The sequence below is a fragment of the Styela clava genome, chromosome 2, assembly GCF_964204865.1.
Source record: "Styela clava chromosome 2, kaStyClav1.hap1.2, whole genome shotgun sequence".
Classification (NCBI taxonomy): domain Eukaryota; kingdom Metazoa; phylum Chordata; class Ascidiacea; order Stolidobranchia; family Styelidae; genus Styela; species Styela clava.
Genome location: NC_135251.1, coordinates 29,169,428 through 29,241,516, shown reverse-complemented (window position 1 = coordinate 29,241,516; position 72,089 = coordinate 29,169,428). Strand labels below are relative to the sequence as shown.

General features: G+C 35.4%; 5 protein-coding genes across 9 annotated transcripts in view; 1 reads left to right on the top strand and 4 right to left on the bottom strand.

Annotated features, from left to right (window-relative positions):
* Positions 1-1,189, top strand: part of LOC120335614 (poly(A) polymerase beta-like) — a 9,148-nt gene extending 7,959 nt beyond the window's left edge. The window contains exons 14-15 of one of the 2 annotated variants that reach the window (XM_039403146.2): positions 36-83; positions 167-1,189. In XM_039403146.2, coding sequence (XP_039259080.2) covers positions 36-66 — 31 coding nt within the window. In that variant the 3' untranslated portion in view covers positions 67-83; positions 167-1,189. Of the gene's footprint in view, positions 1-35; positions 88-166 lie in introns of both variants that reach the window. The other variant, XM_039403145.2, reaches the window with a different exon arrangement.
* A 1-nt stretch (position 1,190) lies between these two features.
* LOC120335615 (uncharacterized) lies at positions 1,191-3,045 on the bottom strand. The gene is made up of 5 exons (XM_039403147.2): positions 2,778-3,045; positions 2,604-2,719; positions 2,029-2,195; positions 1,738-1,854; positions 1,191-1,572 (listed from the first exon to the last, which is right to left on the bottom strand). The coding sequence occupies exons 1-5, from the start codon at positions 2,957-2,959 to the stop codon at positions 1,408-1,410; spliced, it is 747 nt and encodes a 248-aa protein (XP_039259081.2). The 5' UTR covers positions 2,960-3,045; the 3' UTR covers positions 1,191-1,407.
* Positions 3,046-13,548: 10,503 nt separating this feature from the next.
* Positions 13,549-42,750, bottom strand: LOC120335328 (RNA-binding protein Nova-1-like). 4 transcript variants are annotated; one of them, XM_039402822.2, is made up of 4 exons: positions 42,579-42,750; positions 31,880-32,056; positions 25,924-26,060; positions 13,549-19,766 (listed from the first exon to the last, which is right to left on the bottom strand). In XM_039402822.2, the coding sequence occupies exons 1-4, from the start codon at positions 42,694-42,696 to the stop codon at positions 18,588-18,590; spliced, it is 1,611 nt and encodes a 536-aa protein (XP_039258756.2). In that variant the 5' UTR covers positions 42,697-42,750; the 3' UTR covers positions 13,549-18,587. The 4 variants fall into 4 exon arrangements, with proteins under 4 accessions (XP_039258756.2, XP_039258755.2, XP_039258757.2 ...); XM_039402821.2 differs by having other exon boundaries at positions 31,880-32,059; positions 42,579-42,749; XM_039402823.2 differs by lacking the exon at positions 42,579-42,750 and adding an exon at positions 32,937-33,119 and having other exon boundaries at positions 31,880-32,059.
* Positions 42,751-51,687: 8,937 nt separating this feature from the next.
* On the bottom strand, positions 51,688-57,794 carry LOC120336262 (uncharacterized). Its single transcript, XM_039403896.2, has 6 exons — positions 57,473-57,794; positions 56,675-56,810; positions 56,108-56,235; positions 55,687-55,786; positions 54,422-54,513; positions 51,688-53,866 (listed from the first exon to the last, which is right to left on the bottom strand). The coding sequence occupies exons 1-6, from the start codon at positions 57,677-57,679 to the stop codon at positions 53,699-53,701; spliced, it is 831 nt and encodes a 276-aa protein (XP_039259830.1). The 5' UTR covers positions 57,680-57,794; the 3' UTR covers positions 51,688-53,698.
* Positions 57,795-60,986: 3,192 nt separating this feature from the next.
* Positions 60,987-68,384, bottom strand: LOC120336344 (seipin-like). Its single transcript, XM_039404008.2, has 7 exons — positions 68,010-68,384; positions 67,462-67,582; positions 66,991-67,116; positions 66,441-66,596; positions 65,757-66,099; positions 65,194-65,359; positions 60,987-63,986 (listed from the first exon to the last, which is right to left on the bottom strand). Exons 1-7 carry the CDS (start codon positions 68,264-68,266, stop codon positions 63,896-63,898), a joined length of 1,260 nt encoding a protein of 419 aa, XP_039259942.2. The 5' UTR covers positions 68,267-68,384; the 3' UTR covers positions 60,987-63,895.
* Positions 68,385-72,089: the final 3,705 nt, after the last annotated feature.

Here is a 72,089-nt window from a genome sequence, read left to right as displayed (position 1 = left end):
TGATCTTAAGAACTAAAATTGTTCATATTTTGCAGGCCTAAAACTAAAACACACGACGGAAGATAACGACAGTTCATGGAAAGGTCGGTAAGAATAAAAATTTGATGATTGCCAATTAATATTTTTATGAAAATGTGAAACTCCCCTAGATATCGATGTTTTTCAGATCTACATTCTCATCTAAATCCTGAAATCGAAAGTAGTCGTATTCGCTACCAGAGCAGCAAAGTGTTGCAACTGCGTTCAGAGAGAGCAGTTCTTTGAGGTGATGCGGTAAGTATGTACTCGCTGCCGTGAAATTGCATACCCATTCGGATAATTGTGGGGACTGGCTTTACCCGACGTTGAAAGCACCGGTACAGGAAATCTGTGCATCACTTTTCGGCATAACTTCTCAAGAAGTTGTGATTTTATATTAGACTTTTTTAACTTTTATAAAAAAGAAAATTATAAAAAAAAATTTAATTTACTGCTTCTTTTCTTAAATGTGAAGTAATATTCTTTATTTGCTACTCTCACTTTCTCGTTATGCCATTATCAGTCACTAATTTAAGAATTGAACAATTAGAAAACTTCTCATCAATTTTAAAAGCGAAAAAAAATTAAGGAGAATCTACCCACACATTATGCATTAGATTACCATAGTTGGCACTGGGCACTGAAAGCACAGAATCGTTTTTTTCAATTAAGACATAGTAGTCTATCACGGTTGTTGGCAACTCAAAGACAGCTATTGTGGCTGACATTCCAAATTCAAGATTGCTCATGCTAACTATATTATTTCACTTTTTGCAAAGTTGAAGCGATATTCAAGCGATTGTGTAAAAGTGACCTCGCAAGGAATTAATTAAATTAGTTTGGTGGAATTTGTTGGGTGTTAGGGTTCTTTTATGTTCCTGGAAACTTTATCAAAATAATATATATTCAACAGCTTTGTCCATGTAGTACATACATTGTTCTTTATCATCTTCTGAAATTCCTTAAATATTGGTTTGAAATAACCCCAAACTGGTCTCGATTATATCAAGATTTATCGTTTCAATATGACTATATCTAATTGATCATTCTTGCACATGAAATGTTTTAATGGGAATCCATCTCTGATGCCATTTACTATTCTTTCTTTTTTCAGTGTACATCTTTTTTATTATTATCTTTTTTTTCTAAAGGGTTGTAAATTTAAATAAAACCTAAAAAAAATATAAAAACGAATTTATAGTTTTCTTTGAATATGCAAGTGACTATTAAGTCTATGAAGGTTAACGAGCTATGCCATCACAACAGATTTAGCTGGCTGAGGTTGCTGCTGATGATTGTATATCTAGACTGGTCTCCGCAAAACTATATTTTTAGTCAGTTAGTGCGTTATTATAATGAGGCGCCGCAGCACATGATGGTAGAGTTGTATTAACGATTAGGAGTTCTTCTATTGCAACTTCCTGCTGTATGGGGTCGCCTCCTAGCGGTTTGTTGTGTGGTACTTCGGGATGTATAAGCTGAACCAGGCCTAGATACTGAAGCTTGAGAATAGCACCTTTGGTATTCTGTCATCCAGATATCGGAATTCTGCACCTGAATAGAATTGAAGGGTTTATATTTCATATTTTCCATGGACATTCCCTCCTGATTAGATTGGTTACATCTCAATTTTTTTACTTCGGTAAAAGTGTTACATGATGAGTTTCCCACCTGCTATATTCTATAAAAACCACTTTGTTAAAAGTCAACGTGGTCTACCTTTTGTTTGATTTTCAAAGCGGCTGCCACAGAGGCTCTGCTTTCTGCTCTATCGTCCTTCTGTCTCATTTGTTTCTCTTTTACCAGCTTCAATTTCTTTAGAGCAGCTGGGTATACCTGAAACATTGTTAATATATTTATGAAATGAAAAAGCTACATGTCGAAATTATTTATAAAATCAAACAATCTTAAAAATTGCACTTTGCTTTTAAGTATTCTGTAATATTGTGCCACCCATTTCGTTTATATTGTATTTCATGATCGGTTGCCAATTATTCAAAATGTACTCACATAAACTTTATTAGCTTTTACATTGTGTGTCCTTTTCCTGGCTGTTTCAATTTCTTTATCGGCCCAGCCGTATGTAACGAATGGTGGTTTGTCTTCCGTTTCTACTTCTACATTTGACCTGGCCCATTTCTTTCTGTGATCTGTCTCCTGGTGTATTTCAGTAACGGCTATAAAAACCAAAATATCTTGTTAATATTTCAAGTTTGCAAACTGTTAGTTTATATCGAGCAGCAACAATCTGGATATCTTCTGGATAGAATTTTATAATATCTTACTTTCGAAGGAAAAGAAAGTCAATGCTGGCCTGTTGAATACTCCAATAGCACAGAGGGGATAATTAGCCTATGTGAAAGAGGATTACTGGATCGGGTATGTACGAGTACTAAAATATTATTGAACTCCACCAATTATTTATCTGTCTGTAGCCTATATGTTAGCAATGATGAGAGCATTTCATGATTTATTTTTCGTAAGTGTACATGAATTTTTATCCACATTCTGAGTTAGGATATAGTAATGTAGCCTATATTGGGAATTCCATGGCTTTGGACGCCTCTATGTTATTATTGATTCACCTTCTGGCTCTGCAATTGTATCTTCATCTGCTTGATCCTGATTTTCTTTTCCAATTTCATTCTCATGCATAACAACATCATCGTGCTCCTTTCCGAATGCGATATGCTCTTCATTTCTAAAAATATAACAATGTGTAAATGTCCAAAGTCACTAACAAGATAAATCTCTCTTACTCGTTTTGTGAAGGTGTGCTGCAACCACTGCTGTCTGACGAATCCCATTTGATCTTTTCATGAGCAAACTCTCTTTCTCTTCGTAAATTTCGGTATTTCACCATTTGTTCATGCAGTTCGTTGCAATATTCTGTAGGTATCTTTTGGTAAGACGTTTTATATTCTGAATTCCTTGTCTTCATTTTGAAATATTCTTGACGCGAAAAAGAAAACCAACGTTTGATTGTTTTGGTTCAATACCTCACCATGCATGACGAGCGTCACGAAACTCGTTACGCTTCCTCGATTTTTAAATCTAGCGGTTCACAAACCGAATACAGTGATATCTTCTATCTTGGTAGTCGAACACAATTCGTTCAGAATTGGTATTCGACTACGGATTTGCTCAAGTTCCCAAATTTTTTTTTCCCATAAGAAACAAATGAAATTATTTTACGCATTCTAAAACATTACCAAAACGTGTTCCTAACCAACAATAATTATTTAAATGTTTACACAATAATGATTAGTGATAGTGTTTCAGATCTTGGAAATTATAGACCTATTAGTCTTTTACCATCATTTTCTAAGATTCTTGAAAAAATAATGTATAGTAGAATGTCAAACTTCTTTGAAACTAACAATGTTTTCCACTCGCATCAATTTGGTTTCCGCAAGCATCACTCCACTGCTATGGCTGGTAATGTTTTTTCGTACACAAACTGACCAAGGCCTTTGAAGGCAAACAACATGCAATTGGAATATTTCTTGATATTTCAAAAGCTTCCGACACCATTGACCATTCCATCTTTTTAAGTAAACTCTATCACTATGGAATTAGAGGCGTCCCATTCAATTGGATCAGGAGCTACCTGCAAGACAGGAAACAAATTGTGCAATATGACAACTCATTCTCTACAAATATTTGTGTCATGAAGCACGGAGTTCCACAAGGATCTTTACTTGGCCCATTATTTTTTCTAGCTTACATTAATGACATGTCCAGGTGTCTGAAATCCTCTGAGTCGATCATGTTTGCTGATGACACTGACTTGATTCTTCATGGGAAAAACCTTGAAGATCTATTCACAGTTGCAAACCAAGAACTAACCAACATTCGTAGCTGGATGTTAATTAATAAATTATCTCTTAATGCTAACAAAACTAAATTTGTATTATTCCACCCAAGCAAGCATAAAAGTGTGAGTTGTTTAAAACCACTGCTGCTCAATGGCAATGAAATTGAAAGAGTGAAAGAAATAAAATTTCTAGGAGTTATCTTTGATGAAAATCTGTCATGGAAATCACAAATTTCGCATGTTATTGGTAAAAGAAAAAGGAACTTGGCAGTTGCTGCCAAAGTATCCCAGTGCTTTAATCAATCAGCTTTACTAGCAATGTTTCAATCTCTACTACTAAGTCATATCCGATATTGTAGCTCAGTCTGGCTCCATGGTAATAAAACACTCGTCTCGAAATTGCAAAGCATTTGTAATAATTTTTTAAGAATTGTCTTTAGGAAAAGTCATTTCTATAAATCGCTAAATATACTCAAGGTTGAAGACATAATGAAATTTGAAGTATTATCATTAGTTTATGATTTTCATGACAATTCATTGTCAAACTGCTTTGACGACATACTAACCGAAACCACTTCCAATCGAAGAAGTATTTCCAATTTATTTATACCATTTATGAGTAAATCTGTGATCCAGCTCCCCTTGAATTTGAAGTCATTAAAATCCAAAAAATCATTTCAGAAACAAGTTAAGTCGTACTTGACTCTTTCGTATGTAATTAGCTACAACGTTTTGATAGCTCGGACACAAAAAATATTGAACCTTTATGAATGACCATGATAGAAAGTTGGGACACTCTTCACTTGCGCATACTTATTTTCATGAAAATATTAAACAGCTACAATATTGCTATTGCCCCTGCAGCTGCTGATTGTTATTGAGCCGGCAGTTAATCTCTCCCCACCTGTTCTACATCTAATGTTGGTGTGTCGGGTTCTGTAGCATGCATAGCATATTATTTTATTTATTTTTCAAATGGCTGTTTACACTCTGACATCTGCATGCGCATGTTCCCTTCTTGCTTAATGTTGGATTTTTGACATTACACATGCATGGTCTTTGTTACTATAAGGGTGGTGTGATACCTTATGAGGGTTGTAGACCGTATAGTTTAGCCGTTTTAATTTGTTGTGGTATTCTATGATTTGTCTTGCGGTATACAAAATTTTATCCTAGGCTGAGGCTCTGCTGTGAAGTTAGTGTGGTTTGAGAGTTTCTGCATGGTTTGCGAGGAATTCACCCTGTGTCCCAACCATAATTCAACTCTGGTCTTTGAACTAGCGTTTTAAAGATAGATAACTAATAATCACTATCTACTCGAAATAATAATTTATTTTCAACAAAAGTGTAGGGTAGTGCTGTTTCCAAATATGTAACCCTTGAATATCCTACTCGCAGATTTATTTTCTGTTTTTCAGGTCGTTCCGTGATGATCAATACAATGGCTAGTTTATTGAATATAAATGGTGTCTACAACAACAAAATTCGCAGGCTGATGTCTCATCCACGATAAACTTGAATTGACATCTATTACGCCACAATAATTAAATGAAGAAATGAACCTGTGTAATAACAATACTAATTCCTTTATTCCTAATTCCTTTATCCTTGCAGAAGTCAATATCTGAGAATGAAAAAAAAAACTTATAACCTTAGTAACCAACATATTCCTATACCCTGTCTTCCTACCTTAATTAATTATAATTACTCATACTTATAAAGTTACTGATACATTTAAATACTTATTACAATCTGGACTCTAATTTGGCAATAATAGGCTCTAGTATGGGGAATGAATGGGTCTAGCCTAGCCCAGGGGTGTCAAACTCGCGGCCCGCGGGCCGCATGCGGCCCCAGAGAACTTCCAATGCGGCCCTCGAACGCCCATCAATATTTGTAATATTTTTGCAAGTTTTTTTTTATATAAATGTTATACATTTTTGAATTGAATATTCACACAGAAACGACAATTTACTGAAATTATTTTTTGAAAATAAATTTTTTTTGTTTTGAATATGATCCAATTATGGCTAGCAAAAGAGTACTTGAAAAACCACTTCCGGAATTAAATGAAACGCAAACTATATGAAAAAGGCAGAAAACTGGGAGTTGCAATATTTCTGCATTTCTCAAATTCTGATGCGCATTGTTTAATTCGTCATATTTCCATCAGTACAATGAAAGAATACAATATAAGTAGACATTCTCAGAATACGATCAGCAGTCAATATGACAAATTTAAAGATCGCATTCGAACAGAAAATTATCGTGTGTTTGTATATTAATATTTTGTTATACAACTACCTAGTTACTAAAAATAAATATCAATCATGACTCAAGAGGTCCTATGCCACGTAATGGTAGGAAATGTCTGGTCCGAAAAGTCCGACATTTGTTTGTTTACAGATCTATACATGAAGTGATAAACGTAATATTTTTGCATTACTGAAAGTAATCAAACATTCTGAACGATCCAGATTAACCGATGTTCATGTGAATTCGTTAATCAGTGTTGGTACTGTAAAATCATTTCATCCTGATATTAGTAGGCTGGTGGCACAAAAGAGATGCCAAACGTCAGGACATATGCAATAAAAAAAACATTGAGTTCATTCTGTAGTATTTTTGTCAATTTTAGGTCTATATATTTAGTCATTTTTAGTGTATGTATTATTTTTTTCCTATCAAAACTTTGTTCAAAAATGTTCTGGATAGTTGTACATAGAAATATTTATGATTTTTTGTAATGACTACAGTAAATTGCAATATAAGTAAAATGCAATAATTAATACGTAAATGGCAATTGAAATTCAAGAAAATAACAAAACTTCATTCGGCTGTTTGATTTAATCACAATATATGTCACAAACTCCATCTATCTAAAAGTATGCTCCGAGTATACATTATCATATTACATCGAAAACTGTTTGCGGCCCTTTGCACAATTCCCAAAATGCAATGCGGCCCTCGAGAGCCAACGAGTTTGACACCCCTCTAGCCCACCTCTTCATGCACCCAATTCTTGCAACTTTGGTTGGGCATTGTGGCATTTGACTCCATCTATAATCAGCTTGACAATATATTTTTTTTATAAAAGTTTATCTTTACTGTTCACTCCCATTTATAAAATTGATCAATTTGGCAGTGGCAATCATCATAAATTTATTGATATGGTGTGGCAAGTAATTTTTATTTATTTATTTTTTATTAACTACCAGTATGTAATTTTTCATGTTCCCTTTACTTAATAACTTCTATATGGTTGTGTGTGTGGGTGCGTGTGAGCGTGTGTGAAATATTTCAATTATTTTAGGTGAGTGAACACGTACCACATCTTCTTGGCAAAACCTTCCATCTTATATACATTCTGTACGTTTTAAACCTTATCTAAGGTTTTGTTCGCTCTCCTGATTTCATAATCAGTTTTTATTTATTTTTACCATTCATTTTATTGTTTTGCTGATTATGGAGTCGAAATAAACTTATACTTATTAGACCTAATATAAATGAAAATATAAACAATTTTGTATCCGTTACTGTACGCTCAAGCAAATTTCTGTGGGCTCTTTAGGATTTTGTTTTTTTTGTTTGCGATGACACCATCAATAATTCCGCCCCCTGTGGTGGTTCCGTTTCGCGGTAGTCGTTAAGATTGATGTAATAGTAGCTTTCTATTCGTACCGAATTCAAATGTGTGTTGCTTTAAATAAAAAAACGATTCAACTGTAAATGTCATTTTTCACGTCAGTGTACATAACGATCGTTTCAATATTATGTTGTTGTTGGACACGTAGTGGACATAGCGATCGTTTCAATATTATGTTGTTGTTGTTCTTAGTGTCCTTGTTCTTTGACACGTTTTGAAGAAATCGCTTTTCTCTTCGAATACTGGACCAATTGCTTTGAAATTTTCAGTGGTTGAAGATAAAAATTTTCTCCAGAAGGCTATTACTTTTTTTGAGCATAGCTCTCTTGTTCTTGTTATTCTTCTCCTTCGTCATGATGAAATCGCTTTTCACTTCGAATACTGGACCAATTGCTTTGAAATTTTCAGGGATTAAAGATTGATTATTTTGCCAGAAGGCTGTTACTTCAATTCATTTCAAAAATTTCTGTGGACTTCAAGAGATTCGTTTTTATGTGTCAGAATACAAATAGCGACACCTTGTGATGTGTCCATATATTTGAGCATAGCTCTCTTGTTTATGTAGAGACCATTTTAACAGAAAAATATGGAAGTGCTATTAACGTGAAAATAACACGATAGTAATGCTAAAAAAGGTTATATATACAACAACTCTGGAAAATAAAAAGCATATAAATTTAAATTTCGTAAAGCAGTAGTTCTTAAATTTTTGGGTTAAGACGCTTTTGCAAAAACTCTCCGGGCATGCGACGCACTGCTGAAGAAATATTTTAATACCAAATGATAGAAACACTAAAAATCAAGTTTGGTCAGCTTTATGGTACGTGAGGGCTTAGCAATGTTATGATATAGCTCTTGGATAAACCGATTGTATCGTTATTAGTACAAGCAAGCAAAATTAGTACAATATTTTCGGATATACTAAATTGAACAAATCTTACAACGAATTCAGGAAATAACAATGTGGAGTGAATTTATTTGTAAATATTCACTACATTTATTATACGTCCCAACATTCAGTAGAGTAAGTTGAGTATGACTTACCAATTAAATATTTAAACGACGCTAAATTAAAATGACTCGTCAGTGCGCCGTGTCGCACCATTCGAAACTCCTGTTGTAAAGAAATAAGACAATATTTTGAAGGTCTCAACGAAGTTCGCCGACAAATATCATGGAGTTGGCAATTATTCATTGTTGAATTCCTTCCACCATGCGATCCTAGTCTCGAGAAAGATATTGAGGAGATGGAATCAACCTGATAAGTGGAATCGACACTGTCTGTAGAGCATGCATATTCAAGAATAACACAATGACATGGAAGTTCGTTTAGACGATGTATTTCAATCAGAGGTTCTAGAATTCAGAATTGCTTCATTCAGGAATATTTAGGACCACGAAAGTATTGAGACGGAACATCACATTTCAAAGCGATTTTGAACTCAACCCATGTTTCATATTAATCGTTTGAATTGAACCAAATTGAAATATTCTCACATGCGGGACTAACATATCAAAATACGCGTTCCCCGACTACCATATGACACATGAGCGTTTTGTGACCCCTAAAAGTTTAAGATTGTCTTGGCAAGTTTAAAATAAAAATAAGTAGATTAAAAAAATTAGGTGCAAAACCGAAATTAATCCTGTTTGATGTGCAAATTTCGTACGATAACATCAATAATGATGAGAATGAAAATATGGCCGTTAGTAGTTGTAATTTTGAAACAACTATACAATTACCTCAAGTGTAAATGTTGTTAACAAAGAGCATCATGCAATTATGGGAAGTCATATATAGCAATATCATTTTTAGGAAAGTATTCCACTTCCATTATTTTGCCAATAGATCGTACAATTGATTGAGAATTATCTAGAGAAGTGTATTTGAATAACCTGATTGCAGAAACAATACCTATTTTAAACATTTAGCCACACACTGCTTAGCGTTGAACGTTTACAATAACATTTCACACTATTCCTTAGAAGTATATTTTGAATTCTTTATTTTGTTGATTATTTGCGTTATTCATTGATAATAAGGAAATGATTCCTGTATAACTGTATAATATATTGACCCGCTGATTCCTCTAGACCTGTGGTACATGTACCACTAGTGGCACTCGAAGGTCTACCTACCAGGTGGTACGCGAGTCGATCGAAGGGAGTTCTTAGTTGAAGTGAGGTTGATTTTGAAGCCGTCGTGGTGAGGAACGTTGTTTTTCACCACTGTGGCGTCATAGAATGTCTAGGTTAGATGCGCGCACATATTCGCCCTTAGCGCTAAGGTGCTCCCACCGAAGTTCTCGTCGTGCTTGTACTGAATTATCTAAATGGTAAATATCGTCAAAACGGCAGCTCTAAAGAGTCCGCTGTTTAGGCTGATTTGTGAACAGCAAAGACGAAACACAAAGATTGTTCTCCAATTCGCTAAGTATGGCCTCCTCGTACCCGATGCTAGCTTCTCACGCTATTCCCCAGCTGCTAATTTTCTATTCTACGTGGGAGTGCAGGCAAAGATTTTTATCCCTTATGACTATCCACGTGACGCCCATCCATGACTGTCGATATGCTGTGGGCAAATTCATATCATACATCGACCACCTAGTGAAAAATAAAGAAATGCAGCCGTGCACAGAAAAGCGTACACAAGTTGTCCACGGAAGATATGCGTTGGAATCTGTAGGCCTGTGGAGTATAAGTAATCTTGTTCCCCGACAGGAAAAGCATGCATGGATGATCCCCACACAAAGCCGTACTAGTCTTCGACATTATCTTCCTAAAAAGACGTGAACAAAATCTGGAGTGGGCGGAATTGTAAAGAACTTTTAAATTTTACGCGTGATAGCAAGGTGTAAGTTAGAAAAAGACAAATTTCGGTTAACGATAAGTCTTGCTATGCGATTGACTTTTAAAATTGCAAAAGAATGTTTGTGGGAGATGGGAAATTACATGGGACTCTCGGCGATGGTCGAAGAGTATAGCAAACATATCGAAGGTGTATATTTTTGTGATATATATGCTGTTGTCGTCATAGCAAATTTGAGTTGCCTCTTATTATGTGGGATTATTATCAAAAAATCAATTGAACCTATGTACTTTTTGAGTCTCGTATTGCGAAATCCCCACTGTTATCTGAAAAGAACTAGTACGATAATCGTTATCAATGTCGCAATTTTATCGCGACTATAGGTCTATAATAGGTCTCAATCAAGCAATATAAGCAATACAATTATTTGATTATGGGAAGAAATTCTGTGGATTTAGTACTGGTATAGTATTAAAAGAACTTTTTTTTGCTAGAAGGCTATTACTTTTATTCATTTCAAATATTTGTGTGATCTTTATGCGATTCGTTTTTTTGTTTTGTTTGCAATGACGTCACCAAAATTTGCCACCTTGTGGAGGTTCCACGAAGTTTTTTATGGAGAACGGTGGACTGTGGGACCTGATATGGTAATACAGAAGTGACTCGGATCAGTTAGTATTTCAATTCACGTTGAAACTGATTCATGAAGAATGGATCATCGTCACAGGGCCTGGAAAGGCTACAACAGTACCTGTACCCTGTCACCGGTAACCCTGGGTAGTCGAGTTGTTCGTCTGGTAAGTTACTGCATATGATTTTTGGGGAATTGATGATAGAATATTTCGTTTTGTATATATATATCCCTCCGTTGTGTATTTCCCTTGAGCATAGTTCTATTGTTTCAAGATATAATCGATTTGAAAGTTTATAAAATTGATATTTGTTTGATTTTTTATTCAGGTTAATAGTTCTTGTCCCAAATATTTTACTAATTGACCTAAGCAACAACAAACCCATGATTCATTAAATTTAATATTTTCGAACCTTCCTTTTATCGTGGACCACTTTATTTGAAAAATTGGAATGCTATTTTATTTATCAGAAACTGGGTAATGCTCCCCACTTCACGAAAGAAAACTAGAAACAAGCATTGTGACGTAAGGACTTCTGATCCCCTGACGTCCTCTTTCAGCTTTTAGTTTCTCAATTGTTTTTAAAGATTCCTAAGTGTTTTGAAGTCATCTTGTTATACGATCTTGCCTGTAACTAAAATTTCGTCACAAATTAGTTTTGTGTTGTTCTCGAGCCACATTAGTCTCAAGACATTTGATTATTATTTATCAATATCATTAATCAATGTTTTTATATCAACAATTATGTTGGTCGTTGAAAGTCTCCAATGGGCACCCATTGTTTCATCTCCCAACCTGTTCCTTGTATTAGATTTCAGACTCTTCACAACGGAAAAAGTGCTTTCGTAAATGAAGTGCTCCCGGACATCGGTAACATGCCGTTTTAGATTATATTCGTTTGGCACCGACAAACTTGAAGACATACCAGGCATGGAGGCTTTGCTTCCATAGGCAAGTTCTTTTTATCCCATATTGAGTTGAAAATCTGTTTGAATTGGTCAGCTTCCGTTTCGAACTCACGCCTACAAATCGACTTACAAATCACTGCAGTAACTAAATTTCAAAAATTGTGAGGTATCCATGTCACTAGTAAATCCAACGACGTTAGTGACGCGACAATGTGTCAGAAGATTTCTTTCTAGATATACGGCTATATTTATGACATGTGGCCCGCGGGCCCGAATTCGGACCACTGTGGCCCAGGCCCTATGTGCCTCTCATGATCAAAATTCTGAATGATAATCAAATGTAGATGAGAGAAAAGTAGCCTACAGATCTATGACCGTTCTAGATTTGAGGAAAGCAAGTTTCGCGAAGCGATGGCTTGTGTGTATATGTGCAACTGGACTTACTGTATGCTAAACTCGTTTAATCTTTGTATTGTAATTTCATATTTGTGTTCATCGTTGTAAGATGTTTTCACATGTTTCGCGGGTACTGCTAGATGTTAATGAATGGAAGTTCAACTTAATCATTAGCAGCTATAGATAGCCCATCACCCCGCGGCAAACGGCATTGAAGCCTCATTTACTTTACACTCATTTGCTTGCACAAAAAACTGAGTTGTACATATGTGTAGCACTCGGGGATACCCAATATCTCATTAAAGTCGAAATGCACGTTGTTTGTCGAAATACAAAAAGGGTCATTGTCGAGGTGCTTTGATTTGTCGAACGCTGACTTCTGGTGCCTTGATCTGGTCTTCTCGATGAAAACGCAGAATTTCCTGCAATGAGTTGAGCCAATGATAAAGATGTTTTTGGAGAAGAAGGAATTATAGTTAACTAAAATGTGCCAACCTTATTCCGAATTAACTTTCAACTTGTATCTAATTATGAAACATAATTTAATAACTTTGGACCTCCTGAAGTATGCGCACCAAGATGGCGCACAACCTGAACGTAGGTTGTGTGCTAGGTTAGGGTTCAGGCTATGCGACATCTTGGCGCGCATACTTTTATATCATACTTTTATATCACTTACAATACGCCAAACTATAGAAATAAACGCTGGTGTCAGCAATGACACGGAATTAACAAACATAGTTTTTGTTTAAAAGTCACACACAAAAAAAAATTGTTTCAATCATAAACTGCACCAACTGACACCTGTTGCCGATAAAATCATTGTTAATTTAGTATTTCGTGCTTCATGTTTTCTGATCTACATCCCAAAGTTATTTTTGTCAGCAGCAAATTTTTTCAATGCGAATATGACACTCTGTCAATTATTACCAGTGAGTTCGAGAATCGAAATATTGGAATCTGCTAAAACTCATATAATTGAATGTGCCCATAGTTATCATCCCTACAAATTAGGAAATCTCTGACCAGGCCGCTCGCTCTGGTGCAATACCTGCTCCTAATAAAATAGTGCGTCATGCTTTTTGCTTCAACGTGTACTAGGTTTTGGACAACCAATGGTCCTATGTATGCTATTAATTCTCGAATTCTCTCCGTGAACTAGAAAAACTTTGAATTTGAAATATATAACTCACTAAATAAGCAACATGAATGAATGACAAATCACAAGTTCAGCGCCCCACAATATGACATGATGCCGTGACACTGATGACAATACAAAATGATCTGATCGATTAATATGAGATTATCAATGAAGAAAAAACTCAGATGATTTTTTACATTTATTTGATTCTAATATGTAATATTAATATTGACGATTACATCTACGAATCACTCTTTTAGAGATGATAAAGAAAATGCTAACGGAACACTTATGTTGTAAATATGGCAATGTCAAGCGGTATGCTCAACCATGACCTTGCCTTTTAATCATATACCAAAATTATGACACAAAGAGAGAACAACTAAGACAAAAGTTTCGTAACCAGAAAACAACTTGTTTTATTGCTTTGCTTGGTCCTTTTTGAGAAGTGTATTTTTAGGATAACTAGTCGTAAAGTACGCGGAAGTTTATATAAACTGGGACTGATTAATTAACCCGACTATGATAAATGGACCTTCCACACGAACTATATTTCGAAGACTTGGATAATGGATGACTGAGCAAAGAACGAAACAATGTTAGTTTAAATGCTAAATTATCAATCAAATGACATGACATGAAAAATTATGAACAATCGATGAAACAAATGAACAATTAAGCGATTCATGTGATTCATCTAATCTAGAGAAGATAATGATTTTTCTTCGTGGTGTAATTCGTAGAAAATTAGCTTTTTTGTATCAGATTTCAAGTTTCGCGCCATCTCCGTATCGCAATTGAATCTTACTTTGTTTGGGATCTTTTTGAGAGGCTTTGCGTAATAATTGAAGTCGAAAATTGGAAGACAGAAATGCAATAAAAATATTCATAATGATATTAACAATAAAAAATATAATAAGAACATTAACACAATTGCAATGGGAATAGTGCGAACATTTTGTATGAAGCAGAAAAATTTCAATGACACCGATCCATCTGACATATCGGCGCGTTTTCTGAAGAAACGTATCAAATCGACAAGGGTTCAAATGTTGGAATCAATCGATTGAGACTCATGGCAGTTGAACAAGCTGGTAATTTTGACCGCAAAAAACTTTAACTAGCGTACGCTGCCGTTCAGAAATGGTTTCAGTATAATTTTTAATCGATAGAATTCCAAATATATATTCCTGTATGATGAATGGATTACGAACAGTTCGTTTCTGAGTGTAGCGTGCATGATAACAATGGGAATTGGTGAATGTTGACATTTTTATAAAATAAACATGTAAAATGACAAAATATCAATTATCTGTACAGAATTAGAATGTGCAACATATACTTATGAATGATTAAAATCAGATCATTCAAATTTAACGAATCAAAAAGTATATACTAGATGAGTACAAAGAAAAGATAAAAAACAAACAACAATATTTGAAAAGGAATGTCGACATGATAGTTTTTTATCACTCGGTAATATGTTAGTAATTTTAGGAGATAGAAACGTGAAAGTATCCAGAAAATTATTGAGCGAGCAGTAGTTACTATACCGCAGATTATTATACCTGAAGTTTTGATTAATGTGGTGCCATAATGTTAGTCTTGTTTTTATAGGCATTTTAAATCAAAAAATCGAAACTTATAATTTTTTCAAATTTGGATCTGTAAATAAACGTAATGGCAAAAGAGTGATGAGTAAAATGGAAGTTACATTTTCAAAAAAAAAAAAGCTATGGCATGAAAAAGAAAATACGAGCAATTACTATTGTGTAATTAGTGAAGAATGAACATGTTTTCTTGGCAATGAACAAACAAAATCATGAGAATGAAAGTGAATGAAAAACAACAATATAGGCTATACCAATATCTGAAACCAATAATATATCCCCTTCGTATTTGAAGCTAACGAACCAGACAATATATTCATGCTGTTTTAATTTTATTTGCAATATTATTATTTTCATCAATATTTGTTCAACAACAAAGTATAAAAAAATATATAATACATCCAATAACAATTTGCACTCGCTTCACTCCGTGGTACAGATATCACAACAGAAAAATAGATTCATGTAAGTGGAGCGCTTTTTGTCAGGATTCCTTAACGAAACATGACCCAAAGACAAATATCATCTTAAATTTATTTTACTTTCGTTTAAGAATCTCAACAAGATTTTGAGGAAGACAATTGTGTAATGGAAAACATCTGTGTGTCTTTAAACAATCAATGCTTTTAAATAAACTATAACAAATAAAGGCACCAACGTATGAAGAAAGCAGGCGGATTCAAAATGTTATATTTTCGGGTTGTTTTACGGAATGAAGGATATAGCAAAGTTGCAAAAAGAATAGTATTTGTTTTAGTTGTGTTCATTTATATAGAACAATAAAACTAAAGCAAAGTAGACATTCCAAATTAGTTTATTTAAAAAAAATATCCACTCACCCTTACGTCACATTGTCATCCACGAGCTTCTGATGATCATCTCAACATCACAGTCCTTCTTTATGCGGATTTATTTGTTATAATCATTGAACCTGTTTCTTTTGTCAAATTTCGTGAATGCCCAGATGTGAAAGTGATAATGTGACTGAACCATTTTGTTGCTTTAGTAATTAATTGGAAAGATTCTTGATCATTTTTTGTGATTTTGAGTAACGACAACAGCTAGAACGCTAGCTTATGAAATGACACCATGGATGGATATAACGAACAATTAATTCCATTCATTTTGTAACAAAATGATCATAATTACAAAGGTGGACTAAACGCCACCCAGTAGATATATCAGTCAATTTGGTGGTGATGACAAAACCATGTTATGTTTAGTTTGTTGGGTGAATGAACGCAAAAAGGAAAAAATCAAAATATTGACACGAAATTGTTTTCGAAAGATTTAGAAATTGATCTCAGCAAAAATGCAAGACTGTCACCTCAAGGGATAATTAAAAAAAGCCAACATGGTGTGAAATCTCGTATTGATGGTGTTAGTGTGCGAATGTGTGTGATCCATTGACTGATGATCATCACAGGAAGCTTGTGGATGACGATGATTGCAGGATGAGTAGGAAGAGGAGAACACAAGAGCTTTTACGACGTGCTGCAGAAGAGAAAGACCATGATTGGTGAATAATCGGAATTTGAATCCGCGGCAAAAGCATATGCGGTACTCACTTTTCTGGAATTTAACATGAAATGCGTTTTCATTTTTTCACTCATATTTTAGATGAAACGAGCAGGAGACGCTGCTGTTTTGTGAAGCAGATAAATGAAATACTGCGCTGAGAGTTTGAGCCATGTTATTCGATAAGTTTAGTCAAATGAATGGTAAATATGGGCGTATAAATAAAACATGTATGTATTTTATCACAGATGACAAGCGTAAATCCAGAATACCTATTTTTGTACGAAAGTTTTGGAAGCGCAAAATTATGATTGGCAATTTAAAATATCAGTTTGCCTATGGCATTTTTGATAAGATTGCCGTGAAAGCAGAAAAAATAACGCTAGTGCAATTAACAATATTACAGAAATTAATGAGTGCTCTGATGCAGTTACACTGCTTTCCACGAACGAACGAATGGCTATGACCCGCGTTCGGCGACTTCGTGGCGTCAGTAAAGCTTCCAAACGCAATGCTCATGTACATTGAATGACCAATCATTGGAATTGACTCGATTGGAAAAAGATGTTTTCTTACGGATATATTCACAGGTCATTTTATGATCACCTCGTTTCAAAATTTTCCAATCGAATTTTGCCTTCCAAAATATGCACAATCTAGTTCAACCTATTGATTCGGCGATCCATATATGGCCTATGCTTAGAAGCGATATTTCTAACTAGATGAAACGACGGTTTAGTGAATTGATTTACAACTTGTGTCAAATGAAGCCATAAAACAACTGGATTTCAGTTGTTTTTACTGTGATTATATACATATTTGCTAGGTAATGAATGAACATTACTGACAAATGAGAGGCCCCAAAATCTGCCATGGTCTGTATAAGAGAGAAAAAAAGAATAAAAATATTTTTAGTTTGCTGCTATCGAAGAACGATAGTTCAATCTAGACGTCATTCTACATTGCTACTACCACCTCACGCCACAATAACTTCAGAACGGGTAATAAAACTAAAACGGACTATATTTAAAAATATTTCAAAGCATTCGCAAACATTTATGTGTCAGCAAACACCATCGCACTTCATAATGAAAAGCGAACATCGTTCGCTGCATTCATTAAAACCTGGTTTTCTTTGTGAAGGAGGAGAGTATGTTCAATATAAAGGCAGAAGAGTTTTAATGAGTTTTTGGGCGCTGTACTTTTTATGATAAAGCAATAATACTGTTGCGCTGCAGTTTGAATTTTGAAATAACAAAGGCCCAAAAAAAAAATTGGTAAATATGGACTACTATAAATCTGCACGTTGCCTCATAGCTTAACAGAATGATTACAAATATTATATTTTTGATAAAAAAAAAATATTATCCATAATATATGCTATTCTGGAAAAAAAGCGATTTTTGCTGCAATCAAAACTTTCAATTTACAATTGCGGATAGAGTGATTAAATTTTCAGTCCTCCAAATATATTTGAAATAGCGAACACGAACGACGAAATGGCACATTAGCCTGCAACATATGCAATATAAAATTGTTTGAAAAAAGACTTTAACGGAATAACAATAAAATAAATAAATGACGCCGAAAAAAAGTTCAAATTCGAATCAAATAAAAACTTATTCAAAACATTATTTTTAGAAATTTACGCCCAATGAGTACGTAACGTAATGACGCCAAGGCAGCAAACGACGCATTATCAACACTGACGATGTGTACGAGTCCGTCAGGAAAAAAAAAATAATATTAAATAGGATTTGTCATGTCATGGAAAAAAGCGAAATAAAAATTATGAGGAACACTGAATTTAAGCGTAAAGTAAAAGGCTACAATTTTTTTACTGAAGACTATATGATTCACATTGCCTCAAGAGGAGTTCAATAATTTGGAATTTATTTGAAGTAAACGCCAAAAAATCTACTAAAAGTCTAATTAACATGATCCTACCAGATCAAATATTATTCCATAAATTTTCATGCTTCTCCATGTTTGAAAAGAGCTTCCCAGACATGTAATGACTGTATAAGGTATGTAGAAATGTTCAATATGTTTATAACTTACATCTGTATCAGCGTCCATACTTGCCTATTTTTTATAACACTTGAGCCTGTTGTGCTCTAGCCGTTTGGACCGTCATAAGACGTTGTGTAATAAGAAATTGAGCGGTCTGTGGTCCCGGAGGTTTGCCGGATATCGACACCCTTCGATTACGGGTACCCGGCACGTACTCACCCTTCTTTGAAATTTGAATACGGGTTCCGGATATTTCTTGGTACTCGACTAAGGTCTTACCTCCTTTACCGAGTATGGCTCCGACTAAAGATTCCGGCACAGAAAGGTCTATAGTTTCTTTGAGGCCGTCTGTCGATTTCTCTACACTCAAAAGGCCTGCAGCATGAGGGCTTACGCTTTGTACTTGCATCGCCGTAGCGGGAACCGGAGAAGGTGACATGCTTATAGTTGAAGTAGGTATGCTGCTACCGCTTTGAACTGCCCCAGCATTGGTTGATAGAAATTGGTGGCCAGTAAAATATCCTGCTGAAGCCATGTTAGCCAGATAATTATTAGACAACACTACTGGCGCAGCTGCTGCTGTGGCGGGGTATCCTGCGGCCTCGCCGACGGTTGGCATTCCAGTCGTAAGCAGCTGCGCGTTTGCTGGACTCAATGCCGCCGATCCAGCGGGAATGACGCTATGCGTCAAACCAAGATGATGTCCGTATGCGTTGCCGGCACCAACACTGTATCCGTAATTGGCTAATGTGTTAACGGTTGCATTGAAAGCAGCGATTTCTCCTGGTGTCGAAGCTGTGGCAACTTGAGATTGCTGTAAAGGATGTCCGTGTACTATATGTGATGGAGAAGCAGCAAATGGAATCGCTTGAAGCCCTGAAACAACCGGCTGTCCAATCATGGCGGACAGCTGTGCTGGTGTGGCAGCGATTGTTTGAACATCGGTATAAGCGGCAGTGGCATAAGGCGATCCTGTTGGATTAGCATTTGCCACCGGTCCCGAAATTCCGGCATAGCTAATATTTGGGCAGCTGGCGCTCTGTGGATCGTCCTTAATTTTGCTTGTGATGATATTCGAAGCAGAAATAAGCTGAAGTTTCTCTCCCTTCAATGTAATTACTCTTTCCTGCAAATTCAAACCGTCCGGTTTTTGTGACAGTTGAACTTTAGCCCCACTTTCTTCCATGATGGCTTTGATCGTTGCTCCGCCCTTCCCAATAACTAGTCCGGCGGTTGTGTTGGGGACAATTATTTTGACCTGTGATACACAAAACAAAGAAAGAAATCGTCAATTATTCTGAATATTTAAAAAGAGGGCATAACAGCAGATGTGAAAGTACAACAATATTTATTTTATAATATCATAATCCATATGTCGATAAACCGTAATAAAGATATGCATGTGACATTTGACCCATTTCGTGATTGAAGAGTTCAAAGTGCAATTCAAACCCTATCGGTGACTGACATATTCCCTGAAGGCCACAATGACCACTCGCTTATATTTGATGCTGACAGAGGTCAACGAGGGGAGATTGGTATTTCCTAAATGCACCGCAACATCTTAAAAAAGAATTGAATCGATTTAAATAATCTGACTTTCGAAACAACTCGTTGCGGAGTATCTCAAGTAGAAGAAGCTTTTCATAGTTATTTATATCTCTGATGGCTGTATACATGTGATTGCACATGTACTTTATTATCTTGATTTATTACTAAGAGAATGAACATGTAATGAAATAACATGTAATGAATAATTTGTATGATTTTACAAATACTCAGCACGATCAGTGGATGGGTGAGCTTATGGGTAAAACACCCACTCCACTCTCCACCACTTCTCCCCACCGCATAGAGTCGATATCCAATAAAAACACATGGCTGCAAGCCTGGAAATTATTTGACGTTCTTTTGTATGAATGTAAAATTAGATGCCAGTTACTTATGGGGATGTTGGTCTGGATAAACCGTGTATAACTTTGCGATACGCCGAATAGAGTTTATACTGTTACCCTTCACTCGGGGCTAGTTACACTTCAAGATTGCACGTTGTGCCAGGTCACCACTGTTACTGCATCAAAACCAATATCGATCGTAGAACGCGCACCGCGTGCCTAGCGCTAGAGGGTTGTCAATTATCAGTCGAAAGATATTTGCATCTATATTGAAAAAGTATGACTATGTGCGTGAGCTTATGCTGTGTGACTACTGTGTGAGCTGCGTCCCTTGGGGGTTCGACGAGAAAATCCTATCTTACAAGACAACAACAGCGCGTCACGGAACAGCTGCCTTTCGCATAATATCGCGATGAGGGAAACAATTCACAGTTCATGCACCTTTAAATATTATAACTCACAGCATAGAAAGAAATTTCATATATGGAAGAATCGCCGAGTACTTTCATTTATAAATTAAACAACTTTGAATTATTATTAATTTCCCTAAAACAAGCACTAGAAATATCTCAGCAGCTGGCTTGGGTGGCTAGATTAGGATGAAAAAACGGATCTACATACGGCCCCAGTCGCCATTTAAATTGCCCTCCATTACCAATGATATTATTTGCACTGGCTAGTGAGAAATACTTGACCTTCCGTGCGTGTGGATCTTAATTGAAAATATTCACAAATGTATAATAATTAATTTAAACATTTTATTGTCCGTAGAATTGTTTCTGTAGATTTCGATGATTACAATTGAAAATCTGCGAATGAAAATGGTCGATATATATTTGATTATATGCTTCCGACTAATTTATTGAACGACTGGATAAACTAAACATAAAGGTGACTGAGCAGTGAAGTGCTTTTGAAAATGAAAACGAGATTTAGTTATTTCCTGTCGCGGTAAAATCTCATTTTAATCTTTAAACAAAGAGAATTGATGGAAAGCATAAAAGATCATTGAGCTATCAGCCTTGATAATAATAATTCCAGTTTCATACGACTTATTCTCAAGTGTCATTAATAACCTTGGAGTCTAAGTCCAATTTTATAAACGAACGGGTTGACCAATAAAATAATCGGCCATATCATCTCAAACCCAAAATTGCTTGAATTATTTTTGTATTGTGATAGGTAAATGTTACATTTCGACGTCAATATTCAAAAGGAAACTTCAGTCTCCACAAAAAATAACACTGTCATTTTTATTCCGATAATCGATGACATAAAATTATTTTATTCCTTGAATTTTATTGCCTGACATCTTTTTGTCACGATAGAGACTGGGACTTTATATTTTTGTTTTAAATATCATGTTTTATTCTAATAAAAACTCTGATGGTAATGTAAATCATGATTTTTATATAAATTAATACCAAGAAATGTCAAGCCGTTATTTATTTTGTGAAAATCAAAACTGAGTAGTCGGTGAGGATAATTCGATATCAATTATCATTAATACCAATCACTTAGCAAGAACTAATATGAAACACTGCTGAAAAAAATTCAAGACCCTACTGTACTGTTCTAGTAACTGAATCTAATAATCAAAACTTTTGCTCGACATCAGCAAAGGATGCGTTCCCCGCATATCACAGACTCAGCCAAAAGTAACTTAGCCACGTAGAAAATCAACTTTTACCGTTATATACCAGTTTGTACAAGTTGCCGAAGTCACGAGCAGATTTACATTGCAAAATTCCATTGAACTTATATGGAGTAACTGTTTGCATAACAGTAACAGATATATCGATTTGCGAATTACATGGTTACACTCTCAGGCAACATATATTTAGTTCACAACATAGCAGAACGATTTCGAAATAACAATTTATAACAGAAGAAAAAATATTAAAATTCAGTTCACGGGGTCAATACGCTGTCACCCATTCGTGTTTGACATGGTAAGGGTTACACACATTCATGCTTAAAATAATTGGACAGCGCATAAGGTGGTGTTTCAAAATTACAAAATGAACCAATATAGCATGGTAATGAAACGATTTATGGTCACGCACCGTTCTACCAATATTTCACTCTGCAATTTACATGCAAGAAAAATCACTTTTTCATTTAGAAATATTGTCATCCTAGAACCGACCAATACTTATCCAAGTAAATTTTCAAAAACACGATCTGACTCAATCTGTCGAAACCTGATTCACGATACTGTTATATTTTGAAGCCACCTTTGTTCCTGTATCGACGTTTCTGTCAATCTACTTTCATATGAACAAGGTGACTCGCACCCTTTTCTGTTTCACTTGATTAGTGGTGTCATGTTTATGTCCTAAGAGTGAATGATTTTATCACATGATCGAATGTAAAAAAATAGAAAAAAAAAGGGGGGGGCTTTCTTTATCTATTATGGCTTGTGCACTATGGTTACAATTTAACTTCAATTGCATAGGCAACCAGTGAAACAAAGGCTTCGAACCCATTGATGTGGGCGTATTTGCCAGATTTTAAGGAATAATTACTTGGAACGCTTAACTATGGATTATATCTCCATTTCAATTAAGTAACCGATTTTAAATATTTATATATATGTTAGTTTATAAAAATAGAGAAAATGTTTTTACATTTTTCAAATCTAAATTTTCGGTCAGCGAAAACAAATCCTCCGTTTTATTCAAATTAAAAAACTGACAGATTAGATTAACTTCGCGTCGTTAATAAATTTCTCTTTTGAAATATCAAATATTGAAATAAATATATCTAAATTGAATTTGACGTTTGTGTTTTTAATCTTTTTTTAGCGAATTTGTGATGAAAAATTTTACTCAACTATAACAACTAATTTTAATCGAAATCTGCTCTAATCTGCTACTTGCTCTCGAAAGTCTGGGAGAAAATTCTTCCACGGAAATTTATCGAGTTTGGGTTACGAATTTGGATTGACGCTACAAATTGTAAAACATCAAGGACATGTATCGCAACTCTAACGTTATTTGAAAATTAAAATTGAAAGCCTCCATTTTTGAACAAACATGGGCCACAAAAGTGAACGTTTCAGGCATGGCTTATACATAATCATGTTTATTGAATTGTAATAAACTCTGAACGCAGGGAATGCTGGGGCAGCAGTACCCACTTATCCAGCACTTAAACTGTGGGAATCCGAAATAACTCGAAAGGGTTTGCCTGGACAAATAAAGAAGACACAAATCTATGGTGTAAAGTGTTTGAATGATTTGATGAAATGAATAAATTAAACAATTTTGGAAAAGTTGGCACTATGTATATTGTACCAATGTTAAAATTTCTTACTTCATAGAATTCAATTAGACAAGGTGTAATGCTTGGTTTGGATTGATGATGACATTAGTTTTCATCATAACTATTTTGGTATAATCGGATTGCCATTCATATTGTATCAATAATGTGTTATATTTTATAGCAGTGTTTCCCAACTTTTTTTTGTGCATTCCTCTCTTTTCGTATTTGAAAATTCTTCATTCCCCCCTATCTATGCATAAAAATCTGTTTTATTTCACTGCTCAATCATTAGCTGGTGAGAAGCGCAATTTGTACTGGGGCTATAAATGAGTCAATGTTAGTAATATTACTCCCATAAAATTTGCTCCCAAAAACAGTAAAATTCCGCCCTGGTGAGAATTGAATTCCGCCCTTACTGATTTGGAAACGTTGCTTCTTAGTGTGAATGTGGTCCCTATCCCACCGTAAATGTTAGGCGTCAAAATGATTTGTCGGGCCTTCCGCAGATATAACAGCGAACATCAAATTTTGAATATCCGAATATTCGAATCAGTCTGTCGCAGAGTTATAGAAATAACTTTTCAAAGAAGTTAAAATTCACACGTAGGGCACTGCGTCAGTTCATACCGAACGCTGTCAATTTAATACATAGGTGTTAAGACAAAGACGCTAATCAAAAAGGTCATTCACAGACAAAGAAAACCCACGATTTCCGTCATTCGTTAGTTGTAGTAAGCAATCAATAAGTCATGAAAACATGTTGAATTAGCAAAAACATTTTGGTAATCTCTCGCCTCGTGATGCAATGTTTCTGTTTGAATGACGTAACAGATGACGAAATAAAAATGCGAACGAAGTATTCGTTATCAAAAGGAAATGTTGTCATCGGACATGTTGACGTATTTGATTGGAATTATTACCAACAACTGAATTATTGTCCATAGTTTTTGTCTATTTTAATGAATTTGATTCGAGGCCAGACTATGGGATTCTGTACTGAATGTTGTTTAATACATATTTGTACTGGATTTTGATCATGTGAACACGTAAGAACAAACAAACGTTTTTTTTTCGAAGACGATAGTATTATACAATGATAATTTCCAGCATAAATGGCCAACCTAACTCAACGTTTAGTTAAGAATATTTTTTGCTATCGATCGAAAGGGTAGGAATCAATTTTAAAAGTACATTCTCAAATTCAATTTAAATATTGAGGTCATAACTATGGAAGCAACAGGAAGCACCTACGAGTAAAAGCTTTTAATAGGTCAGAATTCATTCCACAAAACACCGCCACCCAACTTTGGGAAACTTTCTTACTAACTGATTCAAAGTATTGTGAAACGAGGTATAATCTAAACTTCATTTCTATATGTTTTGTTAAGACATGTGAATTAAAGTAGAATATTATATAAGTCGAATTAAAGAACGTTCATTACGCACGAAAAGCGTGTCATTCTTGAGTCTGATTTATTGCAGCAATATTTACAACCCTTTACTCGGGGGAAAACGAGAAAGAAATTTTTTGTGCGTGACACGTCATTTTTGTTCCCATTTTTTGTAATATTGTGACATGTTATTGTAAGGAAGCTTCATGAGAAATAAAAAGGGTTACAGCATGATAGCCATGAAATTAAGAGCTTGTAAGAAAATCTTATTTCTTTGCGAATCTCATGGCGTGAGATAATAATAACACCAAGTGATAAAATTGATGCAAAATATTCTAATCCTTAATTAAAAAATTAAAACTAGCTTTTTGGTTCAGACCCCTAGCGCTTACATCAATCATCATTCTCCAAAAATGTACATGCTTGATTATTACATATAAAGTATGCATGTAAGTTGGTAAGAATTGGTTCCAAATCTGGGAATGAAAATTTATTGTTGGCAATTGAAATTCATCTACCGTTTACGAACATTGGGGTCATTTTTTATTGAGAGTGCATTTGTAGCATTTGCAACTGTATACAGAATCCGCTTTTTAAAATCGAGACACGCAGAACTCCCTAGAGGGGACCGAATATATTGTCTGTTTAAAATCGAACAGTTGTCATATATTTATAAGCAAAATATGTTGCTTAATGTTAAAATAAAAACCGTTTCCTCTGGGAAGAAGAAAGTCCCCAAACAACAACTTGTCTAGAAATCTAGTGCCAAATCATGAAAAAATGAAAAATAGCAATAACCTCCGAGTAAACGAAGTAAAAGTTCTGTAAAAATTAAAACGGGTTTCCTATAGACTTCACATACCTGTTTTGCCCGATCTCCGATAATTGCAGTGAGGTCTTTGGGCACAGGAAAATCGTGTACTTTATCGATGATAGTGTTGTGGACTTTGGTTAGGCCTTCGAATGTTCCTTGTATCAACACAACCCGGTCCTGCGTACCTAAGGAAAACGAGAAAAACAAAACATTTAAAGCGACCGATCGGAAATAGGAAATTTATAGTAGTATTTCTGACGGCGTCCACATTGACTTCACAATTTAATCCCACTTTACATTTGACATAAAAGAACAAAACTACTATCTACATAAAAACTTTCCATAATTTTACTGAATGGTAATTTTCATTTCAAATGCAAAATGATTTATATAAATGTTGACTGTATTTAAATGTTGTATATCTAGATGCGTAGGGAGACGAAACTGGAAATTCAATTTGAATGAAATTCCAAATTTGTTGAACTCAAGAGAAAAAAAAAAGCATTTGGTGAGGAAGTAAAATTGTCTATTTGGCATAGTCTATTAATAGTCATTAATACAACCTATTAACAGAATTCTAGTCGTACTTACTCTGAAATGACATTGAATAAATATTTGAAATGATTATGAGTTGTGGAACAAATTTTTACATGAAGCCTATAGGTGGTAAAATCTCTTGTCAGCCTTACAAGAAGGGAATAATACATCGTTCACATTAAGAAATCGTCGCAAAGCACAGTTAAATACAACCTATTTTGTTGAAATATCGTTTGTGGATCGATACACCCGTATTATCCAGTACCACCCGATTGTCCCCGAGTAAGGTTTGTAGAATAGTAAAAAGAAACAAAAATCAACTCTCTATTTTCTCTGTATGTTTTTTTCAAATGCGAAATGAAAATTTTCAGTTAGGCCTATCGGCGGGCAGACGGCAATTTCAAGCAGCAAGCCACTTGGGAAAACTTTCGCTGCTACGCATAATACGGATCGAGTGTTTCGAGAGCCAATCGTAAAACGCACAAATCTCGAACGCTCGCTCTCTTTCGAAAGCTGTGAATGACGTCTAGAAAACGGAAAAATTGACATAGATATTCAGAGTAACTTATGATATTTTCAAAGTGTGCTGTTGTAGTCTATTCCAAGAATAGCTAAATGCACCCTATATGTTACTTTATATTTCACATAATATAGTCAAATATCTATAATCTAACGGGAATAAGATACAAATATCCTCGTATATTGCATAAGACCAAACAGCGCGTTCAAAGTATTATCTCATTTTATTCATCCAAGTATTTGTCTCATTTTATGTTAATATCTTGTCTGTCACGAACGCGTTCCAAATTCAATTCAGCATTTCATAGAACACAATTTTGACTTTTCTAGTCTTCAAATAACGTTCCATTTCACTGACTTAAGTGTCTCACGTCCGGACAAAGAGGGCTCTCGGACACAAAACATCTGGAAACCTTGAACACTCGAAATTCACGCATTAAGCCTAATATTTCAGATTCAAGAAGATATTATCAGGATGATTGTGGTGTAAAATAAATCATAACGGATGAGTACGCCTCTGCCCTTAAATAAAAAGAACGTATATATATCATAAATAAAATATACCAAAATTTACAGTGGCAAAATGAATTCTTTCTGGTTTGCTAATAATTGAAATGCATTTTCATAAAGGAGCAGAGCGCACAAATACAAAAATTCCAAATATTTTAAGCTTTCTATGCGATTATTTAAAAAAAATAACTTAAAAAAGTTGTGAATTAGATCTGACAAAACATTATGCTTTTACATTTCGAGCCTGTCTATTCCCAAGCATAACTTTCTACTCCTCGCGATCAACAAAATTATAGGAAAATCATAAGTGTGATGGTTCCGGAAATAAGGCAGAAAAGTTAACAAATACAATCCTCCCAAATATTGTTTAACATTTTCGTGGAAGATAACAAAGCACGACGACAGATGTTACGAACGTTTCATAACGAGCTTTCTACCGATCGAAAATGTATTGTGCTTTTCATGCGTAATACATCCATGGCCAATATTGGGCGCTAAGTGTTCTGTTACTTCGTATGGCACAACAAAATCCTGGGTTGACTGTGTATTAAAATGGGCGGAAAAAGTTGAAGGAGAAATTTGACGTCATCCTCCTGCTTCAAGGTCAGGTTTGATGTTAAGTTTAATTAAAAGAAAATACTTCTGGTATCGAATGAAAAATAAACTTTTACAAAACTTACAAATTTTACAAAAGTTGCTTACAGAATCGTTATCAGAAGATAAAGTAATATAAACAAAGTTCGCGGATTCATCGTTTTTCTATAGTTACGAGAGCAACAAACTTTCTTCACAGAGCGCTGGTATAAATTAGGACAATATCGTCAGCAAATTTGTGCTGATTCAGGAAGCACTGGTTCCGTCCGATATCTTGGCCATCCGATCCAGTTTATTTCAAACCATTCTGCGCATAACTTATATCGTTTCCGCCAACGTGGGTAGAATATCAGGGAGTTTAGACGAAACTTTTTGTCAGACTCAGCGTGAGACAGTCTCTACACTTCGTTTATTCGCCATTGTCCGATAGCGCAAATTGATTTACAGCCACCCCCAGACGTGGCCCACAGATATACTTGCCTCGTTTAATATATTTATACGCAGATAAGGTCAGTGACTCGTCATATGATCATAATTCATACTACCCGGCATAGTATAGCTGTTTTCAATAAACTTGATTTAGAGAAGGCGTGGATAAGGTGCATAAGACAACAAGTTCAAATTTAATTCCATTCATCCGATAAGCGAGTTGTTTCTTTCAAATTATGAAATCAAAACACAAAAGTAGACATCGCTATGTCAATTTATCGTGGGGAACATTTCAATTCATTAGTTTACTGATCAACCGAAGGGATTTTCAAAAATACCGACTGGTACAAAAGTGTAACTAACATCAGTGAATCAATGAGTTTTTTATGGCCATTTTTAGCCTTACTAAATCTATGTATATTAAACCGAGCTACTTTTCATTGTTGACATCTGTTGTTAACGACAATTGGAAATATATGGCCCCATTTTCAGTGTACATGTTATCGACTTTGATATAATCATATTACCAAGCGTAAATAAACCTTCCCATCCTCCATGCGTGTTAATTGAAATTTTTCACATACCACCTGCTAGTTTTTCATACACAATCTATAAATGTATTTGATTCGAAGTAAACAAAGTCAATGATAATCAAGATCGATTTGAATAAAACCGTTTTCAAAAAAACAAAAAAAAAAATAATGGACCTTGGCAGCGTCAGCGTCCATTCGATAGTAAGACAAATTATACATTTATTCCGGTTGAATTTCCCGCGTTTCTATTTCACCACATAAGCAAGTATTGCAAACAACACGTTCAATGAAGATAACCATCTTAACATCAATGATTAAACCTATATCTTTGCCGCAATGATCGTCAAGCAACTGCAAATTTTCTCAACGTACCTGATTGTTCGTCATGGCTGAATTATCTTACACGAGTATTAGCGTTGTTAGATGAAATTAGATGTTGATAAAAAAAATCTGACAATTTTTTAATTAATGTAATTAGTTTCTAGGATTTGCAAAACTTCCTCAAACAGAATTCAAACCTAATTGTCTTTGGGATATACATGAGGCAGTGTAGAGAATTTTCGGAAATTCTATTGTTCGTTGTTCACACCATTTGTCGAATGAACATTTAAAAACGAATATTCCGAATCGCCGTGACCTCGAAGATTGAATATGTTTTAACAAATGCATCGATGGAAAAGTACTATGTTAATGTGCGTGATCTCCGGGCGGTCGTATCATTTGTATATAAACCTCGTTTACGCAAAATCGATTAATATTTCCTAATTAGCAAGTCGTTGACGATAAATCAATATGAACTGACCCGACATAATTGATGTTGCATATTCAAAAGTAAAAAAAGAAAACATTCAATCGTGACACGTTTGCATCATCAATTTTATGTTGTGGCATCTAGTTGTCATGTGGCATGAACTAATATTTTCGAAGAGAAATTGATCGTATTCTGCCAGAATAAGTCTAGCGACCTTATCGGGCCATGACTAAAATAGACATTTTTTACGCCCTTGTTTGCCAGTTGCCACAAAGCCAAAACCAAAATATACAAGATGGACTGATGAATTACGTTTCATAATGCCACCGGATGAGCTGAAATCGTTACCTCGAATGCCAAAGACTATAACAATGAGACATGTTTTCAAATTGCAAATACGTTGTTACAATTTTTGAAATAAACAAGCAAAATGATGGTATACTGCTTTTATTGAAACTCTATATCAAATAATACTAAATCTACTCTCTGTGAAAGGGAAATTATGGCTTACTCAATTTATTGGACTGAAGGTGTAATGAAAAATGAACTTGTATTCGAGATCTTGTGCTCCACAATAGCAGAGTTTAACGGAATATGCTTTTGACAGGAAACAATTAGAGAAAAGTTTTTTGTGTATTTTGTCTATTTGTACATTAATTAAATCAGGTAATATTGATAAATGACCGAAAAGTAAGTCAACAAATATTTCATTTAAATACTACTCAAATTCTTACGTTATTACTATTTGAAAATTTGTAAGCTGCACCAAATAGGCGTTTAAAAAGCATAGCCAACGGCATGATTTCGACTTGGCGCTGAAAGTAGGGGTATCAGATTCTTGCCAGCGGTCAACATCAGATATATTCTAGTTATACGTGCGATATGCGACAAAATTGATTTCATTTTCAGTTTCTGCAAGTGGTGGTAATAGACGAATGAGTTTGCGTACTCTAACGTTGATATAGTAATGAACCAAGAAAACAGAAATCAAGGAAATAATTCTGCTAGAAAACACAGCACTTCGATTAATGACACTGGAGTACAAAACGAAAACAAAATCACAATGGCAACTTAATTCGTGCACTTTACGCTGTTATACGTAGCTTGAAAGGTGAACTTTGAAGATCACCCGTGATAAGGGTCCCATTTTCCGTATAAACTTAACATATCTCTATGCCATTATACCGGCAAGATACCCCGCGGGCTCATGGAATAAATCGCGACACAAGTAATTTGGGATAGCATTGCGGAATAGACCTGCAGAAACCTAAGAATCAGAAACATTATCGGAAAAATGTAAAATAATAAAACTTGCAGAACGTAAAATTGAACTATTCAACCAAGCCAAGATTAATTCAAATTGCTTAAAATTAAATAATCCTGAATTAAATGGTATCCGACAAAGTTTATATCTACGAGTTTTGTCGAAATAAGAATGTTTATGTCGTGTATGACGTAGTGAGCACATAAAGGGTTAATGTTTTTACTAATGCGTCCAAAAGATGAAAGCGGCATCATAAACGTAATGGATAAATTATGACGCAATCTGAGATTGCCAACACGGTGAGAACGATATCGGTAATATTTACTTGTATATCTTTTACTTTATACTTATCATTTCTCTTGGGATATAGCTTAGCGAATTCCAAATTTTATAATTAGACAAGATCATTTTAAAATATACGTTCCTTAACTTCACATCTCAACAATTTCATTTAGTATATAACTTTTAACTTTGGCCAATAAACGAAACTGTCCTTCACGGACTCCCAAGGCGATGAAAAGTGATTGCTGCCAAAGGCTAATATAATGAAAAGACTATCAATTTATGACGTACGGTTGCAATATTCTCAAGTCATGCACACAGACTATTATCGGACAGCATATATTGACAATTTCTTATACTTTTATGCAAAAATTTCAAATGTTCTCTCTGAGTCGACGAGTAGTTCGTGTTGCGAAAGATTTTTATTGTGAAGTGAGATACTGGGGCAGAGTATGAAAAACGGATGGTGAGGGGTTTTCTCTTTGATCAAATGAAACACTGGTGTATGTGCGAAGCCAGTTTCCTGGGCTTCTTTAAATTCCCACTGCAACCTATGTCTACGTAGATGGTTTAAAAATGACTCACCCGGATAAAAATCTTTAGCTTTTGAAAGTTTTATGATTGCTCCAGTTTCTTTCTGCAACTGAACGATGATTTGGCCTCCTTTCCCAATGATTGCACCTGCTGCATATCCCGGTACCAGAATCTTCAGTAAAAGCTGTCCAGGAGGAGGACTTCCAACGATTGTCCCGTTCTCCATACCTTCTGGAAAAAAGATAGATTATATTCAAATAAAGTTGGAGACGAGTAAGATCAGAATACATTAAATACATTTGTAATCAGATCAGAAAAGCGTCCAAACAAATTTTGTCAACATCTAAATATTCAATACATTTGTTTTGTTACTTTATTCAATCAAGTTCGATGGGCTTTTAGGTAACATGGCATTGTCCGCCCACACCAAGTCTCTGGTATACACAACATGTACACACAGTTTCGAAATTAAAATCTGTATCATCCAAACCAACCACCTCGACAAATATAGCCCATTACTTCCTTCCGAGATCGCCCGACTCGGCGTTGTACGGTGCGTTCTCGGTAAAATTCTGTTTCCAAATCCAAAATTCATGCGAAAAAAAAAACATTTCTTGCCAAGCCTGGGCTATTAAAAATTTCATCTCAAAACGAACATGGCCATTTCAATACGAACAGCGGCGGGAGTTACAATTTCTCATCGATAAAATCAATTGCTGAGAAGCTTAATATTTCGTACGAAAATTATTTCGTGTAAATCGCCCGATTTCTATATATTTTCAAAGAAGACTCTTATGCTCGTTAAACAAAATAAAATACACTTTTGCTTTTCCGTAATGGGATCACGCCACATTTCAACTGAAAATAGCACATTTTATCAACTTAACTTATGGACTGTATAATAATTTAATAAATATTCGACCTAAGAATTTTTCGCCATTTACAATAAGAAAATATAATACTACGCTGACCCTACATTTCAAATTTATACTACTTCAGAAATCAAGCATAGCTATTCAAAAAATCTAGGCGAAAAAAAACAGCCTACTAACACCAATTTTATAATAATTATTTTGCGATTTCAATTTATGATACACGGTCAACTTACCAAATGGCTGCTGTGTATAATAATATGCATATTGACGAGGAACTGCATGATTTTCAATATAAGTGACTGGTGTGCTAACTTCCATGATGATAGATGTTTTGAGAATTATTAGTATTTATTGTAGGACGTGACAAATGTTAATGACGATGAAGGCGCATTGCCTTGAAATGACTAGAATAAAATGGATCTAGAGAATATTAATCATAAATTTCATTAAAATTTGATAGAAAGTACATAAAAATCAAGAAATTTGTATAAAATAGAAACTTGGTATTGTTGTGTTTTGTAAAAGTTGAGAAAAAAAAAAATAGCGATATTACTAAGCAAGACTTGAAAACCGATATACCAGTATTCTCTGATTCCATGATAGTTTCGCAATTCGTTCGAAATAAAAGTCAAGATCACAAATTGATATCATTAAGTTATAGGAGAACAGAAGAACACATGGACCGCATACGACCTCTTCTCAACAAAATTAAATGACTGGTGAACGCCACGATTCAACAGCTCACTAGATTCATTATATCTGCTGAACTATCTTTTCGCATAAAATTATACTACATTTTATCGCATCACTTGCCTTGAATATCAAGTCACACTGTATCCTTAATAACCGTTCATATTCTTATTAACTTAATATGGAAAAGAAATCGCAATACGGTTCCCGCTGCCAGTACTCAACACCATAAAACCGCTCAAGGCTGGCGTAATTCCATTTATGCGATTGCACATAATAGTTAAACTGACTCCCGTGGAGCGCTGGAAGAGCGCCGTTTGTTGCATGCTTTTTATATGCAGTGCACGCCCACATCGCACTCCGTCCGACTGGTTCTTTATTATGTTGAGTGTTTCCTATTATGTGGCTTCAGTGACGTCGACAAATTTAATGACAGGGGACGGCAAATAACAAAACCAATTCCATTTATTTTTGCAATTTTGGGAATGAGGTCGCATGAAATTAGAGACGCGTGTGGTTGCAATTCAATATTTCAAATGTCTAAGGAAATTTGATTTTCAATTGAAAATTCGGATTTTAAAAGGATTTCACCGCAAAATCAGCTTTAAGAATTTTTTTAAATTCTTAATAACAAGCATTTTTGTTCACGATCATGAAAATTAGGCCGAGCTATAAATAATAATAATGCTGAAGCTTTAACATGAATCTACACATTGTCCTATTTAAACAGTAAGTAATACTGAGATCAAAATCTAAAAAAGTATTTCACCCTCCTTTATTTCAATGGCAATCATATATAATGTATATACAGGCACACGCATAATCATCTTTCCAATTGAATATTGTGAAGAAAGAGTCTATGGAAATTGAAAATACTTTCGCAATTTTACAAATATCGAAACCAGCAGGTGGTTGCCAATATTTCAAAAGTCAATAACGACTCTTCATTTCTCAACACTCCCTTAAAATAAAAATCCCATAATGAGCAAAAAAGAAACAGCCATACGCAGATTTTAAATTTCGGAAATTATGCCGTCAATTCAAGGGAATTATTTGCGCACCAAGGGCGCACCGCAACAGCCTATTTCCAAATTTATTAATGAACGTTTGAACAAAATACCTCAATTTGTTTATTTTGACTACCGAGTTCAAATTGGTCACCATTACTCATATAAATTATCATCGGTACATATTGGAACAACTATGGAGGTTCTACTTTGAAGGTATATTTAGTTGGAAAACTCAATGCTTTGAGGTCACCAGAATCTTGCCTTTAAATTTGATAGCAGAAAAATGAGAACCGACATTTCACAGTAATTTACGCGAAAGGTGATTTGTTAGGTTCTATTTTACGAACTTTTCTGGATCATTCACTATTTATGGCCCATTTCTTTCTTGTCAAGCTAATACTCACTACTGAAAATTTTTAACATTTTTTTGAAATGTAAATTTGTGGCATTTGCAGTGAGACATAAATTCTTACGTCTTTTTTAACACAATTTTGCTCTATTCCTGAACAATTTACTGAAAACTGCCTTTACCTGGCTTACTATCAATAATCCTTTTTTCAAATCAACCAACCGAGATAGATGAAAATGCGCGCTTTGTATGTCTTGGATAGCTTCGGCAGCGAAGTAAGTCTGTAGATAGATTCTTCAAAATATTGTTAAATATCAGTGGCTGCTTTTATCAAGCCTTATTCGGAGCAAAAGGCACGAGTAAGCGTCGTATTACGTCATTATACAAAGAAGATTTAGCCCCCAAAAAATTTAAATTTCGTGCTGGCTACACTCTTGCACTGACCGAGTTCTCATTGCCTATCAGTATCACACGATAAGAAACGTATCCAACAGAGATTTAGTTGCGTTCGTATGACAATATATAATCAACTAATCCACTCGCAGAGTTAAAACTGATTGACATGACAATAATAACATCACAATACTGCTCAAACTAACGCTGACAAGACCTGCATCCTGCGCGTTCGGGGGCGTTGCTGATATAAACACAAGCGTCGGAAATTTGAAGGTATTATTTTTTTAATCAATTGGTACAGGAATATACATTCATGTTGTACAGGGCGTCGGTAGCACAGAGGGTATGGATAGCAAGATAAATGAAATAACCTATAAATCATCTAAACAATGAAATATAAATTCATTGTAAGTATTAATAATAGTTCGTTGCAAGTTTGAATGAACACGATTATTCTACATATCTGTTTTTAATTTTTTTTCCAACTTTATTTATATCTTTGATTACAGCTAACAACTTCAGTCAAAATTCAAACTTCCCAAATCGACATATGACGCACTTTTTATAAGATAGGCTAATTTTGAAGCAATTCAGGAAGAGCAAATAGATTTAAGTTACATTTTACTGCATATTCAACCTATGTACTATCTCGTACCATGAGCTATGTGGTGACAACTGCGACGGCGCAAAAGCGTATTTACGAGCTCGTAAATGGGAAAACACAAAACCGTTTTCAAAATTTGCCGTGAAACTGGTAAAGTTAACGCGCATTCTACTGTTCAAATTTGAATGCATTTATACATTATTTGATTGTATATAAATCAGTCAGAAAATGGATTCATTGTACAATCGTACATTATAGTGGAAAAACAAATTATTAACTAATAATCGATAAACAGTACTATATATATATATATAAATATTGCGTATTGTGATTGAAATTCCAGTTAATTACTGATTTTGATATAAATTCACCTCTGGTTGTATGTATGTACTTTAGAATAAATTATCGACTATTTTTATATCATTTACCGAGGGAGGGACGAGGAATACTTCCCATCAGTCGATTTAATATTGTAAGGTAGAATTGTGATCGCTGAAGCGGAAAATCTGACAGTCAATGTCTGGAAATCCAGTATAGCATTTTTCTCCCTCCCGGAATCTAAATTGGAGGAACTCAAATCGTACCAATTCAAAGGTGTGGTATAAACTTCACACTACATAAACTAAAGGAACTCAACCTGCATGGTTGCATCAATCTGGAAGATGTCAGTTCATATTCAAACAAATATGGGTTAAAACTTGACTTGAAGAAATGGTATAAACCATGAGTATAAACATTCAAGCATTGGAATATTTATTTTTTACGCCGATAGTATTTACAATGTATATCTATTCCAGAAAATGACGCTCTCCCAAAAAGTCCGTTGTGTTATAAAAGACTATGGATTTAAACAGTTATTTGTATTTTTGTTGTCATGAGTGGGCGAACAGACACTGTAAATTTTTAAGCGCATTTAGCGGTAGTTGTACTTCATAAATCAGCAGCGGACAATGTCCAAGAACTCATGAAATAAGTTTTGTAACTTTATGTGGATTTTTCTTCAGTTGTAGATTCGAATAAAAAGTTTGGATACTGACAGAAACGGCACCAGTCCCCGAACATACGCCTTATCAGCAGCTTACTAATGAGGAAGCCAATTCAAATGGCGATTGAGACTATATACATACCACTACTACTCCCAACCAGTAGTTCATAATAAACTTAACAAATCGATATCGCGACTGGGACAATGCGTGCTGACCATATGATCATATGCGTTCATGTTAAATGAGTCTAAGCTGTACAACTAACAATAATGCAAACCATCACATACCGCCAAATAAACATTGTTGGGCTGAATCAAATCGTTGTAAAATGAGAGTGTATGGCAAATATTGCCGTCAATTAATCAAAGAGAGCTTGCCATCATATCCGAATAATTTATTATGAATTGATACGAGCGTCGTGCGCGTGTGTAAGTCGCTACTGTATCGCGTCATAGATAAGAGAGTGAGCACGCAAACCAGGGACGACATTATCCCGGAAACACGTGATGATAAAGTATGATTGGCGCGATGATACAAAAAATATTGATTAAAGTAATCATAATATTAGTTCTTCTCAAGTTTTGAACTATTTTTTTCACGAGTTTCATTATTTGTTAATGACATAAATGTATTCATCGGCAGGTTTAATGACAAAAACATGCATGGGCCACTGAATGAACTGATAACTACCAACTTTTTTGTGTACGGTGCATATTCCAAAATACATGTTGTTGGATGCATATTGGCATTAGTTAGCTAAGACACACTCCTTTCAACAAAAAGAGTCACGTGTGGTGATAAATCAGATACATCATCGTCGGAATAAATATTGCATCATCATGGGTGGATCACAGAAGAATTGCACATGAATGAATGATTCGACAAAACTCAATTAGCCGTTCCAATGCTTAACAGTAGTGAGTAGATTGACAGCGAGCTAGCGATTTTTTGTCCAAAGAAAAGCATTGTATTGTGCACAGAGTATCGATTTTCCAGCAACAAGACAGCTTGCATTAAACAAAATTCCTTTCGATTCACGCCATGGTTGTTGAGTGTTCACGACTGTCTTCCAAACAAACTAATCTGGCTTTCTAAGACTGCTCTGCAACTTTACTTCACCCCATGATAAGTATAGTTTTCATTCATCTGTCACAATGGTTTACAACCTGAAAATGATATCATTTTATATCTATCTTCATGGACAAGAATAGGAAGTTACTTTGTCAAGTAGGAAGTCTATTTGTTACATAGCAAAATACATCAATTCAGAATAGGCAAAGCTTCTGATAGATGCCAATTTTCCTTCTATCCCTCCTTTGTCAACTATGCCCCCGACATCCTATAGTTAGATCAAAATTTATGAAACATGCTTCTTTTGGTGGTATATAGTAAAGATTTGACTACATCTACATGCCTTAGCTTCCAAACACGCTTCAGCTGAACTTTTATACAGATTCCAATAAGATTTGTTACTTCACTGAGACATGTAACTTAATTAATACTAAAATCTACATAATAGGCTAAACATTTCGTCGATGTGTAAATGCATTTAACCATTACAAGTTACAATACAGGTCATATCATGCCATTTCCTGGTCGAGTTCGCGACGACGAAGTGAATTTCGAATACAGAAGAGTCGTGTCCAGTACTCAACACATTAGATAGTGGTGACAAAGAAGCTATCAAAATGACGAAAACGCAGCGGTGTAATATTCACAAATTCGTGTTCGCAAATAAGTAAACATTGACTTATAACAATTAAAAACAGATGGAAGAATTTCTCCTTTAACGCAAGGCAGAAATGTTTTGAATATCATTCAGTTTCCACTCACTCATACCCATAGCATGGTCGAACTAGAATATTCATGTCAGTACAAGAAGCCAATACATTTATGGCCAAAACTATTGTTTTAATAACGAATAAAGGTCATTGATCGAGTACACCATCGAAGCCACTCGTATAATGCTCCTAACTGGAGAATACTATGATGCTTATGATGCATAGTATAACTTGATTATTCAGATTCACTAATACCAAACGGTATTTTCAAACGTTGTCCTAGGAAATTTAACGAAAAATATCCAATACAATATTTTCTTTATCATTATCTAACGCTATAATAAGCTATATACGTTTAATGTATCTCGTCTATTAGACGTATGCAGTCAACAAATTGCATATGAAATCGGAGTACATAAACATCCTATTTTTCCCCATCATTTTTTGCAGAAATCTATTCAATGATGTTTTTTAAACTTAATTCTCATGCAAATACTAACTGCCTTACCCCCTACCCCCAAATAGGATTAAAAACTCTAAATAAAATTTTGTTTGTAGACTATCTTAACTAAAATACCAACACCAATTTAAATGCACATTAGACGTCTTTGGTCGAGCGTCGTGACGTCCACGCAACGTCCACGCAACTACAGGTCAGCATGTGACGCTGTGCTAAGCGTTTATGAAACTTTTTGGCAACGTCGAAGTAATTTTGCAACTTCAATCTAATTTTAGGCAATGGCGACACGGAAATGCTTTTACGATTCGCAGAATAAGGCAATTCATACAGCAATCTCATCTGAAAGGAGCAGACAGAGTCCAATCAATATATAATATGCCATTTGAGCCAGCCGAATCGTGCATTGGACACCGTAGAATACTGCTTATGGTTCATCATTTGATATTAATTTGGTTATATCAACAGTTTTTGGTCGTCTGAAGCGCCAAGATGTTAGATCTCAAACAAGTTAAAATCAATAATAGATTAAGTTCGAGATCTTATAAAGAAATCTTATTCGGGAAATTAATTACAAGGATAAGTTAAAGTTTAAAACGTTGTTTTTTCTTGTGACGTAAAATTAAAAAACGGATTAAAAATTATAAAACAGTTGGATTATATAGTCAGTCATTCGACCGTCGCGTCTAAGAACTATACATTAGTAAAAATAAACGACATTCTAACTCAGAACTGGGCATCAAGTTGTATATTGTCTCATGTTATATACACTATTTCTATGACCGAAATTTCTTCATTCAGTCAGCAGAATACTTAGGCCGTTTCTTTGTTTTTATGACGATTGTAAAAAAAATGGCAGACTCATCAAATAGCGACAATTGTATGAAGCGCTCGCTACTAGTGCATGCGACACTTCCTTTTTGGTGTCAGGATGAATGCAATGAAAAATGATCTCTAACTCAATCGTAGTCGGTCAATTAATACAAATAATAGTATTAATAACTTTTACTATCGATACAAACAAAGATGGTCCATATGACTTTGGTTCTCTTTGAGTTTGCCATAAACATATGTGCCATGGGGTAGAAAGTAATGGAAAAAGCTATTCCAATGGCTGATTATGACACAAGCATTTTGATAAAAAGACTATAGTCATCAAGTCGCTTTCAAAAAAAGTTATTCGTGAGAAGCCAACAATGCCAATAATTGAATAATTATACTTGTATGAATGTTTTAGTCGTTGAATGACTTCAATTTGTAATTTGTATATCTATCCCTGATATATACCAGTTGCAAGGTTAATATTCTTTCACATTTTGCACATTTGTTTGTACACTGGACACCACACCACGGTCAGAAACAACAACCCTTCAGATTTCTCATTATTTGAACTGTTTTCTACCGTTTTGTCGTTTTAACAAATTGTTAGGTAATCGATATTCAGACGTAATCCATAAACGAGCGAAATGCACTTGCCGTCTGAAACATTTGGTAAAAAGTACTCTTGTGTAATACAAAAACATGAAAATACTCGATAAAGCACGCAATAATGTCTGTTTATCAAGAAAATGACATTGTCGGAATACGAAGTGGTGTATATGTATACACTGTATACATTGAAATTCCACTCATTGTTACAGGTTTTACTGTTGAATTATGGAATCGGATTGCGCACATGACTGAGGAAAACGTAATGCAAAATATCTTGCATTATGACTCAATTTGTTTACGGCGTGACTTGATTTACATAAGACTGACTACTGTCTTTAATGCTGTTAAACCCAGGCGCATAACTTACTTGTATTTTATACCATTTAAATGATGTATGTATAACAAATTAGTTTAGTGCGAAAATGCAAAGCAGCTCTGAATGCTTTTTGATGAAAATTAAGAAGTGTGCCTTTACCTAACCCAAATTCTCATCTGATAATTACTCTTAAAGTATTCAGAATTTCATTAGTGAAAAATTATGAATTTAAGTAGAATTTAGCGCATTTTATGCTTATTCGTTGAATGGCAGTAAATTTTACTAATATCTTTTAACAATACGAACCCGCTTTTAGCGAAAACTTTCATGAAACAGTTGTAGTTGCGTCGCAAAATATCTATACTCACAATTACCGACCACGGATAATGCGCCAGAGAAGTATGGCCCAATATGGTCAATTCTCGAAAGAGAATAACCTGTTACAACAAGACCTCCTTCTGCAATTAGTTAGCGATGGTTAGCGAAGCCACTCTGGAAACAATAAGACTTATCGGGAGGCCTCAATGATTTTCAATATAAACGTAAGCAGGACGGGGCTCCAAAATGGTATTTGATTTCGCTCGAAATTTGGCTAATGCAATTTAATGAGGCGAACGGGGTTTAGTAAGAAACCCACGCGACAAGTGGGGTAATTGTTCGCAAAATTACCCAAAACTTTTGTCAGACAAAGCGGATTCAAGTCAAATAAGTACAATATAAAAGATAAGGTTGGGCGACTGTAAACCGATGAATAGGTTACTTTGATATGATAGCAAAAATCTCAACCGGTATCAATATTACGATTTATGCCCAATTTAGCCCCCGGATAAAAAGTATTCCATTCGACGTCGGTCATTTGGGATGTAAAATGAAATATTTGATTGTCATATAGATAGTTCTAAAGAACTTGAGCGGGTAATTGGCGAAATCGACGACAGATGAAATGATGAAACTCTCCCGTCGCGTCCTACTTTTATTGTAGAATTAACACAGAAACTGACGAATGACAACGGCTCAGCATGCAACCTATTGTTTGTATCAAATTTGCGGAGATTACGTCACGGCTACCACCAAACAGGCAGCGTCTTCGCTTGTTTAGTTTGTTCCTATGTTTTACGACCGAGCCAAACATTCGGATCCTTTTACAACGCGACTGTATTGCTTGCAAGAAAGGCGCGGTCGTGATGCCATAAAGAATGTCATTTTATTACCAATATATATATGCCAAAGACTACCCAATATAATACACTGAGTACTATGGTATGAAAGTATCTAAACAAAAATCAGTCCACGGAATGAATATTGAACCAGACTAAATATCGTGACTAAATATTCTTAAAATGAAACGCGCTCATAGCATGTCGTGGTGACACTGTGCATTGAATCAATCAATAATGCGAGCTATCTAATTCTGCTGTCTGTTGGCTAATGGTAAGTATATCAAAGCGCGTCCTAATAACTGACCAGCGGTGACCAACCATATGGAATATTTTCATAACGACTTTAAATACGATTCTTATCTACAATCTCGTCCGCATTGAACTCGCCCGCACAGCGCTACGCAGCGTCTTGGTAAACAAACATCACATTTAGCCGAAATAGTAGATTAGGAAGACGGCGATCGCTAAGGAAAATGCAAAAAAATGACCTTGATTTAATTAAAATTGATTATACATTGATTCATCAGTCATCTAACGAAAAGAGTACATTAAATTATGTTGCCATTTCAATTTAGTATCATTCCATCGGTCTCTCGTTATTTTCTTTCTGATCTTATCATTATACCCCACAGCAATGAAATGTAGTCATTCATTTCATATCTCAATCGTAATTTTCGTTCTAGTCATTAACTAACCTTCGGCAGCAGTCTTTTCACGCTTTAGGTCGAGAAGCTCGCTAGGTTCTTCCAAAGGCCTCTTTCGCGATTCAACCAAATAGCTCCCGTTAGGCATCTGTACTACAGCCATCATCATGAAAGCATGGTTCTGTGCGTCTCCGTTCAGATGTGATGTCAAACCAAGAATACGACGCGACGTCTCCAGACGTTGCTTACTTTTTTCTCGTGCGTCTCTTTTTCGATATTAGGTTTATTCACATCCAGTCAGGCCGCTCCTCAGTGCCCACGCGTGGTTGAGTTCGCCAACTATTGAACCTTACTGATATAAATTGATTGCATTTATTGACAATTGACATCACAAAATGACACGCGCCGATATGACAGGAACAAAATGTAGTTGTCACCTAATAAGGCAACAAAGTTTATATTTTAACATATAGTAAGGAAGTGCTAGCAGAAGGCATCGCGTGGAGTACCGCTAGCTTTTCAAATTCGGCATTAATATAAATAAAATTAACGTTATACTGACTGATTATTTAAAGCAGAAACAGAAGCAGGTGAAAGTAAATATTATTCGTCAATGTCTCCGATTTTGTCAATCCTTACTTGACTGAACACTGACGACCTGATTATTGAAATTATACAAAAGAGATTTCAGGAAAAACTTAAGTGTTTAACGCTTAAATATTTTTACTCATTAATCGAAAAATGTGATGTGTGAGTGTTTAAAAGTCTTGTATCACACTTTCACATTTTTTCTGGAACGTTTTAGAGCAGTGGTTCCCAAACTTTTTAGAGTTTGGATCCAATATTTATTACCACAGCTTATGGCTTCTTCCTAAGAAAATAAATCTAAATCCTGTCTAAATTTCGGGGAAACACGGTAAGAAGTGCTGTACAGTGTACAAAACTGCTATGCGTAAAAAAGCCACATGGTCATTCTTTGTGTACCAAATTTTCTGTTTCTTTCAGAAGACCGTAAAAAGGAAACTTTCACAGATTATAATTTAAATTCAATTTAATTTCTCTTGTTTTTTTTTTGAAGATTTACGTATTCGAGTCGCCACCGATCTTAATAACCAGAATACTTAATCAAAGCTTGCTACATCTTTTCACGATCCACTAAGATTCCTTTTGCGACCCACCAGTGGGTCTCGACCCAGTGGCGGCGCGTGGTCATTTTGACAACCGGGGCAAGCTACTGCGGGACCAAGTCACCCCCATCTACGGGGACAGGATGAGCGCTGTAGTTTCTCCCATCATTTTATGAGTATAAAAACCATTCCATCGGTAACAACCAATCGGCAAAAGCGACAATTTTTAACGATAAGAAAGTGTCTTTAAAACCGGTCCAAGTCAAGGGATTAATAAATATAGACATAGTTTATTTTGAAACCTCTTTCAAAAGGAAAGGCAATATTTACCCAGTTATACAATGACATATTAACAGAAACTTCGGGAAAGCAGACAAAACCTAAAATAAGGTTTAAAACGTTACTATGAAGAAAGGAAAGTTAATGCAAAGATAAGGACATGCGTCGCTCACTCATAGATATATATGCTGCTAGACTTCTACAGCTTGAACATATATGCAACACGCCGCGGTTTCTTGGAAGCAAAATGCTCAATAACGCGCTGATTAAAGTCATGCATCCCAGAAATAACGTCTCTGTGAATGGATAAAACAGCCAAGGAATTTAATCTATCTTGCTTCATTGTGTTTCTGAGATACGTTTTAATACGCTTCAGCGTGCTGAATGTTCGCTCTGCGTCGGCGGAAGAAATAGGCGTCGTCAAAATGATGTCCAGAAATTTTGCAGACGCCGCAAAGGTAGTTACTTGAGTGTTATCTATGAGGAACCCATAGAGCGCGCAAGTTGATGTGATGTTCAAAAAAGTTTGATTGGTGTATATACATCCCAATTCATTTTCCAATTTACCCACGTTTATCATGGGGTAATATTTGGAGACAGTAGCCAACAAATGGATGGGAAATTGACGTGCAAATTTTGAAAAATTTTTGGGGTTCATCAAAGAGAACGCGGCAAGGTGTTCAGTGCGCAGACGATCGCCTATTTGATTCACCAGAATGTCACAGCATTCCTTTGCAGACAAAATCAAACGCTGCGTTGTTTGCCCGCGGCGTAAAGAAGCACTCCATGTGTCGTCGTATTTTATTGTTTCCCGGATACGAGATACAGCATCGCAGAAGTCTGAAATACACGACTGCACAGACGCTCCATCCATTAGCCTTGACTGCAATGCGCCGTATAATACATCCACGTGATAGAATATTGTGGAAAAAAAAGCGAGAAAAAATGAAAACTCACCATCTTCTAGCAGACGCTTTAGGCCTGCCGCCTCCCTCACAGAGCGTTCGTCCCAAACCGGAGAGCTCTGAATGCCATTGAAACACTCAAACGGAAAAAAATGAAGAAAACCCCGAAACATTTGCAAAAAATATACGGACGAGAGGGGTATCAAGACATATTTTTAATAACGAGGTTAAATTGGTGTGCATAACAATGTAAAAAATGCGCATGAGGAAAATCTTCTTTTATATAAACTTGAACACCATGTTTCGACCCACTCATGACTGCCGCGCCGTCATAAGTTTGAGCTATCAATTTTGACTTCGCGTTGTAAGGCTGTAACACTTCTTTCAGTACAGCCGATATCCCGCAAGCCGTGCGATCAACGATTGGTACAAAGCTGTGATATCTCTCGGTAGGTTTACCATCTTTCACAAAACGAAAAATCACAGCCAGTTGGGAAACGCACGTGATGTCAGTTGTCTCGTCAGACTGAATCGAAAGGAACTGGCAATTCTCAATTTTCAGAGCCAAATGTTGTAAATAAATTTTATACATTGAGTCGATCAAATCATTTTGGATATCCTTAGATGTCCCTTTCGAAACAGTTGCGGCATCAAGATGATCTCTCAATACTGTATCTAGGGATGCGGTGTATTCCACCATATCCAAAAATACCCCTCTATTAGAAGAGCCAGCCCGTTCATCGTGCCCACGGAGGGACAGCTCGTGACAACCAATGAACTTCAAAACATCTATCAATCGACCGAGAACATGGCGGTTTTTCTCGACGTTTTGGTTGTGCCGACGAATAGAAACCGCGCGTCCTTCATCCAACTGTGCTGCAATATTAACATTTCCGAATGTTCGGTATTTTACTGCATTGTCCAGTTGCTCCATAGAAGATTGATGATCCCTGGCACGCTCGGAAAGATGTCTAAGATCTCTAAAACCAAATTTACACCAACGTGAGTCACGGGCGGTAGCAAAAAGTAGGCAATAAAAACAAAAAAGTGCATTTTTGTCCTCGCTGTAACACAACCATTCGTGTTTTTTATACCAAGTTTCTGCGCAGAATGTACGCCGACGCTTTCCTCCGTCATGGGATTGTTCCAGTGAACAATTTTTTGGTTGATAAGGCCCAAGACGTTGTACCTCTAATTTTTGTTCCAGCGGCAGCTGCGAAAACGGAGTGCGAAGTAGTGCATCAACCTTATTCATTATGAGGTCTGAGGCTAAGAAATGCGAAGCCGGAAAGAAGTGAGGAGCTCAAAAGGAATGTGGAAAATCGAAAGCAAATGGACTAAAGGTCTCTAACTGATTCAAATAGCGAAACAAGCGACAAAAACAAAGGCGAGGAAACTATCAACTCTTCAAGCAACCAACGAACGAGAAGGAATGCGTCAATATGTCAACACGTTGTTATAAGAAACGTCGGCATTGTGTCGTCATAATTTCGGGGCTAGCCTCTATCGGCCCCGATGATTTAGTAAAAGAAACAGAAAACAGACGAGACAAACGCGGCGAGTGGAAGATAAAAGAGAGAATATGATATACAATGAGCAACCGGGGCAAAATCGGCGTCGCCCCGTCGACGTTCGGCGAAGGCTTTGCGAGCGAAAAATGAACCATGTCGGGAGAATATGGCTAGTGTAGACAGTCTGTGCAACCGATATTGAGGTATTTTTCGAATATTTTTTATTATACCGAAAAAACAACCGGGGCATTGCCCCGGTTGGCCCTATTGACGCGCCGCCACTGTCTCGACCCATAGTTTGGGAACCGCTGTTCTAGAGTTAGACAGACTTATCAAGGAAATCAATTTACATTGACTTTGGTTAAACGAAACGTTGAGAATCTGAACACATTTTTAGAAGCGTGATACGGTGCTTTGAATCTACTCAATACAGCTTTCCTTTTTATTTCTTGTTGTATCTTCGCAGTCATTACATATATATATATATATATACAAAATCGGAGAAGAATGTAGTTACCACTGGATGTAGTTAACACTCTATTCATTTTAATCCACCATCGATGTATAAAGATAAAAATAGTGATATTCCGGCACAGGTAATTAATCGCGGTTATCATGTTACAGTGTGTGTTATTTTTAAATAATTATCAAATAAAATATTCTCATCATATAAGGACATAGTACTATAGTACTTTTGAGGCATATGAAATTACTTAAATTCACTTGAACGTGGTAAAGTATAAGACGAGAATATCGGTCGGAGACCGAAGACATATCGATCGAAACTGCGGTTTCGATTCGTGACTCTATAGTGACACCGCGTGTCCAATCACTAATTAATTAGTAACTCGCTAATTATACGACATAATTTATTCAAAATCAATAGGCTTCTGGTACGAGATATGATGAATGCACATGCAATTTGGAGCAGAATCAACCACGCGTTCGTGAGATATCGCGTGCATCTAACAGACAGACAAATACCTATTAACATACTTACCGATCTAAAGATCGATAAGTACCGTAATAACACAGCCTGTGTCAGCACGCGCCAATGCCATTGATGAGTCCGATCCGCGGAGGCAGTAAGCAATAATTTTAGCTGCATAGCGATTGTTTTGCCAGACAGAGCTAAAAGTTAGAAATGCCAACTGTTCCACCCTAGGTGGCGTGCATATTGCGTAAATTGTAACTCGCTATATTATGTAATGAATGTAAAAAAAGAAAATGCAAATTAGTATCGGGACCATTATAAATTAATTGGCTGAATACCAAATATTGAATGGATTATATCGAAAAGTTCAGCTTGGTTAGGTCCTCATTAGTATTGGTTTAATATTGCATGTTATTGTGAATGGTATTTTATCATTCTTTTATTGCTTATTTCTAGTGCATCCGTGTCGTTATAAATTAGTTTTATCGTTGGTTTTCAAGCTTCTGTGCTGTAGCAACATTTTACTCATATGTGGAGATTGTTGAATACAGTTCGTTTTCTAAGGATCTCCTTTTTACTACTTTGGTTGTGCAGTTACTAGGAGCTGGGAAATCGCGTATAATTCTTCAAAGCGGGTGCGGGTGCACTACAACAACGTTGAGTGGATTGGAATTCACGTTCCAACTTTACAACTAGCCACCTTTTTGTGATTGTATATAGTTGTTCAGCCGTTTTGGGAATCTCTTAACATGTGGATATATTCAAAAACAGGAATAAATTTCAACTTTTCCAGAAGACATTGCATGTTGGAATATGCTAGGTATTTTTATAATAAATGAATTGTGTAATTGTATTGTTCTTGCTGTCCGTTTTCACCTATATCGTGGTAAGATACAAAAATAAACTTCTGTTCAATGTTTTACCACATATCTGTCTGAGATAAAAGAAATTGAACGGTACATTGCATACAAAAAACCCAAAATCGAAAAAAAAACATGATCGAAAATGGAAACTTTTAAAATATTTACAATAATTGATTGTTTTTATATATGCCTATGCATGTGTATTTTTATGATGATGGGATGAATAATTCTGTAACAGTACAAATCAACTATGTTTTATATATTAATAATATATTGAAAAAAAATGGATGTAATTGATGCTCAATAGTGAAATACAATTCATGAAACAATATCATTCGAGGTCATACTATTTTATCTGATTACACCATGGATGAAATACTTGACACTAGGGCTGTTCAAGCGAACCAAATATTCGAAATCGAATCGCAAATTATTCGAATCGTTTTTCGGCTAATTTTCGAATCGCTAAAATTAGGTACCGGTACATAAAGCGAAAACCACCTTTACGGGATGTTTTTCATCGGGAAAGCGGCGGCGCTCCGAGCTCAGACCACTCTCGCTCCCGGCTTGCTTAATTGGTTTCCCGATATTTCTCTCGCCTTCATTTTGTGATAAACATGTCATTACTAATGCCCGCCCGGTGGCACGTGATTAGCAATTTCATGCGTGGTCATCATAACAAGGTATAGTCGATCGTGACGTTTTGAGAGAGAAAAAGGAGACAATTTAGAAAACGATAGTTCTATAAATAGAATCGATTTGAAGCTGTTGAGTTAGTTATCATAGGAACATGGTACAGGCAACTCAAAGCTGAAACAGGTGTTTTGGGATCCTTATGATGGCAATACCTTCTTTAAATGGAATTTGTAATTTCTCATGATGGCATTACTGTATTATCCATCTATATACCAAGACAAATAATTGCACTCTTGCATTTTGATGGCTGTTGTACACTAACAATATTATAGTCCTCAAATAATATTGTCATCAAACTAGCTTGGAATTTTTAAATGCAATTTTGAACTTGAGCAACAGTTTTATCTATATTGATGGTTGTTATTATTTTGCTGAAATTTACACAAAAAAACATAAAGACTAGTGAATAGGATTAAAATAGCATCTACAAGCTTTATATGTCCTACTAAAACTGAATACATCAAAATTGAGATTGCAATTTTTGAATAGTGCAATTTTTACTCTTAACACTCACAGTTTTCGAGACCCAAATTTTGGAGTTCTCCAATTTTTTTGACCAGTTCATACAAGCGTGTGATCTCCTTTGATGTAACTGCACATACGTTACCACAACATCGAAGGGCAGGCGTTTATTGTATAATAGAGACAGATTTACTATTGCGCAATAATATTCGATTATTCGGTTCGATTCGGCGAAAATATTCGATTCGAATCAAAAAATTATTCGATTTTGGACAGCCCTACTTGACACTCACAAATGGACCTCCCTCTTCAGGAAAACTTAGTAGGTTAAATTTATAGAATGGTTCTTATGTATATGTCATGTTCAATTTTTTTTCGGAAGAAAAGACACCGAAATTCATATTCGTTACGACAAAACCTACAATTTAGAAAGATTGTTATAATTGTTCTAGTATTTAATGGCCGCAAGCTGCTCTGATTAGGTTTTGTTATTTTTCGATTTTCAAAAAAAAGAAGCTTGTTTTGCAATGTTCATTCAAATTATCAGAGACATGCCTGAGTAAACAAAGTAAGAGACTCGCGAAACATAGTCCACGGGCATGCTGAACTCGGTGACCGTACATTTGAACCCACGTACATTTGAACCTATGCGTATATCCGCGGGTTCAATCTATATGTGGGTGCTAAAACCCATGGGTTAGTATGGGTTCAAATATCCGTAAAACAAGGAAAAATTTCATAGGTCCAATTGTCGTGGGTTCAAATGTAATGGAACCACTAAACGCAACCCCAAAACAAGTGGACCTGAGGCATTCTCGTCATGTGAAATTGGTGAAACTAAAGTGTGCAATAACTTGAGTATGAACTTGGCTGAGCGGCAACTTACACGAAGTTCCTAACCTATGATGAAATCCCATGGGTCAATGTGCGAGTAAATTGCTGAACCACTCGCCATCGCAGGACCCCTGTCGGTTTTCGTGCTAACCACTTTCAGGCATACGGATAATTGCAAAATAGTCGGCCAAATCCCCATACTCATGCCCGGCTGCTAATTAAACGTGAAGCCATGTGATAAAACCACTCTTTTTTTTTTTTTATCTAATACTGCTACAGAATAGGACGTGATGGAAATGAAATGCAATAGCAATTTTAGCGCATTTTGTCGCCCATTTGGCTTTTCATTGTTGGATAATCTTTCATGCACTGTGGTGTTTTGGTCCAGCTCTGAAAAGCAGAAAAGATTCTTTTTTTTTTATATTTGTTTAGATATAGGGTGGGGTAAAACAGATGGATAGACCATACCAGTACAAACTTTTTAGCCCATAGAACTTCCTACGTAAGTAGCCTACATACTGACCTACCGGTACCAGGGTACTGTAAATTATATTATAATTGGATTAAAATGAAGCTGGGCATAGCCTAGCTAGAAATAGATGGTTAATCCACAGAGTTGGAATTGCACCAGGGAAGCAGATTACGGCACCGAGTTAACACCACAGTGGTTCTGTCCTGGTATGAATCAGGGGTGCCACAGCGAGCGTGTTCTTAACGCAAGTTATTCCTGTATGGCAATAAATACCGGTAAGGTACTATAAGTTACCTGTATTCAGTGTATTAGTACTTAGACGCTTGGGGCAATCAAGTTTAGCATCAGAAATACTAAAATAACAATGTAAACACAAATAGACTCACGTATGAATGGTCAATCATGCGATCCACTATTCCTACAATGTTTTTCGTCGCAATACTTGCACACAGCCCTCCTGCCATGAGATTCACCTTCCGTTGTGTTAGGTGGAATTTCCCGGTAAAGAGACCATATCCAACTTCTCTTTCTACCAGACATTTAGCAAACACTTCGTTACGGTATCGGTAGCGTTCCGATAATCGGCGCCCAACCGTTGGTGAAAGACGCAGCTGCTCAATGAAAGGGTTAAGGGTTTGCCCGCCCTTGACCTATTTAATACAAAAAAAAAAAGTACAACCGCCATTTTGAACAAACCAGGCAAAAAACATGATTTGAAACAATTGTTTTAAAACAAATCTTTTTGGACAAATCCCTAGTGCTGCTGGTGCTGTTTGGTTCGAAGAGATCACGTGAACGATTCCGATCAGCCATAATGACTAAGCAAAGCTAAAGAATTTATTAAACTTTAGTATATAGGTTGGTTTCTGCCAAAATAAAGACTGAATCTTGAACTTCATGAAATGGCAAATGTATTAAAAACAGCCTCGCGTCAAGTAATGAGAAGAATTGACGTTTCATTTATAAAGAACGGTTTGGAAATACTGCGACCGTGAGTCACGAATGCGCTTCATACTCATACCTTTTAGAAACTCAGTGCGATAACCACACAAAACACACCTGTGGTCGAAAAGGCAAACAAACGGCGCATTCCCAAGCAAAATATTACAAATACGAGTTCAATATTTATTAAAAACATATGAGGACCGTAGATTAAAAGTTCATAAGTGCATATTTGGTAAAAACTGGTTGGGAATTTTAATAAGGTTCAAACTAAACTGTAGTATTCCAGTATGACTCTTATATGGATTGTATCGAAACTTACACTACAGACTACATAGCGTATACCTGAGATAATGTATCATTTGACTTGTATAAAAAGAATTCACCATTGGAGGGAATCTAGCTGTGGTATTACAGAAAAATGTTTAATGACTTCATCCTCGTTATATTTGAACAAGGGAGTCGAATCAAATACCACTGATATCCGCATAAATTCAGAATATTCAAGACAGTAGAAACATCTAAATACTATCAAGGAAAATGCAATACATAATTACACCAAATAAGAAACTACGCTTGAGCATTTTGCAACATTTTTCGGCGCTTCAAAATGGTGTGTACCAATATGGAGGTAACTAATTTTGTTCGCCTACTTTACACCGAGTTGTGTAAAGGGACTGAAATCTATGGAAAGGCGGTATATTCACTTGGCTAATACAGACAGTCGCCGAACTTGTTATAAAACTAAAATACGGAAAATCGGAATCAAATTAGGGCCTAACCCTAACATGGTGCACATACTACGGGAGTTTCCGTTTTTCAAGTTTCACGACACTAGCCAACATTGAAATGTTAAGACCTAGGCCCTGAAACTATTTGTGTAATAGTAAAGCATATTGTCCAACACTTTATGTTTGACCAGAAATGATGAAAGTGGTGAAATGAAAGTCACTAATAGGTTTTTATTATGTTTAACATTTTGTGGAAAGATTTTAAATTTTAAATACAAAAGTAGCAAAATAGCAATGATTGAATTGTGATAAATAAGTCTTAGAATAAGATGGCTCTTTAAAATAAAAGCTTCCGTTGAGCAGTGGGATGTCCAAATATAACAAAATTTATTCGTTTAATTACATTCAAGGATCGTCAAAAAGTCGATCTTATAAAGGAACTTGACTATAAAAAATATAACTTTGTTGATTTATATTGTGACGTTATAGTTTGTGAATTCATTTCACAGAATATTTATGTCGACCTCTGAATTCTGGGGGATTTAAACATCGTCACAGCTTATGAGCACTGCGATTCTCCAAATTTCACCCCTAATCTTTTATATCTATGTATCTTGTTCAGTGAAAAAAACTTTTCATATTTCTTGAATAGTACAACAATATAGCTAATAAGCAACAACCACCGCCATCGGAAATCCATTTCAGAATAAGCGCTAGCGACAGCAATGTATTAGTTACTTGACAAGCTTAGTTTATATTGCGGCCAAAGTTTGCCATCATAGATAAAATAATTTCGTAATTTCAAGAAATTCTGTAAATATTTTAAATTGATAGAACAACCGCAGTCAAATAGTTTAGCGAATACCAATTTAATATAATAAACACGTTATCTCCTTATTTGACACTAGGCAGAAACCAACGGCTTTTTATTAACTAGCTAACATGTTTACCTTGAAGGTGCCAGGAAACTAAAAACGCTAAATTTAACTGTCTATGAATATCATTCCCAATTTTGAACATATTCTGAGCAAATTGACTTTTCCATAAGATAGCAATTAAAAAAAGAACCTTTCAAAATGCTGTCACATACATCATGTTTATATTTTTCTCTTATAATTCGCATTCTTGCACGTATCATGGTGTTTCTGAAGAGTTTTGGCAAGGTTGGGCGATGCAAAAAGGGTTTCGTATTTGATTTGCAGTGACGAGTAATCTTGCGTTTGAGTTTATAGTTTTCAGTCTTAAAACAAAGAACATCGTTTTGACTTGATCGAACAGTCAACAGGACATGAAGTTTATAAGAGAAACCTATTCCGGCAGGTTATTTTTAATTTCCTTCCCCGTGGATCTTTTGCATCATGCTCCGAATCGCCATCGCCATAAATAAGCTTTTCATTGCAAAAAGGAAATCATTTTCAGTCAATTTCATCAGGAAACCAGTCACTTCCTTCTTTCTTTTCACGATCTCTCTCAATAGCCATATACAACATCGTCATTCCCCAAGATATGCTCCAAACCCATCCAATCAATAAAAAACTGACGGTGAAGAGTTGTGCAAATCCAACTAGTAAATTTCTGCAGACCTGCAGTGAAAAGTTAAAATAAGAAATATTTGTATAAATTATTTTATGCAAATGAATTAGAAAATCTATTCGGATTGCACTTCGATCGCGAATGAATTTTATATGCATTATGTTTCTTGCGATGCACAAAATATATTTTTAAATACCGATTCTTTAATTTAAGCATATCCAAGTTAATTGTAAATGTACGAAAAAAGAAATAAGCAAAACGAAACGAAAAAAAATGTGGACAAATAACGAGAAGTATTTTTATCTAAGTATTTTAATACATGAATATTACAGAAAACGAAATACTGGTTTGGTGTTTTACACAATCACTAAACAAACCCTCCTTATTTGAAATATTCTGAATAGGAACCACCAATTTCTGCTTTTCACCATTGGAAGAACAAAAAAGTTAAATTCACGACAACTGAATCACGCCAGTTGGGATATCAAACAATGTGGATGAAAGAAGTGACTATAAAATAAGAAAGCAAAAGCTAACATTGCGGGAGTCTTTTAAACTCTAGTTTGACAAATATAAAGTCGAGGAACGAATATAAAAAAACTTACAAGCTTTGGAATTTTCTGCCCAATCCCTTTTCTGTTTGGTTTATCGTAAGTCGTTGCACAACAACAAAATGTACATCCACCCACTATTGTTCCTGCAAATTTGAAGTTAAATTAAAAAAATGACTGCTGCAGAAACGTTGGCGCCAAGCTCGTAATATAATTCAGCTGTAAACTCCTAGAATACAGCTTGCTATGAGCAATTTTACGATTTAAAAACATTTATTGTTCCAAGGTACTTGGTTAGGTCTGTTAAATTAATTTTCAGCTATAAAACTTTACCCAACCCCAAGCACTATTGTAGGACAAAACTATGTGAAATGTGGTTATTTTGTCAACGATCAAATCTGGAAAGACAACACCCGGTGGTTAGATATTTATTTTTCTTTAGTTAAAGCCAGGTACGATATATTTATTACATTTCTCGGACCATGTTTGATTAATACGAGAAATTTCACTTTTATGACTGTAATTTGTGTAACCACGTAACCACAAAATCCGATTGCACACAATTTAAAATGAAATTTCTTCCAAGGGGTCGGATTCATTACAGAGATATTTTATGACGCCACACCTGTAATTTATTCTGGGTTTGCACTTCTGCTTGTAAAGTTCTTATTTTGATATTCCTGGAGACTTAACGTATTTACACGAAAGTGAGAAATCTATTCACAAATAAACGACATATTTGCGATTCAGTGGTTTGATTTTGATATTCACGTCAACCGTTGAAACCGTTTTAAATGCATAAGAAAACGCAATATTATTGAACCCAAAGCTCGGTAGATAGGCACAGAATATATAAAATATAATGAATATATGCAGAAAGAAGTATTAATTAACACGCATATTATGCTAATGCATGTGTACGAGTACCATAATCACAAAGAAGTGATAAAAGAAGGAAATTCCATTTACCTACTGGAAAATAGAAAACAAATAGAAAAAAAAAGAACGTGTTAAAGTATCTTCAAAGAAAATGAAACTCCTATTATATATAATGCAATTTGTTTCTTGGTATATTCCATATCTTGGAAGAAAAGTTATCCAAAAAAGATCAGGTGGAACATTTTATAGAAATTAATTCAAAATGCACAGGGCAAACATTGAATTGAAAAAAATATGTTTCCGATATATTTGTTTACATTTTGCACATAAATAGCATGTGTCAACAACACATATCTTCTACTAGTAGCCATTCCAGAATCTTGAATATTACATCCCAGGATGTATCGATTTTAACCAATTTTTCAATCAAATCTACTCACCTAATCCTGGTATAAGAATATTCAAAATAAGTAGAATGACAGCAACAGGAACTGGTACAACTGGCAACACTGCTTTTGATCCGTAAAGTTGCTTCCGTACCTAGGAAAAACGATTAATCAGAAGAATAAAACTTACTGCTGACGTCATAAATTTTATAGATAACTCATTTACGAACATGGACTATTTACAATATAATTGAATTAACGATGTTATGGAACTCTGTAGAACAGGTGGTTACATGCAGCTTCCAAAATGAGAGGGACTGACAACTCTTCAATAAATTTGATGGTAACGATGTGAATGTGCTGCGTTATCAAGTCTTGAAAGAATCAAGCATAAACATTTTTATATTTTTCTTGTTTTCGGTCATAAAGTGTGCAATAAATTGTGTGAACTTTTATTGCTATTAAGTCTACTAACTTTTTCTTCTCTTGATTGAGGTCGTTGTAAAGCCTGGGTAACTGCAACAGCTCGCCTGACTTGTTTCCCGGCTTTCACCCACTTCTGTGCAGCTGTGTTTTTTGGATTGAATATTTTGGATAATTTTTCTAAACAAAAAAGAACACGTTACATTTAAACGATTCTTTTGTAATTGTAAACCAGTCTACCAAGTTGTAGTGCTTATTTGTAAATATTTTGATACAAATAAGATTTTTCTTAGAACAGAAACATTGAAATGAGCAGCCAATGGACGGGAAGAAATAGTCCAAGTACTTTGATTTTCTGTGCAAGGTGGATATTACGCAAATTTCCGAGAGTTACTAATCGTTTGAAATTCGACTGTCCCTTATGACAGCATCTTTAAAATACGAGTCAGTGGTAATAAATGCAAAATGCATATAGGTACACCTCAAGAATTTAGAATATACCTCTTTGAAACTTTACATTTTTTGAAATATAGCTTTGGAAATATATAACTGTCAACAGGTCCTAAATACTAACATAAACTAATGTATTGTTTTAATTTCATTCTTCCTAATTAATTACCAGCGTTTGACACTTGATTTGAGCTCCCACGTCTTGACTGCAATTCGGAAAAATCACTCTCGTCTCCGGATATGTCGTTGACAACAACTGATGGTGCAGAGGATGAGTTGATATTTGGATGAAGATGGTTTAAATCCTGTTAAAATATTCTTTAAGTGGACAAAAGAAATACTATTCCCAAACACTACTTTCAACGCGCAAACCAATAAGCTCCATTAGTTTTGTTAACATTTTACAAGGTTTTAAAGCCAAGCAAATCCGAATTTAATATCTTATATTGTTATTTTTTATGGTGTAATTTGTCGAGGGTTGCCGAGAGTCAGTAATATAGCAATAGAATTGTGAAATGGTCGGCTAAGGAAGCTGTACAAACGTTTACACGCTAAACAAATTCAAGATTCCAAAATTTCCCCTAATGGTTGTTACATAATTACAATATAGTTCCGTTTTCATGCCAATAAATGTCGTTTAAATCAATATTTCAAAGTTGGTTGGTTTAAATGACATTGGCCAGTATAACAAGAACTTTGTATTGCCATAAAACGTCATATGAACACAAACAAGCTTGCATATACAGATGCGTTGCATGGCACGCGATGCCTATTCCAAATATATATTCTGTATACGGGTATAATCGAAAAAATATAATTTGTGGTTGATTAGTTGACATCCGTCAAAACGGCACTAATTTTGATTATTTCCCCAACATAGGATAGTTTAGACCTTAGATAGTTTAAACAACGAGTATATGTTTAACGAGTTTAATACCGAATATATGTTTTAAAGATGTCAACGTACCTTGACGTCAAGTTTTACTTCCTTAGACGTGGATGAATGTGAACGCGGAATTTTGATGCTGCTGGCAACAGTCGATACAGAAACAAGACTAATATTATCTTGTTTTGGTTTGAGAGTTTCAAGAGGAATTTTGTCTTTGTCGTTGATTTTAGCGGGGTGAACGGTGCCGTTAACAAATAATTTTTTCGCCGGCGATGCTTGAGCCATCTAATCGCATACCAGCCACAGAAACCATGGATCTTATTTTATTTATCGTCCACAAAATTATAAGTAATATTAACTAATTTATCGTTTGGTTGTCACACTGTAATAAAATATTAAGAATAATACAATGCCTTTCGTCTGATGTTTTCGTAATGCAACTGTAAAAAAAATTGCAATACCTCGTTTATCTATGAGGCGTACTTTTATAAATAATATAAATAAATTTATAATATTACGAAGAATAAACAGATGCATGTAATGCCTCAGTGGTCATTACCCACATTAAATATTAACAATTTGGCGGTATTTAAAATGAGATTCAGTGTTGAGTGAACAGATCATGGCTAGGGTTGAGCATTTTCGATTACCTGGTGATTTCAGAATCGAATCGAATATTTATTTCGAATCGAATCTAATCTCGAATACTTGGGAGATAAAATTGTATGTAACTTTCTTATTGTATTAGGTCCTCCAGACATATAAATTACTGAAAACATGAAATACATCACTCAATCAGATTGCTGAGCGTTCACATACAATTAAACACGTTTTTATCAATAAGTCACTACAGAAAAGAGTCATATGTCAGATTTGCGTTGAAAAAATATGGCAACAATAACAAAAAATTGAGAAATTTACCTCGACAACTGGCGAAAAAAAAGATGGCAGCGATTCCAAATTTTGCTCTGAACCGATCCGAATAATTTACAATTCCATTCGATTCGAAATGCCCAGCCCTAATCATGGCAGAGCCGAATATTCCGAACCTCATCAGGCTAACGGACGGGATCAAAAATGTGAGTCTGGTATTTTAAAACTGTACTGTTCAGTACAAATCTTGGCATTATATATAATTATAATACGATATTAGGTAATAGACGGAAAGCATTTGTCGTCCCAACGTCAACATTCCCAGCGTAAATATGTTTCTTATCATTTAGTCCTCGAAAGACGAATGGCGGTGCTCGGCTCGAGTGGTCGGAAGTTTTATATGCGGTTTTTATATATGCGATTGTTGATATACAATCGAGCATAGGCACTAGTGAAATTTGAATCAAATATTAACCCTGGTTCATTTTAGTTGAGTGCCAGTTTATAAGGAGCTAGGCAAATAATGAACAAGTGATACATACAACAAAAATGGCAAAGTTCTCAATTTTTTCAAGGGATATTAAACCATGGCGGCTGTGACAACAAGATATTTTGCTCAAAGGGAAATATGAGCTACTTTGGCTAACTGACATACGGTATATTGCAGAATATATCAAATACTACCTTTATTTTAAGTTTCTAGAAGCCATTTTCTCTATTCTTCGGCTACACATCTGCTCTAAAGATAATCACTTTTATATTACTGAAAAGTTACTTTCCTCGGTAGCTGCTGCTATTACAATGAATACAGGTATCTCATCCGCCACTAAGCAACATGACTTCAAACAACTATTTCACATTCTGGTTCATGTAAACATCACGCTTTGCACATGGTTATGCTTCAGACACAACAAATCCGCCCCTTGAGCACACAAAAGCTCTAAGCTTCAAAACTAATTCTGAAACCACTTGTCCTTGGCGCTTCATATACGTTATTCCAAGCAAGATTGATGGAATCGTTTTAGCGTGAATAAATATATATAGAAAAGCTGGTGTGTGTCGAAAAATCTATTGTCTTCATGGCAAACCTTTATCGCTACTAGCTACGAATACGTTATATAAAAGTGTCATATAACGGCGAAATTTTAATATTTAATTCTTTCGAATTTGATTTTTGAAGACCATACAAACTCTTTTCATAAGATATCTAAGCCAGTTTCAAACGATCTCGTACAATTAACGTAGCTTTCTTATTACGCGGCGTCGATTTACAAATGGACTTTCATATGTTTACAAAAATATTATTTTTTTTGTATTGGGCCTGTTAAAGACGAAAAGCAAACGAAAATGCAACAACGTACACTACTTGAATGAGTTACATAAAAATGTTTTTCTATTTTTCGTGAGCATGGATTCAACTGAAACAGAAAACACACGTTTTCACGAAATCGATTAATTTAAAGGAACAATGGCCGATGTTTTATTAAAACGACTAGTATACTATGGAAGAGTTATTTGGTTAAAATCCTGACATATGCACAAAAAATACCTGTTATGCCTTATAAGAATCGATAGTAAACTGCTCCAAACACATATGCCACCTAGGAAAAATCCAAGCTTCGGTGCACGAAGCATAATACAAAGATATATTGCGTAAACCTTAATCTTTGTACCAATGTGGAACAAAGACAATACGCCGTGTCTGTCATAAGACTTCAGAAGGTACAGATATTCTTTTTACGTGATTACGTGACAGCTACAGCATAAACTAGCTTGTCTTCTCAATTGAATAATTTAGTCGGTCTGCCCATAAATAGTATCTAATTTCATTTCAGCATCGCGATGAAGCTATTATGAATCAGATTCAGAAATTTTACTTTGAATTAAGTTATAATGATGATGAGTTGTGATAAAATATGTCATGGGGCAATGGCTAAGACCGCGTGAATAAAGGCCATGTTTGAACTTTAAAGGCATTTGACAAGAATTCGTTGAAATACGAATCTATGCCAAAGGTTTCGCTACCTATTGTGATAATAATATTTATTTAATTACATTATTTCTGATTTAGCGCCTAAAAGCTTACAACAAATAATTTGTCGATTTTGGACAGTTCTGTGTTGAGGCTTCACAAGTCAAACCAGTTGCAAGCTATGGCTCCGTGATATTCAACAACATTTTGAAAAATTTCGCGCATTACTGTTAAACATCGGATAATGTTTTGCGTTTTGTTAAATAATATGCTCCAAAATTACACAATAACAACGGACCCATTAATATGCCAAAAGACAATGGTATTTTAAACAAAAGTTTTCTTTGAAGTAGCTGTCAACGAGTTACGCTCTTCCATCATGGCCACTGATCCGATACGACTGGACGAGACCAAATTTCAACAAGATCACGTTGCAAACAAACTCGTCACCATTTCACCGAGTAGGCTATAAGACATACATAACTTTCTGTCCAAGTCAAAATTCCAAATAGACCAGTATGAATGATCGATCGTGTTGAGCATAACTGTCTATTACCACATATCACTTATAGAATACATTTAGACATTCGACCTGTAGGATGGAGATGACTTAAATTTTCAGAATCGCAATTCGAACGTATGTTGGAGTGTCGAATAAAGTCCCAGCCATTCTTAACAGTCGTACTTTCCTTATTGTCTTTCTACTTCTGTCACACTTAAACTAATAATGGATTGAATTAGCCTTGCTCCGTGACAACTGAATTTTATTAGTCTTATAACATGCGGCTCAAGAACAGAGTCCCGTGTAATACCCGATACCAAACCGCCCATATTGAAAAAGACCCACGCGAAGCTGGATTTTTCAACGGGATAATATATTAGTTTTTCTTGCGTTGTCAAATAAACGCATTGATATACCGGTGACAGTACAACTCATTCAAAAAATCATCAACAGATATTATTCTGCCAAGTATGGTAGAATCATAAATCAACATTTCTAAAATACAATTAAACTGATTTTAGATTTGATCTAATATGATTCGATGATAAAATCGTGATTGGTTTATATCAGGACAAAATGTTTGCGATATCTAACGCAAAACAATTCTCCACACACAAAGCACAAATAGTCTCCCACATTGCTCCATTACGGGTCACTTCACGCAAACATATGGATAAATAAATTGGTTGATTGTTTACACACTCCTTCGCCCCAGCACTGAATAACGTATTTGTCTATACAGGCTTTGCCGCAGGAAATATCAACAAACTCATAAAGAAGATAATGTCGAGTTCTGTGGTTTCAATTATTCTTTCGCGTAGATCGAATGATCCTTGTTGTAGAAACGCGTAACGAAGCGCTTGACTTGGAAAGTGGATACATTGTGGCCTGCGTCTGTTCATGTAACTAAAACCACAAAAAGATAGCAAATCAACATAGGCTAATTTATTTCACATTCTATTACCTTACTACCGTAGCTTGATATGCGTCTGCCACAAAAAATTTTAACAAAAAAGTAAAAGTGGCTCATTTTATTTATTGGTTGTCAGTGGATGTGAGTATTCAGCAGACTGGTGGCAATATGGAAATCTTAAACATTGCATGAACAAATCCATACATCAGTGCGTGGAGTGATAATCTGGCAAAGGCCGCAGCGCGTCACACAAATACTTTTCTCTCCTTTGCGATAATTATACAAACACAACATAAACCTTGAAACCTCATGGAAACAAGCATGCCAGTTTCTTGCAAAGGGAATTTCATACTATATATATCAGTGGTTAAAAGCGCCGATTAAGAATCTCACCTTATATACTATAGCTTAATTTCCCCCATTATACTACGTTTAAAAAATGAAGTGAGACTGAACGACGTAAAATATTAAACTTGGAAGCCACTAGCTATTGGTGTTGCAGAATTTCAGCAAATTTAAATAGCACTACAGACGAAAAATAGATGAATCAGCGCAAGAGGATCGCTGCTTTCCTTCTGTTGTAGGGTGGTGGAGGCGTCAGTGATATTCATAATTTTTTGCAAAACGTCAGTTCGTTCAACGCAGATAAGACAAATTTGAAAATGTCCGTGGGTGCAATCTGTATACAGGTGCAAATACCTTGGGTGCAGTCAACGGGTGCAAATGTGATGCACTGGGTGAAGCTTATGGGTGCATATGTGCTGCCACACCGACGTTCATTTTGAAGAAAAGCCCAAAGGCGCACTCGCACAAGTATGTTGTGGCAAATGGAAACCATCATTTTATTTCGGTTCTCTGACATAAACAACACAAAAAGTAAACAGACAAACAAAATGCAGAGATACCTGGGAGGCGAGCATAACTTAAAATAAAGTTAAAATACGCCCACCCACAAAAAAGGTGCTTCCGAAGTATGTGCACCAAGATGGCGCACAGCCTGAACATAGTATGTGCACCAGGTTAGAGTTATCAGGTTGTGTGCCATCTGGTGCATATACTTCTGGAGCGCCTAAAAAAGCACACAAAAGAGTGAACGCGATTCAGAATCAGGCAATACTTTTTACGCAATTTTCAAATAAAAAATCTATAAAAATCAAGCAAGTAGTACTTAAATTATAGGATGCGCATCATTACCGTTACTAAAAAGACTTAAGAGCAAACCGTTTGCTGGAGGGGTCAGTGGATAACTCTAACAGAATAAAAAAAAGAGTTGCACATGAAAAAACAGCAAATTTTAGGTAGATAATTAAATGTAATATGCCTTTTATAACCGAAAGTTTGGCTCGACAGTGCCACGGTTCGGAAAAAGTAAGAGTTGCAAGCCATACAACCGACATCTTCTGTGGCGACATTTTCATTTCACAGTCAGCTACTGTAACTACTAAGCAGATTTATATCCCAGTATTCTAGTAGGGTCACGACTAAATGGGCGCGTTATTAAATCGCACATGAAACAAAAAAATAAGTTTTTTTGTACTTATGCCTACATAAACATATTTATTTACATAATTGGTAGAAATTTTTGTAAAAAGAAAAAAAATGAAATCAAAACATTCCATAAAGATAAGTGCATAGACGTTGGATTTGCCTGGAGTCCACAGTCGCCAATAAATTACAGGATAACAAAAAAAAATTAATAAGGAGAAATTGAAATCAAAGTTTAAAATACACCGCTATAGCCTGCACATATAAAGTGAACAATGTCCCTGCACATTTCCTCCAGCACTAATGCACAGTTCAAAACACTGATATTCGAATTGCTTTAAAATATTAATTAAGGATATGAGTTTCATTCTCACATCAATGAGTCATGTTAAAACATGCTCTAGCGAATAGAAAAGATATATAAATAATTCTATTACAAAATCCACCACAAGGGTTTCAATGTATGAATTCCACTTCATATAAATACTTCACCATTTGCCAAAGTAATATATCTATCTTAACCCAGAACATAGCATGAATTCCACTTTGTATGCTTACTTTAGTCAATACATCTTCCATAACTCAGGAAAGTGTGTGAAAGGTGTAGCAAAGTGAGATATATGTGCTGAGAAGGGGACAGGCGTGGAACACAACAATTTTGAGACACAGAGTTCTCTAGTCATCCAGTATCATTTCCTGCATTTTAAACATTGACGATCTTCAACTCATAAAAATCAAACAACACTCAACAATGAATCAGAAATTTAATTTCCTCTTTCTTAATTCACTTTCTGAATTTGTTTCATCAAAATTTTCTGACTGAGACGTGGAAGGTTGATCATCATCTCTGTATAAAAAATAACCTTCAATGAGTTGAGACTTCGGTATAAACCTCATATTATAGCAAATCTCAACTCAAACCATGTTTGCCATCTATAAATTTTGATCTGGTAATCAAAAAGGTATTTGATAATAAAACATATTTAAAAAGCAAAAATCTAGTGACATATTTATCCACAGACTAAAGAGTATTTAGTATGGGATATATTATCATTTTTCCTTTGGGGAAAGGAAAGTTGGTAAGATGGCTTAATCTCACTGCAAACTATTGTCTTTTGTCCAGTTGGGTGCGGAAATAGTCAACAAGTTATAGGCTTCAAATGCATGGACATGATGTTGGGTTAACTCATAACTGACAACCAATAACATGAACCACTGTACAGCGATGAGAAAACCAGCAACATTTCAGTAAATTAAGTGGAATTACTTCAGTCATGTGAGCTGGATTCCACTATCAGTGATATCGAGATAACAAAACCAGACAAAGCTTCTTTGTTGAGTCATTCAGAACTTATGAATCACTCAATATAGCCATTTTGATTTCAGTCATAGGATTCTAGTAGTCTGTTTTACATGAGGATATGCTAATACAATCGAGGAAGAGGCAGAAGTTATATACACTTCAATTCTATATCAAACAACTACAAAGCATTCCTACATATCAAACTAGAGTGTATCCCAGAATCCAGGGGTGGGGGGGGGGGGGGGAATCTAGTAATATTAAATGGAAAACTTCCATAAGAAAAGATCTATTATATCCTCACAATTTAGGAATATATGGTGCCACATGTATGGCCCCCTTGACCTTCTCTTAAAGCTAATGGACTGCCATATAAATAGTATGTGAGATTATTAGGGTGGATACCAAAAGCATGCACTACTAATCATTTTCATGCATATATAGGGCTTTTTTTAATAATGTTCAAACGCCTCTTGCATAATGGAAATCCTATCCTAGTCAAAATGAATATTTTCCAACATTAATTATTGTGATGTCTCAAAGAGTAGAATTTCCTATTGGAATCCTGCCAGATATCATTTTTTCATACTGTAAGTGAAGACAAAATTGCCTACACTTGCCTCAATCTTTAACATTATTTATTTGATTTCAAAATTTTAGTTACAAGGTATTCATGCCACAACAATTTTTGTCTAGCCTAGCAAACCATTTTCTTGACATCATGCGCTAAAATTGGCCAGTAGAAATTACATACTTGGAATCACCACTTTTCTTGAAATCTTCAGAAAATAGTGATCCAACTACTTCAATAGATGATGTTGTAAATGATGATGTTGTTCTGTTACCTGGTTCTCTTTCGTCATTATTCGGTCTATTCTGCTCATTTTCCACAACCTCCACTAATGGTAATTCTTGCGGACCTGGATGATGGAGATTGCAAATGAAATTTGTTCACACATTGGACAATTAATGCAGTAGACATTATTTTAAAGTTGAAACCAAGCGATTCTAAAACAACAAAATTAGGTATGTTTTTATCAGCCTTGATGTACTTTTCTAGATACACACACTGTCTGCAACTTCATTCATGTATATCATTATCTTGATGGATGAATCAAAAACAATTATATCTCTAATTGACTGTAGATACCAATCCTTGAAAACGCATTTTAAGATTTTAATTCAATTCAAGCAAACTTTTCAATATGCCCGATGAGAAATGTTTCATTTAAAAATTTCAATGAGAATGGGATGAAAGTTCAAAAAATTAGTATAAACAACAATCTGTCGAAACTTAATATGTTTTGAAAAGTTAACCTTCGTCATTAACTGCCTCCCTGTTCCTTCTTCGCCTTCCAAGTAATCTTCTAGCGGGGATCCCATTTATGTCGATATATTCTTGAATACGTTGATATGGATTCCATAGGATAATATAAAATATTACTAACATTGAAGCTAATACTGGAACAAAAAATACTGCTATGCCGACCAAAAAAGAGAATACTGGCCATTGATATAGAAAATATTGCAGTCCAGAAAATATGGCAGTAACTTGTAATTGCGCCGAGTAAATTTGGATATCTGGATAATCAATTTGTATTTCAACTATGCGATGATGACACTGATCTTTAAATGTAGAGCCATTCTCTCGTAAACAATTCTAAACATAAATTCAAAGAAACTATTATACACAGATAAAAATTTATAATTGTGTTGGGAAAGGATATGCTGGCATACAAGGGGAATTTTTGGTAATACTGGCTCTATAGGTAAGATGTTGTCTTGCTCAAAGTAAAGCACTACATAGCATATAATTGCTTAAAATTCACATTAAGATTAATTTATACATCATGGAATGCATAACAACAAGAGCAATTTGGTTGTAGTTTTGATAAATACATATAATATGGCATTTAAATAATGGTTTTAATCTTCAAATTCAGGAAAAAATTATTTGCATCTCTCTATATCTGCATCTTTCTATATACGGTAATAAAGAACCTGAACATCCATCTTGGAAACATGGCTGAATCTTGCTTCATCAAACAACGGTACTGTTATCGTCTGTTTCGATTCTATCAAATCAAAGAGCAGCAACGGCCAATAAAAAGCTATGGATGCAAGCCTGATTAAAAACGGTCTGTATTTTATAGAAACCTGAAAACAACAAGTACAAATTCAATGCTATACCTGCATGTAATTTATTTATAAGTAGGAAATAAAAAGACTGTGAAGATTTGATTTCAAAAGTATAACAAAGTTGAATCTATTTGCATCTTTATTATTGATTGTCTATGTTTCAAAAAAGAAAGACTGTGACGATTTGATTTCAAAAGTATAACAAAGTTGAATCTATTTGCATCTTTATTATTGATTGTCTATGTTTCAATAAGATTATGAATATTTTGATAGCATATTCTTTGCCACACATATTTTCAAAATGAAAAAACTGACACACCAACAAAACCAGTATTAATTTTCTTTCATCTAATAAATTGGGCATTATAGAACTACTTGAGGAAGGAAAATATTATGATACAGCTGGACTTACTGGGTGAGATGAAAATAAACTTCCATATCTCATTGTCACCATAAACATTCCAATGTCAAGATTAGTTTGTGACTCCGGCAAGTCAAGAATTAAATAAACCATAAATTTCTGATCAGGTTGTGGAACCTGGAATGGTAAAAAAACTTTTTGTGCTTTCACTCAGGTTGAACAGCATTGAAGAAATTCCATGCACCTTAATATCCAATGCAGAAAATGTTCCCACTAATGGCACTACACAATAGTATATTTGAAATGGGCAAATGGCATAGTGCACGAATAAAAAGACACTTATAAGTGTGTGGGCATTTGCAATTTCAAAATACTGAGATGATAACTTACATTAATGATGTTTTAGAATGAGCAGCTATTTTGAACAAATCAGATCAACATAATCAATTCTTTTTATATACGTAAATGATATCTGGATATAAAAATACTCCATTCTTTATTATATATGCATTTAATACAGACCTTTTTGCTAACAATTGAATCAAAATCCAACATTGCTTTGGGATAACATGCATTTTTATACATTTTATCAGTGTCTCCAATTCCAGTTCGCAGATAGTTTCGATGTTGTTGAATACATTGTCTAAATGAAGTAAGTTAAATATAAGGTATAAAGTCACGATACTTGTCACTGCTACATTCTGACATTCCCATATGTGTATGAGCAAGCTCTGAAGCCCCAATCGGAAAATCTGGAAGTAGCCTAAGAGGTCAATGTTTTGATTTTAAAATAAACAAGATTTGCCAGTATGAAGTTTCCAAGATTATAATCAGTTAATTTTGTTATTTCCGTACTTCTGTACTTGGTGGGTTCTAGACCTGTCACGGTACTTGAGACGGTGGAACTGTTTAAACAGGATGACAAAACCCTAGTCAGCTATGTGGTGGTAGCCATTTAAATTGTATAAAATTTTTCATCTGCAAAACTTGATCAATGGCCATGTTCATTGAATACCATAAGAGTTGAAACTAAACACGTCAAATCTACCAAATCTCTCTGACAAACTCACCTACTATATTGAAAATTGAGATCAAACGAATGATAAATTGTGGGCATGTTATAAAAATATAAAGCTCCGAATAAGAATGCAGAAATATAGAGACAGAAGGCTGCAATAACGAATACTACTATCCCATGAAAAATGACGGTTTTTGAAACATTGAAATAAGGCTTGACAAATCGCCAACGCTCTTCCATCCAGGGCCGAAAACGAACGTTATAAATTTCATAACAGGACTGCAGTTGTGACAGTACAAAAGCATTCATACTGAAGAAATATTTGCTCTGACACTGGCTATTCCATTCTCTCGGTACCGGTACCGCAGCCCGTGGAGAAAGATAATTGCAATAACTACCGGTACTCTGTTCCGCAATTTGTAAAGGAAAAGGCAAAATCAAAACAAACCAAAAGGAGTGTGCGGAGTCATTGTCAATCCAAGTCAGACATAAGAATGGCGCCGCGGTGTGGCTCAACGGGCTAAGCGTTAGGAATACGCTCGCCACCGCACCTCTAGTCACTCTGCATGGGTTCGCAGGTTCGAATCCCATGCAGTGATGGTTATGTGCGAGAGGATTGCTGGACTCCTCGCCGTCGTTGGGTGGTTCACGTAACCGCTGGTCGGTTACGGCTTCCTCCATCACCAAGTCCATGCTTCCGAAAACAAACAATACAGTAAAAACTAATCCCATACCCGACTTGGAATGGTAACCGGACGAGAGGCCGTGGTTCGCCATATGGATAAGCCGTCTTATCGGCTTTCCTCTCCCCCGGGATAAATATGTAAATCCTATCCTATCCTATCATTTCACAGAAAAACATTGAAAATACATCGATGTGGTTGTGGTTACTGGTCTGCCGGAAAAAAAAACGCGACGCCAAAGAATCCAGAAATATGCCTGCATAATTATAAACCCTCGGATATTTCGGAACATGCGGAAATAAAATGTTTGTATACTATATCGTCATTCTGAAAACACAAATCATTGTTCATCCTGAAAGGTGCTGTAAGGAACGCATTGGTAGTGAATACCCAATTGCTGGAGGAATCGCGGTCGGCATTTCAAAGGATTCAGATAATTTATTTCTATCATGCAAGAATTAACACAAAATTTAAAGGACAAAAAATTGACAAACGTGTATAATGACAATCGTAAAAAATTAAATATACACATCAGAATTCATACAAGTGAGAGATTCATAGCAATAGATAAGGAGTCGCGAAAGACTGTGACAGTCATCGAGTCAGCGACACCTGTGGGCTGGAGATTTAGAGGGAATGACAAAAAAAAATTATACAAATTTAATCAATCATAATTAACAGAGAAACAAAATCACAAAATACCAGAGTAATAATACACGCGACAGCGCCCTCGTGGGGTTCAACTGTGCGTTCATGGACCGTAACAAGAAATGAATGAAGCTCGTTGCTAGCAGCGATCAAAAGCTGGTTGTTGTAGCCTACTGAGGCATATTGGATACGAAACGTAAGGACCATTTTATTAGTGGAGTATGCTTTATGAACGCAATATGCAATATGCTTTTTAAACAGAATGAAATACTAACTCCATATTTATAAAAATTCACTCAACAAGATTATTGGTAGAGCATTGCTTTGCCAACCATTAATTTTCGATGATAAACGCCTTTTTCGGCGATTCAAAGTAGGTTGGCGCAGTTACGACATTGCTAGACATAGTTATAGTTTATTTCGGAATACCCGACAAAATCACACAAATCAAAGGTAAAAAATTTCGACTTATCGATCTTTAGATCGGTAAGTATGTTGATAGGTATACAGTTAGATGCACGCGATATCTCACGAAAGCGAGGTTGAATCTGCTCCAAATTTTGCATGTGCATTCATCATATCTCGGACCAGAAGCCTATCAATTTTTGGATGAATCATGTCGTATAATTAGCGAGTTATTAATTAATTAGTGATGGGACACGCGGTGTCACTATAGAGTCATGAATCGAACCCGCATTTTCGATCGATGAGTCTTCGGTCTCCGACCGATATTTTCGTTCACTGTTTTATTCAGTGCCCTTTCATGTCGAAGAAAAATAGTGTAGTGTTCAATGGTAATCATGCGTGGCGAAGTCGAAAAATTCATTTCGATGGATTCAAAAAACCATACAAGCAAAAATCGGATCAGTATTGAGAAATGCAAGGCAACAATTTATACTCTAAATTTGAGTCACTGTTGGCAGAATTTGAGACCAATAAACAAATCGAACGGGAACAAAACATTGAATTTCGAAGAAGGAAAACGAATAAAGCAAGATTCGGAATGCTTTTAACTCTATACTGTAACTAGCCATTTAGCTAGAGATTTGAAAAAAAGATATGCAACTTTAACGGTAAAAAACACGTGAACGGTTGTAAAATAGGTACTTCCGATTCCGAAGTATGTGAACCAAGATGGCGGACACCGGAACGTAGCATGTATACCAGGTTAGGGTTGGTTCATAATTTCAAGTACAAATACTACGGGAGTCACTTGGCTAGTCCCCGAACTCGTAATAGAACTAAAATGAGAAAAATTGAAAAAAAATTATGGCCTAATCCTAACCTGGTACACATACTACGTTCCAGTGTCCGCCATCTTGGTTCACATACGTCGGGAGCACCGAAAAATAAACACAACAAATCAGATTTTAACATTAATTTCAATGAATATGCGTCCGGATTTCAGAGATGATACAGAGATTCGCAAGAATATTTTATCATGAGATTCCTTATCGTGTGACTTGCGCCACCATACCTCAAAATCAAATTTTCTTTGCGTTTTTAACAAATATTTTCGAAGTGGATCTAAATAAAAGTTTGAAGTGTATTTCGTATAACTCTGTTCAGGATGCCACTGTTTGCTAACTTTATTTATGTAAACTTCAAACTTTTGGTAGACTTGAAATTGTTACATTACCAATTAGGTTAGGTCTAGTCTGTAGTGCAGTGGTTCCCAACCGCCGGTCCGCGGACAGGTGCCGCCTGCGAAGATTTTTTGCCGGTCCGCAAGAAATTTCGTCTTTACCATAGACAAAGTTGCGTTAGCTCATTACGCAATTCTCTTCCTCCGTCATACTGCGACGTCTTTCGCGACATTTTGGCGCCGTCTTACGCGACATATAGGTGCCGATCATTCACACTTTCCGCTTTTTTCGGCTCCAATTCATCGCGAATGCGCTCCATCAAATCTCGCAAAATTGAGAAGCCTAAAAATCGGCACGCATGCTTTTTCTGTTATGCGTGCTTTTCCTGATTAATATGACCATCCATATAAAACGTAATGCATATCTCCTTGTTTAACCCAAAAAACTGTCAAGAACAGTATAATATTCCAGTAAGATATGAACTTGTTGAGACCCCACAGGTGGTCAAGACGCGCAAAAAAGCATGGGCCGCAGAGATCTTTTCCAGACACAGTAGGATTTTGAGTCTGTTGCCAAGTTATCGACGACTTTGTCATTGTAATGTAAATTCATTTCGTTTGAGGCGTCAATCAACTGCAGAGGGATTTATATGATGAACCCAATGAAAAAGAAAAGACTTGATTAAAATGGCGATTCTACTTTACAGTCCAGATTATAATTACTCATCACAATTTTAGATGATAACGAATACCCATCGCCAAGTAATCGAGCAATCAAACTTTTGTCCGTCTTTTCAGCCAGTTACTGCGTTATGCGAAAAAACATTTTCATCACTATATTCAATTAAAACGAAGCAAAGAAATCGGCTGCACAGCTACGTGTTGCAAAAACTTCTTTGAGGCCTCGTTTGCAATCTTATATTGGAAACGAAACAGCAGCAAAATTCTCACAGGAGTTAATTGTGCATGTTTTAAATGTGAGATATTTTATGCGTGCCTTTCTTACGCATAATGGGTGCCCAGCACTGCATTTCATGACGCAAATATATATATGATATTATTTTATGCTTCACCCATTTTTTAATTTTTGGTCGGCACATTATTTGATAGTTTTTCTCCGTGTGAAATATTTTTAAGTGTGCTTTTTCGTCTAGAAGAATATTTATTGCCCGACATTGCATTATACTACGCAAATATATGTCATTCTTTTCTGATC

Bases quoted from the DNA above. Each gene is read 5' to 3' on its own strand.
- LOC120336344 (XM_039404008.2), bottom strand. From the start codon at position 68,266: ATGAATGCTTTTGTACTGTCACAACTGCAGTCCTGTTATGAAATTTAT. The intron at 67,117-67,461 runs GTCTGTATTAAA...TTACCATTCCAG, and splicing joins ATTCAATTGTTAGCAAAAAG to GTTCCACAACCTGATCAGAA. The intron at 66,100-66,440 runs GTTCTTTATTAC...ATTTATGTTTAG, and splicing joins TTTCCAAGATGGATGTTCAG to AATTGTTTACGAGAGAATGG.
- LOC120335615 (XM_039403147.2), bottom strand. From the start codon at position 2,959: ATGAAGACAAGGAATTCAGAATATAAAACGTCTTACCAAAAGATACCT. The intron at 1,855-2,028 runs GTGAGTACATTT...ACAATGTTTCAG, and splicing joins TAAAAGCTAATAAAGTTTAT to GTATACCCAGCTGCTCTAAA. The intron at 1,573-1,737 runs GTAGACCACGTT...AATTCTATTCAG, and splicing joins CTTTGAAAATCAAACAAAAG to GTGCAGAATTCCGATATCTG.
- LOC120336262 (XM_039403896.2), bottom strand. From the start codon at position 57,679: ATGGCTCAAGCATCGCCGGCGAAAAAATTATTTGTTAACGGCACCGTT. The intron at 56,236-56,674 runs GTAATTAATTAG...TTTTTTGTTTAG, and splicing joins AAATCAAGTGTCAAACGCTG to AAAAATTATCCAAAATATTC. The intron at 55,787-56,107 runs GTTAGTAGACTT...CGTTTTTCCTAG, and splicing joins CTCAATCAAGAGAAGAAAAA to GTACGGAAGCAACTTTACGG.
- LOC120335328 (XM_039402821.2), bottom strand. From the start codon at position 42,696: ATGATGATGGCTGTAGTACAGATGCCTAACGGGAGCTATTTGGTTGAA. The intron at 26,061-31,879 runs GTGAGTCATTTT...CGTTTTCCTTAG, and splicing joins AGCTAAAGATTTTTATCCGG to GTACGCAGGACCGGGTTGTG. The intron at 19,767-25,923 runs GTATGTGAAGTC...TGTGTATCACAG, and splicing joins TCGGAGATCGGGCAAAACAG to GTCAAAATAATTGTCCCCAA.